At 38.4% G+C, this 60,948-nt stretch overlaps 3 pseudogenes; 2 read left to right on the forward strand and 1 right to left on the reverse strand.

The window, feature by feature from the left end:
* Positions 1-27,720: 27,720 nt before the first annotated feature.
* LOC148917575 (amino acid transporter AVT1I-like) lies at positions 27,721-52,699 on the reverse strand (annotated as a pseudogene).
* LOC148917576 (uncharacterized) lies at positions 50,118-51,219 on the forward strand (annotated as a pseudogene).
* Positions 52,700-52,944: 245 nt separating the features above from the next.
* LOC148917577 (uncharacterized) lies at positions 52,945-58,317 on the forward strand (annotated as a pseudogene).
* The last annotated feature ends 2,631 nt before the right edge of the window (positions 58,318-60,948 follow it).

Here is a 60,948-nt window from a genome sequence, read left to right on the forward strand (position 1 = left end):
CATTTAACACATGGACAGCGGATATGTGTGGTAGTTAGAAGATTTTCTCTGAAAAGTTCAAAAATGCTTCCACCTAACTCATATGCCTTGATCTTCTATCCGAGTGCATCCATGACTTATCCATCTCCGACACTATACCCTATTATATATAATAAAGTGAAAAGACAAGTAATGACCATCACTATAGCATATTATATAAAGTCTAATAGCAAGTAATGTACAGAGACGGCGGTTTTAAACAAAAGCAGATGTATTTGACATATATAGACGACGGATTTTACGTCGTCTAATTATAACGACGGTAGTTAAATAACACCGTCGTGTATAAATAATAAAAACGACGGTTTAAAGTAAAAACCGTAGTATAAAACGCGTCGATATCCAGTTTATTTTCAAGATCCCAAAACCCTATTAAGAACACAACATAGACATGAAACCAAGCAAGAAACCAACATATACATGAAACCAACATATACTAAGCATGAAAACAATAAATCCATTCCCAATTCAACATAACAGAGAGTGATTAAAAGATCCGACAAAATGAAATCCATTCCATATTCAACATAGCAGTGATCAAGAAAACATTAAACAGAAAATCCATGAACCCATACCTCCAACAACATTATTAACAAATCGCAAAACATATACCTAAAACCCTTTAACAAAACAACGTAATATATCATTCAATGAATTTACAAGGGGAAGAGAGGGTTTGTACTTACAGTTGGCGAGCTCACAGATTATGACCAAATTGGATTTGACACAGGCTGGCCCAACTTTGAATTAGAGATGAAGTGAGAGAGCGAGATGTTATGTTGCGCGAAATCTGAAAATTTTAGGGTTCAGGGTTAGAAGTATAAAAATAAGAGCTAAATCTGAAAATTTTAGGTCCCGCGAATATTTTAAGAAAGCGCGCTTTTTAAAACATCGACCGAAAAAACACGCGTCGTTAAAATTTAACATTAAACATGACGCTTATTACATTAAGGACGTCGTGGTAAAACTATGTACCACGCAAAATCAAAAAAGGCGTTAAAACTATGAAAAACCACGTCGGAGTTAAGTAATTAACGACGTTGTAAATAATAATAAACGACTTACGTGTAAACAAAACGTCGTTTAAAAGAGAAACCACGTCGGATTTTTCACCATACGATGTAAACTCAATATTACACGACTCAATCACCGTCGTTAAAAGTAATACCCTAAACTTTAAAACCATAAATTATATATTTGTAAAATTTAATTTTATAAAATTTTTATGGTTTTACATCCTAATAAATAACAAACATAAACCCTAAACCCCAAAAATTATACTTTAACCATAAACCTAATAAATAACAACCCTAAACCCCAAACCCTAAACCCTAAACCATCAAACTATATAAGTGATGCTATGACTCACCAAAACAATTTTATTTTGGTTGGTCATTTTAAACTTTTATTACACAAACTGCATTTTTTTGGGGTTAGGGGCAAGAAAATATATCAATGACTTCATAGGAGTTGAAGTTGAATTTTTTGAATTTATTTTAAATTTATTTTTAAAATTTTGAATTAAAAATAATAAAATATTTTTATATCAACAACAAACCACGGCGGGGTTAAGTAACTAACGACGTTGTAAATAATAATAAACGACTTACGTGTAAACAAAACGTCGTTTAAAAGAGAAACCACGTCGAATTTTTCACCATACGACGTAAACTCAATATTCTACGACTCAATCACCGTCGTTAAAAGTAATACCCTAAACTTTAAAACCATAAATTATATATTTGTAAAATTTAATTTTATAAAATTGTTTATGGTTTTACATCCTAATAAATAACAAACATAAACCCTAAACCCCAAAAATTATACTTTAACCATAAACCCTAATAAATAACAACCCTAAACCCCAAACCCTAAACCCTAAACCATCAAACTATATAAGTGATGCTATGACTCATCAAAACAATTTTATTTTGGTGGTCATTTTAAACTTTTATTACATAAACTGCATTTTTTTGGGTTTTAGGGGAAGAAAATATATCAATGACTTCATAGGAGTTGAAGTTGAATTTTTTGAATTTATTTTAAATTTATTTTTAAAATTTTGAATTAAAAATAATAAAATATTCTTATATCAACAACAAACCACGACGTTGTAAATAATAATAAATGACTCACATGTAAAAAGGACGTCGTTTAAAAGAGAAACCATGGCGGATGTTTCACCATTTGACGTAAAATACATATTCCACGACTGAATCACCGTCGTTAAAAAGTATTAACCTAAACCCTAATAAGCGACTTACTTATTCAAAAGGGCGTCGTTTAAAAGCAAAACCATGGCGAAATTGTCATCAAAGCGAGCGTCTTATATACGTCCCATCACGTCTAAATATCATTTCGTCGGTTTTTACATAATTATATCGTTGGAAAGTTATTACACGTCAGTTCATAATTTGTTTTTCTTTTATATTATGAAAACCTCAACAAATTTTCAGGGAAAAAAAGGATGTATATTATAGACAAAATTTGTACATTATATATTATAGACAAAATTAGTACATATAAAAATATCAAGTGTTCCAAAATCCTCTAATCCATATGAAGGCAAACAAACTCGCCCATTCTTTCCTGACTTCATCAATGGCTGCTTGGGGGTATGGCGCTTGATCTTTTCCCTTGGCAAACTGCCTCCATAAACAATGATTATTAAGCTTTACAAAATAAAAGAAATTCGAACACAGACGGCGTTTTTTCATAACCGACGTAGTTTATCGATTCAACGACGGTAATTTTAAATGACCGTCGTTGATAATACAAAAAACCACATAAAATGTTTCTGAAAATTTTATTCTTACCTTCTTCTCAAACTCCAAGGAAGGATCCATGATGATGTCCCTCATGAAGCGCATCACATAATACCCGCATTCGACAACTTCTTTGGGTTGCTTTGGTGTGCTGGCGAGTTTTCCAAATTGGTGCTTTACGGCCTGGTTTGCCTATGTGGGAATTATAAATTTTTAAAGCACGATCACGATATTTTTGCCCCCTCATCAACCACACGATTTCCAGGCGAGGATCCAGAAAATAGGCGGTTTCCCTCTTTGCCCTCACAATCAGCAAGACCCAATGAGCGGCTGCACAAAAATAAAATAAAAAACGACGGTTAATATAAAAGTCAGCACGAGAAAAAAGCGGCGTTTATTTATAAAAACCGACGTATTATATAGTTTCACACGACGTAATAACTTAATCATCGACGTCATTATAAATTTATCACGACGATAATTAACTACCGACGTGGTTAGTTGTTTCAAACGACTCAATAAATAAATAACCGACGTGGTTAGATGTTTCAAACGACACAGAATTAGTTAAACAGTTTTATAAGTGGTCAATTAGTGAAAATCATACAAACAAAATCCTTTTAAGGAGACTAACCCTGGATTGTAAGGCATCATGAAAATCTGTTCACCATCTTTTTACGAAGTCGTTGGCTACAATTCGTGACCCAGCGTTGGCACTAACTTGAGCAGGGTCGATAAAGCCAACCATGCTGCACATATTTGCTTCTCTCAAAAGATCATATAAGCACCTAAATATATAAAACAAGCGACGGTTATTTATACACAAACGACGTATTATACAATTTCACACGACGAACTGAAATAGAAACAGACGTGATAACTAATTTATCATGACGGTAAAAAATAACGACGTGGTTAGTGGTTTAAAACGACGCAATAATTAAACAAGCGACGTCTTATGATATAATGTTTGATATTTGATTAGGACAAACCTCATATATACTGCAACCACAGTAGCCCCAATTTCTTCCATGCACTGCAACTTTGTGTAATATCTTCATGCAAGACGAAGGTACTTCGATCTGCACCAAACACTTCCTTCTCAATGTTGAAGGTCATGATCTTCCCCTGTGGCTTTAGTGTAGTTTCCACATAACCACAAAGGGATTGTAAGGAAGATGGCACCTCCACATTTGAATAATCAACTACTTCATTACCCTGTTTAAAGAAATAAAGCAAAATAAAATGACGTGGTAATTCATTAAAAACGACGGTTTAAATTAAAAAACGTCGTCTGATTATAATTTAAACGACGGTAATTAAATACCGTCGTTTTAGATAATTTATTACGTCGTAGAAAATAAATTCCGACGTCTAATGTGAAAACAAACGACGGTTTAAAGAAAAATATCGACGTCTGAAATGTGAAAAACAAATTAAAAAGGCAAAGTTATGAGAATATACCTCCTCGTCATGCTTTTCTTCATCTTGTTTTTCTTCTTTCTTCTCTTCATCATTTGTGTCTTCCTTTTGCCTTCATCTTTTTTCTCTTTTTTTTCTTCCTTCTTCCCTTCATCTTTTTTCTCCCATCTTCTGTTCATCTTTATTTTCTTCTTTCTTCTCTTCATCTTGATTATCTAAAGCCCCAGATTTCTGTTTTAAATAATAAAGAAATATATATATAAGACAGATTATGCAGAGTAAAAAAATTAAATCAAAACGTCGTGGTAAGGCATAACATAAGACGGTATGTAAGAATTATGGACGTCTTAAAATTATTAAACGATGGTAAATAATAAACGTCGTGGTAATTGTATATTACGTCATTAAAGACTAAAACCGTCGTCTAAAAACCACAAAGTACGACGTCTAATGGCGTGTAAAACAAGTAAACTAAATACGACGTGGTATTTAAATAAAAACGACGGTTTATTTATAAAATCGTCGTGGTATGGTTTAAAAATGACGGGTTTATTCATAATAACGACGTCTAATGTTTAAAAAAAAACAGAGAATTCAAAGTTCAGATATGTTACCGTTTCTTCCTGCTGTTCCCCATTTCGGCAGATATCATCCTCTAAATGTAGGGATCTCACTTCAGCCCCAGAACACTTGCTTTACCAGACATTGGATTTTTGAGACTTTGCTGTAGACCTTGGTTTTGATAGGGGCTAGTTTTCGGTTTAAGCATGCTTGGATCAAAATTGGGGATGAGGTGGGAAAGCTAACTTAGTAAATGTTCCCTCTCAGCCTCTACTAATTGTTTGGTTCTAGCTTCCATCTTCTTAGTCTCTTCTTGAAGGACAATTCTTACACTTTCCTTCAATTGATCAGCAAACTTTACCCTCTGTGGTCTAGGTAAATTGAAGAATTGCCTAGGGGAAATCCCAGCACCTACCCCTCTTACTCTCCCTGGATGCTCGGGACCCAAAGCCAAGGTCAACACATCATTACTGCCGATTAAACTCAGGCGCCTTGACCACTTGTTTTTGCAATTCATCCTAAAACAAAGACATACAAAAAAGTCAGCACAAGAAAACACACGACGGTTATTTATAAACAAACGACGCATTATATAATTTCACACGACGCACCAATATAGAAATCGACGTTATAATAAATTTATAACGGCGTTAATTAAAAGCGGCGTGGTTAGTTGTTTAAAACAACGCAATAAATAAACCACCGACGTCTTATGCTGTAATTACAGAAAACAGAGTTGTGATTCTAGATTTAGATCTTTCACGACGTTTTTGAAAACATTTCGACGTAGTAATAACATTAACACAGAAAAAATTAACCACCGGCGTCTTATGCTATAATTACAGAAAACAGACTTGTGATCCCAGATTTAGATCTTTCACGACGTTTTTAAAATATTTCGATGTAGTAAAATCATTCACACGACGGAAAAATATAACATAAGACGTAATAAGAATTATACACAGTTTAATAAAAATTTAAAACAGAGTGTGTAGGCTTACAATTAATTTTGCTTTCTCTGCCACCTTTGGATCCGGGATGTTACCATGTTTGTCCTGTCTAGCTTTCTTCCATAAGGTAGATCGATCAATTTCTACCCCAGGCATGGTTTCCTCCAATTGATCCTCCAAACCAACATATCCTTTTCGAGACAATCGATGATTGTACTCAAGTTTCTCCCTAATCTGTGAATGTTGAGAATGCACAGACTCAAATTCTTTGGATAACCTTGAAGCTACAAAGGCAACCCATTCTGCTTTCTCTATGAATTTATATATTTCAGGGGGTTGGCTTAATTTCTCCCTCTCCTTGATGTATGGAAGGATATAATGCCTCGTCAGTGTAGACTTGAAATCCTTCCATTTCTTGGCAGCAGAAGATAACACCGAGGTCTTGCCCCCTTGACCTACCATAAAAGCCATGTCAACGGCTTCCCAAATCTGCTCCTTTATATCCTTGGGGATTTCAGCCCATTTCTTGTCCACAAGTGGGACTCTGGAGCGTGCCAACACACCAATGTAGGACTGCATCTCAGTATGTGCAGGGCCACATCCTTTCCCTCTTTTATTGTACTCAACAACTGGCTTGATTTTCTGCAATTTTCTCTTCACAACACGAGGCATTGTGCTCATACCTCGACTGACTTTGAATCCTCGAGAAATTGTTGTCGTCTTTGTTTGGTTCTGTCTCAGCAGATGAAACAAACTTCATCTTCTTCAAGGGCTTGTCTTGAGGAGTTACCATTCAAGCTCCTTACCTCCATTTTTTGGAGCGAGTCCTTACTTTGGTCTTGAGAAACCATAGTTCTGAATAAACAAACCTGCAAGTGAAAATATTTCGGGAAAAAATTAGAACACAAGCGGCGGTTATTTATAAACTACGACGTCGATAAGATTTTACGGCGTAATAACATAACATCAGACGTAATAAATGTTTAAAGAAGAAACAATATAAATGTTTAAACAACGTGAAACAATATTAAATAAGATGTAATAAGAACTTATTACAGCGATATTTACACGACGTCGTGATATTCATATTAACACGACGTAAATATTAATATAACGTCGTGTTATGGATATTCACACGACGTGAATAATAAGCTACCGTCGTATTTATAAGAAACCAAAAACATTTTTCTTTCTCTGTGAATGTTTGATTGCAGGTTTAATTTCTCTGAAACATGGTTTTTGTTTTTCCTAATTTGATAAAATACAAAGAAAAAAAGCTTTGGCATCTTTTTATAGACGACGGTATCTTAGTATAACGTCATGGTATGAACATTCACACGGCGTCAATAATGAGATACCGTCGTCTATATAATATACCAAACCCTACTTTCTTTGTCTTTGTAATTTATCAAATTAGGAAAAACGAAAACCGTGGTTCAGAGAAATCAAACCTGCAACTAAACAAGCAAATAAAAAATTGACCGTCATTTTAAAAACAACTTAGATCAATTTTAAGACGACGCTAGGACGATCGAACCGCGTGGTCTACATATTTAACCACGTAAATAAGAAGCTACCGTCGTCTTATTTAGTTGAATTAGTTGTGTTCAAAGTTGAAACTTTCCCTCTCTGTCTGTGTATTTTATCAAACTTGGAAAGAATAAAAATGATTTTCGCCAGAAAAAAGGTAAAAAGATTTTCAAAACAAAAACCGTATGAGCATGCAAAATAGCAACAAAAATAGTGAGAAATGAAAGCTTACCTTTTGCGTGCAATGAAAGCTTTCTCTCGGATTTTGGTGTTTAAGTTCATAGGCGACGACGAAGACAAGAGGAAGACGATGAGATACTCGACGATGCTCGACAAGGAAAAAGACGAAAAGTTTTCTCCCGGGAGATTGAAATTTTTTCTCGAGTTTGGAAGTAGTGCATGTGTAAGTCAGGTAGACGAAAAGTTGTATATGTATACAAACCGTTTCATAGTAATAAGACGGCGGTTTACATAGAACGACGACGTATTAATAGACAAACTACGACGATAATTTGAACTTATGACGTGGTACATAAATACGACAGTAGTGTTGTAGGTACCGCCGTAGTAAACTCCTAAATAAAAGTCGATAACTCAATATCTCGCGTCATGGTAGAAATATTTAACACGACGGTTTTTTAAATTTACGACGTTTATTTTTATAATATCGTCGTTTTATTGTAATATACCGGCGTGGATAACACTAAACTAAAGCGACGTATTATTTTCACGCGTGAATTCGTTTTAAGCGTCGTTATGTGTAATATAACCGGCGTGGATTTTATTTTTTTATTATAAATATAATTTTTTCCTTTTTCTTATAGTTTATTTTTCAAAAGCATTGCCTTATAGATATAGTTTTTTCCCGAGGAAATTAATGTTCTAGAATTTGTAAAGTTTCTTTTCTAGGTGACTGATTTAAATCAAATAAAAATATAAAACAACATTTTTTTGTTATACGTCGTCTTTTCTTGTCGTCTTAAGTAAGAATAAAACGCACGTAATGTATTTATTACCGACGAGGATTATTTTTGTTAAACGTCGTTATGTGTAATATAACCGACGTGGATTTGGTTTTTTAATTATAAATAGGGTTTTTTTTCACGGGTTCTTTCAGTTTTAGTATTCGATTAGGGTTTCAACTTCTTCTTGCCCCTTTCTCTGTCTCACCTCATCTCTTGGGAGGCAATTGTTTGAATGTTGGTTATCTGTGGCTGATTGCAAATCACCAATTTTCAATAAATTGTCTCTCTGATTGCAAATCTGTGGCTGCCGTCGTGAAGTTTTAGGAGGCAATTGATTTGGATGTGAATGTGTGTGTGCGTTTGTGTAGATACACAAACACACATACATCATTCACTTCCAAAAAATTGTCTCTCTAATTGCAAATCTGTGGCTGCTGTCGTGAAATTTTAGGAGGCAATTGTTTGGATGTTGATGTGTGCGTGCGTTTGTGTAGATACACAAACGCACACATATCATCAACTTCCAAAAAATTGTCTCTCTGATTGCAAATCTGAGGCTGCCGTCGTCAAATTTGAAGCAATTTTTGGATGTTAATGTGCATGTGCGTTTGTGTATCTCAAAGACACAAATACACATACATCATTAACCTCTAAAATATTGTCTTTCTGGTAAGATTATGATGAGCAACAGAGTTCCATCTTGTAAGATTTCCTAACCCTTGTGATCTCAGAATAATCTGATTATGTCGGCGGTTTTCTATATAAACCGTCGTGGTTATTTCAATTCTTGTCATTAAGTAGATCTACCGACGTAGGATAACAAAATCCAAGAAATAAATTGTTAAAAAAAATTCTTATTCAGACGACGGTTTAAATATAATGTATGACGTATAAAGTGGACAAATACAACGTTAAATTGTATAATACGTCGTTAAATGAAAACCCCAACTTGGTAAGATTTAAAGATATCGTCGTAGAAATACGAGAAAGACGTCGTTATATTTACATTTGCCGTAGTTGTACATTAATTTAATACGGCGGTATTTTGTATTTTACCGCCGTGGATTTATTTGTAATTATACGGCGCTTATCGAAAACTTGGTCATATTAATTTCTGGGTAAAACGACGGCTTTTTTGAAACCGTCGTCTTTACTTTATCGCCGGTCGGTTCATAACTTCCGCCGTTATTTGTTGGCTATGATTTTACCACTTGAAAATCCTATTTCAATAAGACGTCGGTTTTTTAATTAAGTACGTCGTGTTTTAGGAACAGGCATTTGAAACTCCATTTTTTAGTTGTCTAATGTGTTATTACACGGCGGTTTTATAAAACCGTTGTCTTTTAAAAAACAACGACAGTTTTCACTTAGACCGTCGTGTTTTTCTGGTCGTCTTTTTCACTTTTTGTAGTAGTGATCTTTATCGTGCCACATGTCCATATAAGAAGCTCTCAAATTTCTTCTCAAATGAGACAATAATGAATGTAGGTGAGAAAGCAACAAGGATCTACATAATTGATTTTGGTATCCATTATGATTTTCAATGGCCTTGCCTCATACAAAATATCTCTTCTAGGCCTGATTACCATAAAGCTTCGGATTACTGGGATTACTATGATTGATCTTCCACAACTAACTCCAAGAAGACGAAGCAAGAGGGGACAAAGAGGTGGTTGCATAGACCGCATCTCGTTGCTAAATCCCATTCCCACCATCGAACTGAAGGAGACTCGGAAGAAGGACAAAAAGGCTTTATTCTTTCTCTTTCATGCTGTGGATGAAGCTATTTTTGAAAGAATCTCATCATGCACTACAGCAGATCAATGATGATGCTCAAGGAAATTGAACTTTATTCTTTCAAGCCGTGGATGAAGCTATCTTTCAAACTGTGGATGAAGCTATCTTTCAAGCTTTATTCTTTCAAGGAAAACGAACTTTATTCTTTCAAGCTATGGATGAAGCTATCTTTCAAGCTTTATTCTTTCAAGCTGTAGATATCTTTCAAGCTATCTTTGAAGCTTTATTCTTGTATTAAGGATACGTTTCATGCTCAAGGAAATCGAACTTAATCTTATTGATATTCTGTTGAAATGAATTTAAAAGCTTCACACAAGAAATTGAAATATATGAATTCATTAATATTCTCTTCTTCTTTTTTCTTTGATTTATTTGTTTGTAGGGGTCGAAATTAAAAAGAATCTTCCGCAACTGTCAAACCTATGTAAAACTGATAGATTTTGCTTAGGAGAAATGGTTTCTTGGTAAAATAATGAAGATGTGCCTGTGTGAAAGGAACAATTGAAACTACGTACCACTCTCCTAAACCTATCATACGTCTGTAATTAAAGTATGTAAACACCTCAACAACTATGTTGTTCAATCCTAATTAATGACATAATTATAATTGGTAAATGGCTATGGCCCATAAGTACAAGTAGTAGAAATTACATAATCAAGTTCACATTACAACAAAGAAGAAAATACGTACTAAGCTTATCTTTGTTTTATTTGAAGATGTGAAGCACGCCTTTTTTTTTTTTTTTTTTTGTGGGGTGTTGTCAAACGAATCCTAAAATTAACTGAGTACACTATATGATATAAGTACACCGTAATATTTAAATCAAAATGTAAAATTAACTAGGTACACCCTACACCAAAATACTAATTAGTACACCCCATTTTACATGAATTGGTCGTCTTCATCAAATATGTTCCTGTCAACTCCTTTTCCCTTCATCAAATCTAAACCGTCAGGGATACACCCACTCATTGAACCAAATTCATGAGTACTAACCAGAAGGTCTAAAGATGATGATCTGTATTGAGGGTTCTTCTGTATGCTGCAAATGTAATGTGAATTAGATATGTATAAGGTGAAGTATGCATGTAAATATCTTATTAACGGGCAGACGAACAAAACTCGTGGAGAACTCATCTGATGGTGCAGAAGGTGGTGGACTTTCCACAATTCCCTCCAAAAGTTCATAAAAGCTTGGCCAGCTTTGCTGATCAAAATGAAATAATATTTAAGTTGCTTTCACGCTGTTTGATGAATAACCATGGCTTTTTGGCAAGGGATTATGTTCGGCAGCTTAAATCTTTTCTCCTCTCAAAGCTTCTTCTTCATTGATGTCAGGAATTATGGAAGTGATTGAAAAAAAATTTACGCCCGACAAAAACTTTGAATTTTTATCTCAAATATGTTTGGAATCAAAGTCGAAAATTCTAATTTGATTAGGGTTCAATATATTGAGTAGGGTGTACTTATTAAAATTAATTTTGTTTCACAATTCAATATATCTTTTTTGGTCATTTTATATTAGGGTAAATTAGTAATTCAATAAATAGTTTGGTAGTATGGTGTATTAAGTTAATTGTTCGTCTAACAGCACAATTTTTGTGGATTTAATTTTCTCTGTTATGGCGGGCCAGTACAGCAAGAAAAATAAGTGAAAGCTGCATGCATGGTTTGGGTTTGCTTATTATAAATAGCACAGCAGGTTGTAGCTAGGAAAAGCAATAAGCAACGATAGAGAGAGAAACAGAAATCATCAGAAATGGCAGACTTACCAAAGTTTTTTGCCCTTAAGTCAGTCAGGAACCAGAAATACGTGGTTTTCAAAGACCAATCCACCGCAGAGCTGCCAAATAGGCTCGAAGCCTCCGGAGAGGAAAGTCACAGCAAATACGCAAGGTTCAAAGCGGAGAAGGACGTAAACCAACCCAGTCTGGTGCATATAAAATCCACGTACAACGACAAATACTTGAGAACGGCAGGCCAAGACAGTACGTGGCTTGTGGCCGATGCTGATGAGAAGCAGCCAAATAAAAACCAGTGGTCATGTACACTCTTCAAGCCTGTGGTTTTGCAAAAACCGGCACCATACGTCGACCCCGTATACCAGTTCGTCCATGTGCAATTGGAAAAACCCATCAATATCCCTGCCTTCATTGTCGAAAAACTTCCAGGATGATCATCCTGTTAAGTTAATTTGATGTTTGTGGGTAGCGTCACTGGAAACCCTCACGAGACTTCACTCGTCCTATTAGGATCACCTATAGGTTTAAAAGGCTTATTGCATACGCTAAATGCAATCGCGTTCCCTGCAAAAGTGGAATTTTCTTAAGTTTTCCTTATGTTGTGATTTGGGTTTCAATAATATTGCATCCAGCTGCTGCTCATGCATTAATTTATCTAACCTAGCTAAGACTATTTGTGGGAATAAAAGTTGTGCTTCTTTCGTTTTACTATTCCGATCTAGATTACTTGATGCATTCATGCATTACTTACATGATCCAAGATTACTCAGGTCCTTGATTATTACAAGACTAGTGAGAGTAATTGACATTGAGAATTATCAAGCCAGATAAACAATAATAGTTCAATCCATGCATTTCAAGGTACGCACATTAGAAAATCAAAGGGGGAATTAAAGATTCAAAAAAAATTCTCAACAATATATCAACATCTCAGGACTTTTGTTCCATCTCCTATAAACATTTATCATTTCATCGATAAACGTATTATTGATAATACACATTGATCAGAAACATGCATAGGTAGTTTCTTGATGATACTGATCAGAGAACTCTGACAACTACAAAGCTCTAGCAACTTCTAGCAGTTTGATTAGTTTCTTATTTCCACTAATACGGGCTTCATCAAGTGGAGTGCTTCCCCCATCTGCAATCAGGAAGTAGACAAATTAGAAAGGTTAAACAGGCATGTTGGAATTACTTATTTTTTAAATAGGCAGTCCTTTGCTTTAGTCTAACCAGAATTATCAGAATATTGTTCATCTTCTCGTCCATTGCTCCTATAACTTCACTGGATCCTATTGGATTCAGGAGCTTAAAGAAATTTAAAGAATAGATATCTGACAAGCCAGATGAACACTCAGATTGTACCTGTCCTTTTATAGAACACTTGTTCCTACTTCTAGAAGGAATTCTGCCATTGGATATAATTTTTCATATTTGGGTTAATGTCAGTGGCTGAAAGCCTTTTCACGAGGTCCAAATTCCTCCTTGATAACGTAATATAGAGAAAATCACCAACATCATCAATAGTAAGCGACCCCCCTGCCTTCACAAGTAAAGAAGCTACTTGCACTACTACGTTTTATTATTTGCACGACGAACACGAATTCGCGCAAAATGCACTATAGTGAAGGAAAAAAAATTTCGTCACGCAAACCACCGAAAATTGGCCCAACCAAATTGTTCGTCGCGCAAAATGTCTTAGCGCGACAGAAAATTCCTTCGTTGCGCAAAGTGAGGAAGAAAAACCCGGGTTTTTGTTTTGGCACCAAACACTTCCATGACGACAAAAATCGTCGCGTAAGAGAACCTAGCACGACGTTTGGACACTTTGTCGCGTAAAGGTGGACAGAAAACAGTGGGTTCTGTTATTTGGCGGTAAAAACTTGTGCGACAACGGTTTAAATCGTCAAAAGAGAACTTAGCGCGACGACATGATTTATCGTCGCGTGAGAAAATGTAGGATATTTTTTTTTTGGCGCCAAAATACCTATGTGGGATTTTTTTGCATGACGGAAATAGTCTTCGTCACGTAAAGTTTGATGTCGGTACAGTCTTGCGCGATGAAAGATTGATTTCGCTGGAAAATTGTTTTTGCGCGAAATGTTGTGCGATGAACTAAATCATGCGTCTGCAAAAGTGTGATGTCGACACGTGCTTGCACGACGAAAAAGTTATTTTGTGCGACTTAAAAGTGGTTTTTCAGTGGCGGTTTGCGCGACTGAAATCAAGGTTTCATCGCGCAAAGTCCTTTTCTTCATATTAGAATTCTGTCATTACAGAGGCAGAATGCAAAAAAAAACAAAGCATTCTGCCTCTCTTTCAACCTCTCTGCCGCTCCTGCTGGGAATTCAATACGTTCATTGGGTAAGTATTTTTTGTCATTAGTTTTAAAGTATTAATGTAAATTCATACTAATGCTATTAATTTCGTTATCGTTAGGGATATTTGTAATTAGCGATTGGTGGAGAACGATTGAGAAGGTATTTTATTCGTTTTATATATTAAAAATGTTAAATTAATTACATTATGTTAAAGTTAGGTTGTTATGTTTATATTTTTTTTGTGAAGTTATATTTATATTATCTTGTTAAATTGTGCGTGACGTAGCACAATGTGTTGTGATGTACGAAGTTAATTGAAATTACCTTTGTACTTTTATTTTTATGTTTAGTAACACTTAGTTTCCCATTCGAGATTAGTTGGATTTCGTGCATGAATGCGTAAAGTATGACTGCGGTCCAATTAATTCTTGAATTGTCCCATTATTTGGACAGTTTGGGAATGCATAGTTATAACACGTAATGTACGGCTACAGGATTAGGTTTCGATTATAGAGATTTCGGTTTATCTCTGTACGTTCTTCGGGTGGTACGTAGGTATTTATATCTATGGTACACCTCAAGAACTGTCGAGATGCTGCGAAATTCATCCACGTCGAAATCTAATCTCATGTAGTCGTACATTACGTGTTTATATGACTATGCATTCGAAATGAGATAAAGCCCTTACCGGAGGCATAAAGTGACAATATGACTTCGTATGAAGTTGTTGTGATTGTTGTGTTGTGATTGTGGGTCTAGGAATTATAAGCAGGAGGTGGATACAGAATCCGAATAGATGCGCAGACGAATACTTGGATGGAATCGAGGATTTTATTGAGTTTGCACGTACACACAACCTTGGTGCAACTAGAATCCGTTGTCCTTGTGGGATGTGTAACAACACGTTGTGGGAGATAATTGAAAATGTTGGATTTCATTTAGTAATGAATGGAATGATTGAGACATATATCATTTGGAACCTTCACGGGGAACAATTAGACCATGCTTCGTCTTCAAATACCACAAGAGTGGACAATGTTGAACCTATTGTGGATCATAATGATCAAGTCATGGTTATTATACAAGATGCTTTTCCATTTGCATCGACCAACATCAATCAGGAAGGGGAAGATGACGTGCCTACACCAATAGATAGTGCAGAGTTTGAACAATATGAAAAACTGTTAAAAAATGACAACCAAGAGTTATACCCGAGGTGCGAGAGCTTTTCCGTTGTCATGATCATTGTGGAGCTAATGCACGGAAAAATAAAGTATTGTATGTCGAACCTGTGTTTCAATTACTTTTTGGGGGTTTTCAAGAGAATGCTTCTGACGGACAATTGTTTGCCAAAAGACCATAAACACGCACAGAAGGTGTTGAATGGTCTTCGATTGGGTTATGAAAAAATTCAGGCTTGCAAAAATAATTGCATGTTATTCTACAAAGAGCATGAAACGTTGGATACATGCCCTATATGCAATGAGTCAAGGTTCAAAATGACATCTCAGAATAGAACGACTAAGATCCCATAAAAAGTCATGCGTTATCGCCCAAACCTAGGTTGCGGGGATTGTATATGTCGACACATACTGCCACGGACATGAGATGGCATAAGGAAAAGCAGTAGACGATGATGTGATGCGGCATCCTGCAGATGGGGAGGCATGGAAAGAGTTCGATCGAACGCGTTCCCGAGTTTGTCTTGATCCACGAAATGTTAGATTGGGACTTGCCACTGACGGATTCAATCCGTATGGGGTTCTAAACCAACATCACAACACTTGGCCGATTTTTGTATTCCCATATAATTTGCCGCCTTGGAAATGCATGAAAAGCGAATACATGATGATGATAGTTTTGATACGAGGATCTGGCAGGTCAATCGATGTTTACTTAAGGTCATTGGTTGATGGTGAAGGATTTGTGGACAAACGGTGTACGCACCTACGATAAATCAACTAGGAAGATGTTCACTTTGCGGGCAGCAGTTATGTGGACTGTGAATGATTTTCCAGCATATTCAATGGTTTCTGGGTGGAGCACAAAGGGTTATATAGCATGTCCTGTATGCAAGGAAGATGTAACTTCTGATTGGCACGCTAGAAAAGTTTGTTACCTTGGTCATCGAGATGGTTGCCATGGGACCACAGTGGCAGGAAAAAGATAAAGAGTTCGACGGGAACACAGAGTGTCGCCTCAGACCTAGAGAATGGTTCAGATGATGGAACAACTTAACCGTTTGTATTTTGCTCCGTTCGGGAAAACAGTTAGTCGGACAGAACTTCTACACATATGAACTGGTTGAAACTCAAATTGAGGCACAATCTAGATGTGATGCATGTTGAGAAAAATGTATTCGACACATTGGTAGGCACGATTCTAGATATCGAGGGCAAGACAAAGGACACGATCCAAGCTCGTCTTGATTTGGAAAGAATGGGCATACGAAGGGGTTTATGGATGAATATGGACAGTGATAAAGCTAGAAGGGATCTTGCATTTTTTGCTATGAAATCGAATGACAAAAAAGAGTTTCTAAAGTTTGTATCGTCTGTAAAGTTTGCCAATGGGTATGCTTCTAATATCGCATGTTGAGTGAATGTTGACGGGGGTGAATTTACTGGACTTAAGAGCCATGACTGCCATGTGTTTATGCAACGCTTACTTCTTGTGGGTATTCGACACCTATTGCCGGAAGATGTAGTGAAGCCAATCATGTTGTTGTCCAGATTTTTTCCGAACTTACGGCAAAAACATTGCAAAAGACAGACATGTTTGAGTTGCGCCATGACATTTTCCAAGTCCTATGCAAGTTTGGGATGATATTTCCTCCAGCTTTCTTCACAAGTATGGTGCACGTGATGGTTCACTTGTTAGAAGAGGCATTTCTTGCTGGTCCTCAACTATCGCTGGATGTATCCAATAGAAAGGTATATAATCTTATCGTATGTGTATGCATCATTATCACAGGCTTACTAATTTGTATCATATCGTTTTATTTTGATAGGTTCTCGGATAACTGAAAAAAAGTGTACGCAACACGGCGAAGCCCGAAGGATTAATTATAGAGGCTTGGGTTCAATATGAGTCGCTTACTTTCTGTGGAATGTATTTAAAAGATGTGGAGACGGCTTTCAATCGTCCTCAGTATAATAATGACGGAGGTATGAGAAATGAAAAACTTTCTGTTTTTACCCAAAGCGCACGACCCTTTGGAGATCTTGGACGGGAGAGTCGTTTTCTAGAAATGACATGGAGGTAGCGCATTGGTTCGTACTGAACAATTGTGATGAGATAATGGCATATTTAGATGAGCATGAAGAGATGATGAAGCGAGAACATCCATCACATTTGTATGCCAACAAACACCGTGAATTGTTTCCACAATGGTTTTTGGATTCTGTAAGTTATAAGTATTTTGTATTTGACAAATATAAATTGTAGTATTTAATTTTGTCATACTAACATGTGAATGGTTTTGTATAATATTAGGTGAAAAAGTTGAAATCATCGAATTCCCCCACTTACAGTGATGAGTTATATAACTTGGTTGTAATGTTAACGGCGTCAAATTTTTGGGGACTGCACAAGATGACAAGTTGTGTATGCAAAACAGCGGTGTCCATGTCCCAGATGGAGGCGAAAGTATAGACATTGATTTCTATGGCAAACTCACAACTGTCGTGCAATTGCTTTACAAAGATTGATACCAAGTGATCATGTTTAAGTGTCGATGGTTTGATACCAACCCAAATAGGCCGAGAAGTGTTAAAATCGATCATGGCTTACTATCTACTGAACATTAACAGAACTTGGTATGATGACGACCCTTACATTTTGGCAAACATGGCAACACAAATTGTGTATCTAGATGACCCTAAAGCGAGCGGTTGGAAAGTTGTTGGAAGATGGATCCTTGGAACGTGTATGCTATACCAGAACTAGACCCAGCGACAGCGACGTCGACAATGTGGTTGACCAGCGTTTAGAATCTTGATGGAAAATGATGCGAAAGCGATTCGAGATACAAATGTTATACAAGAACTGTTTCAAATACAAGGAGTGTCTTCAATCGAAATACCGATTTAGTCAATTACAATTGACCTTGGTGATCTTCCGCGATACGATGTTGCAGTGGGCCCGAGCAACGACGATGATGTAGTTATAGAGGAGGAGGAGGAGGAGGATTGGGAGACCAAAAGTGATGATAGCGACGATAACGAAAGTTATTATAGTTCAAATGATGGATCATGAATTTTTTTGTAATTTTATTATGTTAGTGTACAGATTTTGTGTAATAAAAATGTTTGAATATATGTAGTTGTTATATCCAAACCTTATATATGTGGAGAAATGAAACATTGTTAAATAAATTTAGTTATAAAACATTGGTAAATAAAATTATTTTGACAAAACATTTTTTAAAAATGAAAATGATAAAGAATCTGACCTAAGGGGGTTGTATCCAATTCTAACTTTTATTGACTTTTCATGAGTTTATGAAAGTTTATCACTTCACTTTATAAAAGAAAATGGACAAGCGAGTTAGCTCAACGCAATAAAAACCGCGTGAGACATTGTTAAATAAATTGAGATATACAAGAAAATGAAAAATGAAATAAAATTTGTTATAAAACATTGGTAAATAAATATATCCAAACCCTTTGGATACAAAGTTTGAGAATTATTGACACAACATTTTTAAAAAATGAAAATGATACACAATTTGACCTAAATATGTAAATGGCGCTAAATACTTGCGTGTGAATCTACGCCTCATCACAAGCATAGTTTGCGCGACGCAAAAGCTACTCATCGCGTAAAGTTACAATTTCACGCCACAACCTACCATCCGTTGCTGAAGAAATTTTGCGCGACGACTAGATAGTTCTCGTCGCACAAATATATTTATTTTACTATATAATATATACACACATGTATATTTGAAATTGACGATCGAATTAGTTCATTGTATTCATATAGGGCCAAGGAGTGTAGCTGTAAAAAATCATTAAAATCAGAGTTCAAATAACCGTTAAATCATGACTTTTCATTTATAACCGTCGAAAGTTTTGTCCCGTTACTTGATCTCTGAATGTTTTTTTGTTGTTATGATTTTTGCGGTCTATGATCTGGAAGTATAAACAAACAAGTTTGACTGTTGGATTACTGAAACTAGTTTCATAGAATGCGTATGCCATCAAAACAATATATTCACCAACAATGAAGAGTTTATTTATACTTACGTTAAATATAACATAAGATTATGTGGTATCCACTGGTGTAAATATCTTAAATTGAAGATCAAATTCAGTCATTGTACTCATATAGGGTCAAGAAATGTAGCTGTAAAAAATCATCAAAATCGGAGTTAAAATAACCGTTAAATAGTGACTTTTCATTTATAACCGTCGAAAAGTTTTATTCTATTACTTGATCTCTGAATGTTTGTTTTTCTGATTTTTGGCGTATCGATCTCGAAGTATAAAAAAACAAGTTTGCCGGTTGGATCATTGAAACTAGTTTAGGGTTTGTGCGACGGAAATAGTACTTATTTGTCGCATATCTGTAGAACATACCTTTGCGCGACGATGCATATCTTCATCATGCAATATCAGTTAGACATTTCACTTTCTCTCTCTCCCCCCTATAAACCCTAAACCCCAAATTTTGACGGAATCACAACCTTGCGCAACGGATCAGAGCGTATGTCGTGGGCAAAGTGTACAGATCATACCTTGCGCGGCCGGCATGTATTCGTTACTGTAACAATATCGGCAGACCTTTCACTTTCTCTCTCTCCTCCCTATAAACCCTAAACCCCAAATTTTGGCGGAATCACAACCTTGCACGACGAATAAGTTATATGTGTCGCGCAAAGTGAACAATAGACAACGCACAGACACTTCACTTTCTTTCTCTCTCTCTCTCGCTAAACCCTAAATCCCAAAATTTTGGCGGAATGACAATCTTGTGCGACGAAAGACTAGACTTTGCATCGCGCAAAGTAAATAATAGAGAACCTTGTGCGACGTTGTTCTCTCTTTGTCGCACAAACCCTAAACCCTAATTCCAAAATTTGGCGAACTTACAACATTGCTTGCGACGGAATTAGTTCATTTTCGTCGCGCAAGATGCATTTAAAATATTTTGTGCGACGCTTTAAATTGTTCTTCTCGCAAGATCGAATAAAGTTTGAAACAACGCGACTACCACCTTCTTCCTCGGTTTCAGATTTTTGCCTAAACCTCCTCTCTCTCTGTCACCTCAGCCCACTACTCTGCTGGAATTTGGGCAGGGCCTCCACAACCTTCAAACCCGGAGCTTCCCGCCGTCACCATCGAGCCTGCTGGAATTTGCTAGGTTTTCACAAATCTTCGCCGGCCTCGTTCTCTCTCCCGGCCACCAAATCCGACACTTGAGGTATGGTTTCTGGACTATTTTTTCCACTTTAGCTGATGGTTGGGTAGGATTTGATTAATTGTCACAACAGGGCAATCGATTTTAAACCCTAAACCTTAAGTTTTCGGCCGATTTTTGAATTTAAATTCCGGCCACTTCCGGCCATTTTTCGAGGTAGGTTCGAGAACAATAGTGGCTCCAATTGGTGTTTTCAACCTAGGGTAGGAACCTTGGCCCTTAGTTTTTAGAATTTTCAAGCGATGGCTATCGCTTTTCACACCCACGCATTGCCGGCGTATGTGGTAGCTCGTGGAATCTTTGTAGATGGTGCATTGGGTCGAATGCAATCCCCTAGTTGTCACGAGCGCGTAGGTGTGCCCGAAGTAGCTTGAGGCGGGAGGATAGTTGGGCATGGCTCTACGCTCATTTTCAGGAGCCCGATTTTGTGGTAATTTGTAATATGAATTTCAAATTTATTATATGTTTCTTACTAATGTTTATTTAATTTTTTATATTTCATTTCAATTTCAACTAATACGTTTTATTTTTTGTATAACAAAATAAAGCCAAAGTCAATAAAATAAAATAGGAAGAACAAGACTCTTCTCCACCATTTAGGTTCCAGGCCCTTCTCATATAGGATGGATCCACGGCAGCGGGTAATAATAAAATAAATTTTATTTAATTTTTAATATGTCATTATTCTTAATTTATTTTTTTCGTACTAATATTTTTCTTCTCTTGTTCAATTTAGGGGGGGTCCAAATTCCCAGAGATCGATGTCTTTGGCAACGTTTATGTTCGACCTGGGAATGAGTTGGCCAAGTCCCTTCATGTAAGTATTATTTAATTTTAATTCTTATGTTACGCATTCAAGTTTAAAGGTTATTATATGAATGTTTTAATTTATATTTCTTGTTATGTTAAACAGACGACGATGGTGGGGAGGAGCCAGTTGGTTCTTCAGGAGTCCGCCTCCCAACTTCCTCCCGATACTCCGATTGAGTCTGTGGATCCTCCATACGATACTGGGTTTCAGATCTTGACGGAGACATTGGATCGACTCTTGGGAGGAGGCGGGGACATATTGTCGAGGGATGGGAATGCCCAGCGGAGGAACCACGACCGTTCATCGGCGTAGTCAAGCGGTCGGTGGCTGCTGGCGGCACATAGATAGCCACTCTTGAGTCGGATGTCGATGATTTTGTAGTCCCTCGTGCGGTTCGGCATTCCAGTCCCGCATTTTGATGCGTCGACCTCCGAGCCCATCCACCCCGAGCATCCCCATCATACCACGGCCTCTGTAGACCCTCAGACCTCCAAGCCGCATACGCCATACGACAATGTAGATTTTGGAATTTTATTTGATTAGTTTTTTATTTTCATAATTATTTTGTAAACATTTTTCTTGTAGTATACATTTATTTTATTTTATATAATTTTTTGTTCTCCTCAATTCATTTTTTTATTGCAATTTCATTTTATTACAAAAAAAAAAAAAAAAAAACCAAATTTGTTATTATTTTTAATAAAAAAAATGTAATATTAAATTCAAATAATATATATATTCATTTTGCGCGACGAAATGGTTTTTGTCGCCCAAATTCACATTTTACAAAATAAAAACCGTAAAATTACATTTTAAATACATATATTTTATTCTTGCGCGACGACGAATATTTCTTCACGCATAATATTGTTCGTCGTGCAAATGTTAGTGACACAAATTCGCGACGAAGCACATGTTGTCGCGCAAATAGTTGCGACTCGAATTGCGCGACGAATATTTTCCGTCACCGGTGTTTTTTCGCGACGAGCATACTTTCGTCGCGCAAAGGTTTGTGGGACGATCAATTGTGTCATCCTTAAACCTTTTGTGCAACGAAGATTAACCGTCGCTCGTTTTGCGCGATGAATGCAAAAAATTGGTTGCGCAAAGTCTTTCTTCACGCTCTTTGCGTGACGAATTTTCTGTCGTGCTGGAATTTGTGCCACTAAATGTAACTTTGAGCGATGAAATCCTGTTCGTCACGCAAATCGTAAAGTGTAGTAGTGTTGATCCTGCTCATTTTGAATGGCTTCAAGCAAAGGAGTGTTCCCAAATTTATCTAGCATTACAGTAACATTCGAAGCTAATCCACAATAGTGGTAGTAGCATTACAGTTGATTTTTTTTTTCTTGGGCACGTTTGAATATATTTAAAAGTATAGTCACGTGGCTATACTCTTTAAATATTAAAATACATTTAAACAGTATAGGCACGCGGCTATGCTCTTTAAATATTTGAATATATTTAAAAAGCACGGCTATACTCTTTAAATATAAAAATATATATTCCTCTATAGAGGCTGAGCTCGGGGCACAGCGGTAGAGCGTTATATGACTCGTATGAGCTCTGAGTTCTGACTCAATAGCTTAACAAAGCCATTCATGAAGAGAATATTTTGGGAAGGGGTGGTGTTGAAATCTCCAATCTAACTATGAGAGAATAAATCATCTAGCATGACATATCTAATATGTAATCAAAATAAAAATGGAATCATAAAATGGCTAGAGATTCACGCAAGTCTCCTTAGGTCCCAATCTTTATAGGTTTATGAAAATATGCACCAAACACTCTCTAAGACACATATTCAAGAGAGATGAGATGTTCATACCCTTGGAGTGAATCTTGAAATCAAGAATGGTGTTTAAGTAGTGGGATTGGTTCTTTTGTTGTTGGCTCTCCCTTGATGTTGGCTCTCACTTTGGATTCTCCAAATAGGTACAATAAGGTTGCAACAACCCAAAGCTCTTCACCAAGGAATGAAAAGGATGAGAAAAAGGATGAGAAAGTGAGAAGACAACAAGTGAGAGAAGTGGGTGCTAGCCCTCTCACTTGAAGTGGCCGACCAAGGGGGTCTTTGTGAGAGAGGTTTGATGTTTTCCCTCTTCCAATTTCACCAACTTAAACCCTAAAATGTTGTGGTGTTTGGCTACACATATATACAGCCAAAATGTCACACATGTAGGCCAAAAATGCCCAATTCCTAGCATGTGCCGCGCCCCCTTCCTCCCTTGCCCTTTTGTGCTATCTTAGTCCACCACATTAATCATATAATGTGTCACATTTGTGTCTAAGTCCATATGGTCCATTTCCTTTCTAATTTCCAAGTCACATGGGACCTTAACTATAGTTCCATAACGTTAAATGAGCGGATGATTACAATTTTAGTCACTGGAGTTTGGCTCGTAATCAAATTTAGTCACCGTGATTTCAATTTTCCAATTTTGTCAGTACACTTCAAGTCGTTAAGAAATCAGGTCCTAGCATTTGATTGTTAGTTTGGCTGGGGCTTTATTGTCTTTTCCTCCCAACAAAGCTACGAGCGCTCCCAAAAGCTTTGTAATCAAAGCATTCTTCAAGGTGGCACAAGCGATCTATCGTAGTGTTTGAGAGCGGAATACTTGGACCCTTATCCCCTCTTGAGATCATCACATCAACCTCATCATTTAGATATGCATAATCAGTCAAAGACTCAACATCAATCTCTACATTCTTAACCAAATTCACCTTATTCATGAATTTATCGCGGCAACTTCCAGCCCTAAGCGGAACATTGAGCTTCTCTGACTTTGACATTGCCTCATGTATTAGATTCAACCTCACGCTCGGGATCAGAAGTCTCATAAGCATGAACCCTTTTGGTAAACCAATGATTTCTCATGAAAACCCCACGAGAAGTTTCCTCCATGGACACAGAACACCCAGAGAGCACTCAACCCATAATCAAAGAACCAAAAACAGAAAAGGCTCGGCTGGTGGCGATTTTGAGTCGGAAAAACGAGATAGCAAAGACAGTTAGGAAAAAAGTTACAAGTGCATGAGGCGCATTCAATTTTCAGCCTAAACTTGTAGCCCAATCCTCTTCTTCCCCAAAATCCCATATGTTTCTTCCTCTTTTAGCCTTTTTACCCTTATTTTCCCTTGCTTTGAAAACCCCAGAGAAAAATAGCGGGAAGAGTGAAAGCCTCCAAAAATGCAATAAGGCTTCACATGTGGAGCTGGAGCTGGAAATGTACTTGATTTCTACGCCTACGGGTTATCCATCTCCATCGCCACAACCATGAACAACCACCACCACCACCCTTCTCAGCCTCCCTACCACCGATCTCCACTCCCCAGCCTCTTCCTCAACAACCTAATCCCCCAGATCGCCCGCCAAACATAATCCCAATCCCAATTCCAAACAAAACCATCAACTCTCATTGGCAGCGCATGCTCACTGAGTTTCAAGCCCATCAGCAACACCGATAGGATTTTTAGTACTGCAAACGGGTTAAAATCACCGAAAATACTTGCAAGAATACAAGGTAATTGTAGTATAAATGCTCATGCAAGGTCGTTTGTCCCCAAAGATTGTTTGACTAATCTGTAATTAAACTAACTCTTAATTAATAACTAAAATAGATTTTATCAAAGATTTGAAGTTTATGAATTTGAAAAGATTAAACTAACAGTAAAAGAAATCTGAAAGTTGGGAAATAATATGACAAAGAAGAAAAGCGATTTCGTTTTTAAAGACTAACAATTTAGAAAACTAGGGTTTAGCTAACACCGTCGCAATCCTATGCAATTCTATCAATTACCTATGAATTTCACATATATGCTTTGAAGGTTAGGTTTTCCTAATGCATACTTTCCTTGTGATGTTCAAGCAAAACGTATATCTAACATATAATCATGCTGTGATGTTCGGATCAAATATAAACATGCAAGACTCATTAAGCTTTGTGAAAACCCTTTGAAAAACCATACAACCCTTAAGAGCGTGATGTTCGCCTTAAGTGAACTTACAATTACTAATCACAAGAAGCCCTCCTCAATTTTGGTGATGTTCCAACATAAATTGCATCAAATTACTTGTCTACATATCCTAATGGTGATCAGTCATTAAAATAGATAGATAGTTTTAAACACAGTGATTAATAATTCAAAGCAAACATGCATTCATTCATCAGCAAATTAATAAAACTACATATTCATGCTAAGGCTTACGGCCTCGCCCTAGCAAAAGGAATTAGTTACACATAATCATGATTGAAATCCAAGAAAATATCATTCGAATGAATAAGAATGAAAACACCTGAAAGTAGCGAAAATCCAAAACCCTAGCAATTGCTCCCAAAGCCAAAAAGAAGTCAAAAGGGAGTCCCTAAATTGCTGTGAAAAGGAGCTTAAATACCTCATAAAACCTAGCTACCCAATCCCCACAAGGAAACTAAGTTAAAATAAAATAAAACTAGGAAATAAAGTCCAAACTGGATTAGGAGAATCTGCCCAAATCTGCCCAGCCACATTTTGGTCTCAAATCTCCTCCAAATCTGGCCCAAGATAGTTCGTTTTAAAGATAAAAAATATTCCGAACACTTCTCCAGAAGGCTACGAACCCATCCGAGGTCATCTTGGGCTCTAAAATCGCAATAAAAGCCCAAAACGTCATTATTCCAGCATAGCGCACTGCTCCTTTATTTATTCGAGAAATCATCGCTTGGTGGAAAAGTCTGAAATTCTGACACGATCAAGTTAGGTGACTCACGAACGTCCTCCAAATTTGTGATTAACCCTTAATTGAATAATTAAATTTAATGACTTAACAAATTAAGTCACTCGCTTGTCTAACAAGTGTTGGTCCCAATCATCCTAAGTTGACCATGTCAAGTGTCGGGTCAATCATTTGACCTTTGACCTTTGAATTTCATATTGACTTTGACCAAGCCACAAAATCATTCATTCTCTTCATAATTCCCTATCGACTCCTTTTCTGTGTGAGATCTTATAGGTTCTAATCAGTGAGGCAATGGGTATGAATGATTCACTCTGAACTAAGTGTGAATTGTATCCCTCCATACAATTCTCCCTTTTGGCGAAGGCTAAATATTTAGTCCATATAGGGTTTCCACAAGCCATGAGTGCCACCTAGCAGAATGTCATGGCTACCCAAGTAAAAGAATTCATTTAGATAGCCTAGTCAGTTTGTGATTACAAACCTATCCTTCATCCCTAGACTATTATAGTATTTCTCCAAACCCAGTGCCCCCTCCCTCCGATTTCTTCTCCCCTATTTCCCCACAGACCCCTCCCTCATTACATTTTCCCTCTCCTCTCTGCTCTCTACCTCTCTCTCCTCTTTGCAAATTCAAAAACCAACAAGTTGGAAAACAAAATAAAAAATTCAAACATTGTTTGCATCTGTAGGTTGGTTTCAATGATGAGTTTAGGGTTCGTGGGTGAAAAAAAGAATGGGGGAAGAGGGCAGAGGGGTTTGTGAGGTGGGGACTTTGTTATGGTGGAATCTGGGAGTGTGGGTTGGGTATTTTTGGGTGTCTTGAGAATATTTTTGAGGATGGGCGGTGGTTGCTGGGTAGGGAGGAGGGTGGTGGGTGGTTGTCTCTCAACAACGAAGGGAAATCAATGGGGACGGGAAGAGGGTCTAGGTGGTTGTTGAGTTGGGGTTCTGGGTTCGTTGGGAGGAGGCTCTATGAATGATTTTTTCTATCTATTTTTCTATAGTTGCTCACTCGGGTGGAGGGTGGGGCGTGGGGTTTTGGGTTCATGGGGCTTGGGGTGTAGGGTGGTTGTGGTATGGGTTTGGGGATTGGGCTTGCAGGTGGTGGTCATGGGAATGGAGAGAGAGCTTTTATTTCATTTTTCAGTATCTATTTATTTTTAACGTACACATGACCAATTTACCCTCATATTTAATGCAAATATTGACAGAATGTAATGGTAGGACCAATGGACCAAATAATATAGAGTTGATGGACCATTTGAACCAATAATTTAGTTGAGAATCAAACTATAAATCGGGCATAAGTTCGAGGACCATTTGAGTAAACTATCATGTGAAGAGTTTATGGAGATCAAAGAATATTTTTGGAAAGCAGTCACTGTGTTTGGAAAGCAATCACCATGGTGACAACATTCCACAAAATAATTGTTATACTTGAACCTAAATTGAAGACTCCTTGGCCATCATCACATCTATATGCCAAAGTCTTTTCTTATGGTGGTGACTTTTTTTGCCACAAATCCGTCGCCATCAGTACTATAAAAGCTCTTCAACCCTAGCAGCGGCAATATATATTAATGTTGAAAAAGAGAAGCTGCTACATCAATTTACAAATGCTCTATTATTTCTGATACGGCAGTGTAAGTACCAAGAATCATAACTGCAGCTCACATTAAAATTATGAACCCTATAATCAACATCTCACATCCGAGATTTCGGTACGTAGCTGAAATTCTAAGGTAGCAAAAGCATGGAAAGAGAAGTGAAGCTGACACACTCAAAAATGCTTCAACCGGTGACATGAGATATGCGAAAAAGGGAACCGCCAAAGCTACTACAACACTGCTGATTACCAAGCTAGTACTGAGGAGAAGGTCGAAGGGTCTTTTATTGCAGTGATTTGGAAATCAATTTTTGGCTGAATTTATTATTGGTGTAACCATTAAAGCACAGTCCATATTGCGATTTTTGAGCTAAGTTTTCGGTTGGGAGGTTTAAAGTTATTTGTGACTGAACTGTTGACCCAAACATTAAGTACCCTAAAACTGCCATTGATTCATATCCAATGGTGAATAAGATAAAGTGTTAATTACAGTTTAGTACCGTGTAGTAACACCTTTAAGACATGTTAGTCCCTATCTTTCCAATTTTTGCAATCATATACTCCGATCTTTTAAATTTGTTACAATGTGGTTCCTCTGTTAGAGTTTCTATCAGATCTCACTGTTAGCTGCCTACGTGGCCTTTATGGGTCCCACATTTTTTATATTTTTTATATTTAGGTGTAATAAAATATTCATATAATTTTTAAACATCAAAATCAATTTTTAAAAAAAGGGCAAAAAACCCACACCACCCATTTTCTTCATCGTCCAATGGAAAAAGAAAGAAATAAGTGTTTGTCTTCATTGCCAACACCACACCACCCATTTTGTCCTCTGATCTGAACCCTCTTCTTCTTCTCTGTCAGTTGCAACCGTTTTATCAAGACCTAATTTTCCATAGACTCTTTTTTATCTATTTTCAAGCAATGGAGAAGCAAAAACTAAACCCATAAATTAGAGAATTTGGGGAAGGGAACCAGAAATTTGTGGCATAGATACTGAATGAAAAGCTCTTCATTTGTGACACAAAATTAAAACTTGAAAATTTTCGAAACTTGGAAGTTGAATGCAAAAATTTCAGAGAGAGGTCAAACTCTTCATCCTCCTTGCGAACTCAAACTCCAGATCCATGGTCCCTAGTGCACCCATACCCGACCCAATAACTCAAAATGACTTCGGCGAGATCCGATGGGTGAGATGGTGCCTAGATCTGGGAGGTGATTGTGAGAGAGAGAGAGAGAGAACAAAGACCTGGAGACAGAGAGATGCGGTTGGTGGTTGGCTTAATTATAGGTATGTTTATATTTAAATAAATAAATATGTATGTTTATATTTAAATAAATATATATATGTTTATATTTAAATAAATAAATATATAATTATAATATTTATGTTTAACCCTAAGTTAACCTCCCTCTCCTAATTCTTCCTAATCTTCTCTGAAATTTCATATTGATGTAATTTTGAATAGTTGAGTAGAACTTCATAGTTAATTTGGATGTGTTGAATGATAATTTAATATGAAACTTAATGTTAAAATGTATGATAAATATTTTTTTATGCAAATAAAATCAGATATTCGGAGCTTGTATGGGGGACGGGGATTCCCCGAAACCTATTAAGCGGAGATGGGTTGAGGGCAGGGGTGGGGATGGAGTGAAGGGGATGGTATTGTACATACGGCCCTACCCCCGTATCTCTAAGAAGAACTACGATAATATTTTAAAATTTTGGTCTTCCGTATAAACCTAGTAGCATAAACTAATATTTTTTTTCTTCAATTTTTCCCCAAAAAAATTATATTTTATTCATATATTAGTCAATTTAAAATTAAAAAAAGAAAAATTTGAGACCCATAAATGCCACGTAGGCAACTAATTAGATATGACGAAAGACCTAACGGCGGAATCATATTTTAACAAATTTAAAAGATCGGGATATGTGATTATAAAAATTGAAAAGATAAGGACTAACATGTCTTAAGGGTGTTACTACAGAGTACTAAACTGTAATTAACCCTAAGATAAAGCACAGGAGGAGGACCTGCAACCAAAAAAAAAAAACATATTGAAAGTTGTTAAACAGATTTCAAGACTGCTGAAAAAAATAGAGTATCTGAATTATCATAATAAAATATCTATTGCGAACATCCACCAAATTTTCTGATACTGATGATATCCATAATGAAATCTCCTAGTGGAAAAAAAGATTAGGTGATGAAACCCTAGCATAATTGATGACGAAAATGACATGTCACATGTATGTGATAGACAAGTCTCAAAAGCTTTTTTTTTTGGACGAATAAAACTAGTCTCAAAAGCTTGAACTGTTAGGGATTAGGCCAACCCTCCACCCTATAGACCAAGAAAAAAAGTAAGGAACAAGAATCGAACTTAGAACCCTTGCAAAGAAAAGTCTGATACTCCTTCAGAAAGTTTAAAAGCTTAAGCTATTAGGAAATGAACCCCGAGTGTATATAAAGCAAACAATTAATTTGTACTTAAATTTGAGAACTGGTGTTTGTTTTTCATTGATGTGTAGAGTGCAGGGAACACTGGATGTGTACAATAGCAGAAGGCATATAAGCTAACAGAAGTAGGGATTCCATTCCAATTAAGTGGAACTAATCCCTCTTGGTGAAATCCAATTCCATCAAAAGCACCATTCCACAAAATTGACCCAAGTAGGGGTGGGCATTGGAACCAGAAAACCGGAACACCGAACCGAATCAAATAAAAAAACCTGAAATGAAATCGATTGACTAAAAAAGTCAACAAATTGACACCGAACCGGATCGGACCGGTTTGAACTGAACTGGTTATATTAATTTTTTATTTATTTATTTTAAAATATCTTATACTTAAGCCCAATTCCATTTAACCCAAATAAAAAGCCGAACTTTAAAACCCATGTACCTTTTATTTTCCAAGCCCATTCCAATCCCACTTCCCAAAGAGCTGCTCTCTTTTTGGTATGCTTTTTACTTTTGTCCTTCTCTCTCTCTCTCTCTCTGTGTCTCCCGTTTCCCCTTTTCTTTTCTTTTCTCTATTCTTTCTTCTCTCTCTTCCCTTTCCCATTTCTTTTCTTTTCCTATTCTTTTTGTCATTCTCTGATCTCTCTCTCCCCCTTCCCCTTTTCTTCATTCCTTCTTCTCTCTCTCTCTTTCCCGTTTCTTTTTCTTTTCTTCCTCTCCCTTTACTTTTTTTATTTCTTCTTCTTCTTCTCTGCGACTTCTCTCTCTCTCTCTCCCTCTTTTCCTTTTCTTTCCTTTCTAACGTTCCCTTTTCTTTTCTTCTTTTTTCTTCTTCTTCTTTGCAACTTCACTCTCTCTCTCTGCCTTTTTTTTTTCTTCTCTACAACTTCACTCTCTCTCTGCCTTTTTTTTTTCTTCTCTACAACTTCACTCTCTCACTCTCTCTCTTTCTGTGATCTGATGAAGAGGATGAAAGGAGTTCTTGCTATGGAGCCCTCTTCATATGCTGGTAACGAAGATCCTAGGACTAGATTCAAGCATCAAAGTCTCATGCAAGGAGAAATTTGGTTTTGTATTCATTTTTTTGTGTGGTTTCATTAGATCTGGTGTGTTTATGATTTCTGGTCTACCTAGCATTAGATTGTTTAGGGTTATTTTTATGTCGAGCCATATGAGAAAGGAAAATTTTCGTATTTTTTAGTAGAAAAGTAAGAATTGTTTAACCAAATTTATGTTTTTTTTTCCTTATTGTCTACTATGTATGTGACTTGCTAGAAAACCGGTTCAAACCGGAAAATTGGAAAACCAGACTAGAAATAACCAATTTCGACTTGATCCGATTTCCCTCTTGTTTTTTTCAAAATCAGACCGGACAGGACTGGATGAATAGTACCAATTTGGTTCTGGTGTGAGCTGCGAACCAGACCGCGCCCATCCGTAGACCCAAGGATGATAGCAGAGGCAAAAATCTCACTTGCAGAGACATAAGAAATAAGGCTCAAGTTATCTAACCACACAGATGGCAGCACAATAAGTGCAGCAACTGTTATAAAACATTTGTTTCCTCCAATTATGAAAGCAGACACTTGCAGTTCAATGTTTGGACATAAGTTGTGTAGGTTATCCCCTTTATGACTACATTTTACTATTTGCACGACGACAATTTGCGCGACGAATCAAATTTCGTCTCACAAGAGTAATTTTGTGCAGCGAAAAATATGTATAGTAGCGCAAACTTTTATCACATTTGCGCGACAAAAATTTTCGTCACGCATAAAACAATTCTTGCGACAAAGAAATAAATCATTGCACAAACCAAGCGAAAAAAACGCGGCCCAACTTTTATTGGCGCTGAAACAATTGTGCAATGAAATATTGTCGCGTAAAACACTTAGCGCGACGAAAAATAGATACATCGCGCAATGTGAGAAAGGAATTTTATGTGGCGTAAAAGCGCGACGAAAATATTCGTCGTAAAAAAATTTCACGTGACAAGAGATTTTCATCGCACAAAAAAGCAGGAATTATTTTTGGTGCCATAATCGCGCGACCAGTGGACCTTTAAATCGCATAAAATTATATATCGGCTTGCTTGTTGCGCAAAGGATGTTGAATTTGCGCGACGCCTTTGGCATTTGGCGGCGCAAAGTTATCGACGAAAAGTTTCGTCGTGGCGCTAAAGTTGGATGTCGGCTCGTGACTTGTGTGAAAGTCAGAGTTTTCTTGCGACGAAATCTTGGGCGACGAATTATATTTTCATCGCACAAAGGTTAGTCTTCTTCAAATCAGTTTTGCCATGGCGAGGCGAAGAATTTCTGCCTTTGTTGCTGCTGCTTCTCCTAGGAATTTACTACATTTAGTAGGTGAGTATATTTTGTCGTTAGTTTGAGTGTATTCATGTAAAATCATACTAATGCTATTAATTTCGTTCTCTATAGAGATATTTGCTGTGATTAGCAGTTGGTGGAGAACAATTGAGAAGGTACTTTATTTGTTTTATATTTGAATAATTTAAATTAATTACATTGTGTTAAATTTAGGTTGTTATGTTTTTTTTTTGGTTAAATTGTGTGTGATGGAGCACAATGTGTTGTAATGTACGAAGTTAATTGAAATTAACTTCGTACATATTTAATTTTAATTAAACTTAGTTTCCCGTTTGAGAGTAGTTGGATTTCGTGCATGGATGCGTAATGCATGACTGCGGTCCAATTATTTCTTGAATTGTCCCATTATTTGGACAGTTTGGGAATGCATAGGCATGTCACGTAATTTACGGCTACAGGATTAGGTTTCGGTTGTGGTGATTTTGGTGTCATCTCTATACATTCTTCGGGTGGTACGTAGGTATTTTGTGCTTACGGTACACCTCAAGAACTATATCGAGATGCTGCCGGAATTTATCCACGTCGAAATTTAATCTCATGTAGCTGTAAATTATGACATGATTATGCATTCCTGAATGGGATAGGACCCTTACCGGAGGCATAAGGAGAGGCATTATGATTGCGTATGAAGTGGTTGTGATTGTTGTATTTTGATTATGGTTCCAGGAATTATGGACAGGAGGTGGATACAGAATCCGAATAGATGCGAAGGAATACTTGGATGGAATCGATGATTTTATTGACTTTGCACATACACATAACCCGGGTGGAACTAGAATTCGATGTCCGTGTAGGAGGTGTAACAACACGTTGTGGGAGACAATTGAAAATGTCCGATTTCATTTAGTAAGAAGTGGAATGATTGAGACATATAGCACTTGGAACCATCACGGGGAACAATTAGACAAAGTTTCCTCTTCAAGGGCCACAAGAGTGGACAATGTTGAACCTGTTTTGGATCCTAATGAACAAGTCATGGATATTATAAACGATGCTTTTTCATTTGCATTGACCAACATCAATCAAGAAGAGGAAGATGACATGCCTACACCAATAGACAATGCGGAGCTTAAATAGTATGAAAAACTGTTAAAAAATGCCAACCAAGAGTTATACCGGGGTGCGATAGTTTTTCCGTTCTTGCGGCCATTGTGGAGCTAATGCAGGGAAAAATAAGGTATCGTATGTCGAATCAGTGTTTCGATTACTTTTTGGGCCTTTTCAAGAGAATGCTTCTGACGGACATTTGTTTGCCGAAAGACCATAGACAAGCGCAGAAGGTCTTGAATGGCCTTGGATTGGGTTATGAAAAAATTCACGCATGCAAAAACAATTGCATGTTATTCTACAAATAGTACGAAACATTGGATACATACCCTATATGCAATGAGTCAAGGTTCAAAATGACTTCTCAGAATAGAATGACTAAGATCCCACAAAAAGTTATGCATTATCTGCCTGAATGTCGGCGCATATCTGGCGATATCGTCAAATTACAATCTCTTGTCAAGGTCCCAATCTAGCATACTGCCACAGACATGAGATGACATAAGGAAAAGCGGGTGAGCGGCGATGTGATCGACATCCTGCAGGATGGGAGGCATGGAAAGAGTTCGATCGAGCGTTCCAGGTTCTCTTTGATTCGAAATGTTGATTGGGACTTGCCATTGTGGATTCAATCCGTGCGAGGATCTAAACTAACACCACAGCACTTGGCCAATTTCGTATTCCCATATAATTTGCCGCCTTGGAAATGCATGAAAAAAAAAATATGATGATGATTGTTTTGATAGCTAAGGATCCTGGCAGGTCAATCGATGTGTACTTAAGGTCGTTGGTTGACGAGCTGAAGGATTTATGGACAAACGGTGTGCGCACGTTTGATAAATCGACTGGAAAATGTTCACTTTACGGGCAGCAGTTATGTGGACGGTGAATGATTTTCCCGCATATGCAATGGTTTCTAGATGGAGCAAATAATGTTATATGGCATGCCCTGTATGCAAGGAAGATGTAACTTTTGGTTGGCATGCTGGAAAAGTTTGTTATCTTGGTCATCGGAGATGGTTGTCATGGGACCATGAATGGCGGACAAAGGATAAAGAGTTCGACGGGAACATAGGCGTCAGGCTCAGGACGAGGGAATGGTCGATGATGAGATCTTGGAGCAGCTTCACCGTTTGGATTTTGCTCCGTTCAGAAAAGCGCTTAGTCACTCGAGCTTCACATTTGAACTGGATGCACAAGTCTATGTTTTTTGAGCTCCCATATTGGTCGAAACTAAAATTGAGGCACAATCTTGACGTTATGCATGTTGAGAAAAATGTGTTTGACATATTGATGGGCAAGACAAAGGACATGATCAAAGCGCGTCTTGATTTGGAAAGAATGGGCATATGAAAGGATTTATGGATGAACAGGGACAGCGATAAAGCTAGAAGGGATCTTGAATTTTTTTCCATCAAACCGAGTGACAAAAAAGATTTTCTAAAGTTTGTATCGTCTGTAAAGTTTCCTGATGGGTATGCTTCTAATATTGCACGCTGCGTAAATGTTGACTGGGGTAAATTTGCTGGACTAAAGAGCCATGACTGTCATGTTTTTATGCAATGCCTACTTCCTGTGGGTATTCGACACCTATTGCCGGAAGATGTAGTGAAACCAATCATGTTGTTGTCCAGAATTTTTTCACAACTCATGGGAAAAACCTTGCGAAAGACAAACATTAATCAGTTGCGGCATGACATTGTCCAAGTCCTATGCAAGTTTCGATGATATTCCCTCCAGCTTTCTTTACAAGTATGATCCACGTGATGGTTCACTTGCTGGTCCTGTCAACTATCGTTGGATGTATCCAATAGAAAATACGCTTGTTCCTCATCCTTTGTTTATGCATCATTATCCCACGCTTGCTAATTTGAATTGAATCATTTTATTTTTGTAGGCTTCTCGGCGAGCTGAAAAAAATTATGCATAGCGGTAGCCGAAGGATCAATTATAGAGACATGAGTTCAATACAGTCGCTTACTTTCATGGAATGTATTGAAAGGCGTCGAGACAACTTTCAATCGTCCTCGAGCAATAATGCGGAGGTGTGAGAAATGAGAAACTTTCTGTTTTTTCCCAAAGCGCATGACCCTTTTGAGATCCTGCATGAGGAGAGTCATTTTCTAGAAATGATATGGAGGTAGAGCATTGGTTCGTACTCAACAATTGTGATGAGATAATGGCATACTTAGATGAGCATAAGGAGATGATGAAGCGAGAACATCCATCACATTTGTATGCCAGGAAACACCATGAATTGTTTCCACAATGATTTTTAGAATATGTAAGTTATAATTGTTTTTCACATATATATTCTAGTATTGAATATTCTCAAACTAACAAACTTCGTTTTGTACAATATTAGGTGAATAAGTTGAAATCATCGAATTCCCCCACGTACAGTGGAGAGTTATATAACTTAGTGTTCGGGCCAATTCGGGCAAAATTATTTTTTGAACTGCTGCGAGATGACAAGTTGTGTCGAAAAAAAGCGGTGTCCATATCGGGGAGGCGAAAGTCGGACATTGATTTCTATGGCAAACTCTCAACTGTCGTGCAATTGCTTTACAAAGACCGATACCAAGTCATCATGTTTAAGTGTTCATGGTTTGATACAAACCCAAGTAGGCAGGGAAGTGTTAAAATTAATCATGGCTTACTATCTGTGAATATTAACAGAACTTGGTATGATGACGACCCTAACATTTTGGCAAACATGGCTACCAGTTGTGCATCTAGATGACCTAAAGCGAGGGCGGTTGGAAGTTGTTCAGGAAGATGGATCGAGGAGCGTGTATGCTATATCGAAATAGACCCAACCGACAACGTCGCTGACCATCGCGGAGAATCTTCAATTGAAAATGATGCAGAAACACCCGAGATACAAGTGTTATACAAGAACCGTTTCAGATACAAGGAGTCTCTTCAATTGAAATACCGATTCAGTCAATTACAATTGACCTCGGTGATCTCAGCGATGCGATGTTGCAGGTGGGGCACCATTGACGATGATGTAGTTATAGAGGAGAAGGATTGGGAGACCGAAAGTGAGGATAGCGACGATAACGAAAGTTATTATACTTCGGATGATGAATAGTATAATTTATTTGTGACTTCCCATGTAAGACATAGTCAGTGTAATTTTTTGTAAGTTAATTATGTTTATGTAAAGCTTTTACCAAATATGCTTATTTGAATATATATGTACCGCAGAATCTTCAAAAGAAAATGATAAATTAAAATAAATTGGCCTACAAAAGAAATTGAGAAATTAAAACAAACTTTAACATTTCCTTTGCAAAATAGAAGGACAAAAATATGAATATGAGAAACAAGCCTTACAAGTCAATGTAATTATTCTCCATTATAATTGAAACAAAAATAAAAAAATTAACATTTTTGGGGCCACACTTAATGGGGTTCAATGATCTAATCCGTCATCTCTATTTAAAAATTATTCATGTAAAACCGAAAATTAATTGGTTGACTATATAACGGCGTTATTATGAACTAGGAAAAAAATGAAAAAAAAACGAAATATCTTTTTGCACGACGAATAAAGCGAAATGTACTAAATGCACAAGACGGCTTTATGCGACCAATAATTCCGTTGTCGCGCAAATATATATAAATATAGACAATGTATATAATACATTATACTAAATTATATTATACACTGTATATCAGTATATACATTTTTTTTTCATGTGTATAGAAATATATAAATATTTAAGGGAATTTATTAATACGATTTTATAAAATTTATATGTTATACAATTATATAAATATATAATGTATATATAAATATGAAGGGTTTTTTTATATAAATATACATATATGTGCATGCCATCTATATAATGTATGTGTGTGCAAGGAGGAAATTTATGTATATAGCAATACGTATATAAACAATATGCCTCCTTGACATTGTGGTGAGTTTGTACAAGTTAATGTACTCTAACTTCATAATGTACCGGCTATGTTGTCGATGAGTAATTAAGTCTTTGTTAAACTGAAAATGGTCAATCCTAATTCAAATCAGACCTTCTGATCCACATTCTAATCATTTTTTCAAAATAATGGCAAGGTGTTTGCCCGTTTTGCGTTCACTCCTGTGATGGAAGGGCAAAGTTCCCCACTTGCCTTGAGAACCATAAACTGGTTGACAAGTCAGCTTTCTTTGGTGTGCGAGCGTGCCACTGCTAGCAAAACAAATTCTAGCAGACTTAGTTTGGAGTAGATAACTTGCGCCCCAAGTTACTGATTTCTGCAAACAAACGATTGTGAATTTGGGTGAGGAATATCTCCCAAGTAAGTTCTTTTTCTTGCCTCAGACGGGTGAGGACTTTAACAATTTATCTCAGTATAAACAGGCTGTTCTGCCAGAATGGTTGATGGAATTTAAACTGTTTAGTGATGATGGGATTTAAATTTTTAAGCGAATGATGGAATTTGAATTTTTTTAAGCGAGCGCCTTTTACAAAACTATAACAATAAATACTCATGCTAGAGATGAAGATACAATTGGAACTCCATTTCTGGATGGGAGGCTACATACAATTTGATTGAAAATGTCAAATTTGGAACTATCATTGGATTAAATGTCCGGGCTGGACTGGAATGTTGACAACTCTGATTGCTAAGTTTCAACTTTAAATCGATACCAAAGGTTGGTTCTGGCAGAGCTTCAATGTACTTTAAGCTTTTGTGAAGCTTCAGTGAAGCTGCTGGCTTCGGCAGTGGTCGTTCTCGAGGACTTCATGGGCTAGGGATCGTGATCAGAAATTTGAATGACTTATTTTCTAAGTCTGAACCTTGGGAATTCTAATCTAAAGCTGGTTTTCACTTGGAATTCAAGTGAGCTTCTGTGAGTTGTTTGTTTGTGTCTTGGCTCAATGAGCTTTGGCTCTTCAGTGTTTTGAAGTCATTTTGAGTTTTTGTTTTTGATTGATTTTTGGTTTTTTGAGTCTCTTCTACCCTGTCCACTCCTCCTTGTATTTATAGAAAACTGCTTTCTCTCTGGAGTAGGGTGATTATGTTTTTTTTTATTGGGCGGCAAAGATATTTTCCCCCCTTTTCCTCCTTTTCTTCAATTCTGCCGATAGGCTTTGATAGGTGATCACTGTTTTTAGTTGCCCCTTCGGACACTCCACTGCTTCTCGCTTATCCTTTCGAGTTGTAACCTCGTATCTATCTTGGGAGATTTACCTTCTCTGTAAAAGACAGAAAAAATCTCTGTATATACATATATAAGGGGACTTAATCTTCAGTTCTTCTTGATGTCACGAACCCTTGATCCACTTCTTCTATGGCGCTTGTTATTATTGACTTTTTCATTTGAGCTGCCTTTGCGACTTTTCATCCTGTTGACTTATTGCTGACTTTTATCCCAGTCGCCATGTGCTGTTGTTCCCTCTTCCTGTCCGACTCTCTTCCTATTATGTTGGGCCTGTGAGGCCCAAACCAGCTTTGTTTGTTCTGATGGGCCTTGGGCTGGATGTGTCAATTTTTGGCCCAAACAATGCCCCCTTAAGTTTGAATCGTTTTTTGGAACGGTTTCAGACTTAAATAACATGGCCATTAAATTGGCGCGTGGTAAATTCCCGTTAACAAAAAAAAGTAGAAATACAACAAAAAGGGACAAACTTAAAAGACAGAAGTAGAAACAAGGGTAAACTTAAAGACAGTGGAAGTACAACAAAAAGGGGACAAACTTAAAAGACAGAAGTAGAAACAAGGGTAATTTTGAAAGGAACCAAAGATTTCTAGTGTAATCTTGTGTCTATCCCGGTCTGTTTGTACAGCCTGCGCATCCCACATGGTTGGATAAAACTTTTTTAACCATTTGCCATTGATTGGGGCCGTATGAACTTCTCCATCCCTATCCTGCAACCTGTATGCCCCCATTCCGAGGATCTGGTTGATTATGAAAGGGCCTTCCCATGTAGGTGACCATTTTCCATAACCAGACCACATGGGTTCCGAGTGAGCGCCTTCGGACTATCTCCCCTTCTTCAAAACTCTTGTCCCGACTCTCTTGTTGTAGGCCCTTGATCATGCTCGTTTTCTCGCCAGGGAGTTTGTTGAGAGTGTCTATTCGCACTGCATCCAATCCTTCAGTTCCAGGCATAGCACAGGGAGTAGTTTTCTCCTACTAAGTTATGTTGGTGAGCAATTCGAGGTGAACAGCTATCTCCATAAGCGAGTGCATCATGACCGTAGGTTAACGCATAGAGTCATGCCAGTCGCTTCTCTTTTTGAAGTTCTATATGCCCACAGAGTTTCGACAGCTTCTCATGCCATTGTTTGGATTCTTCTCAAGCATTTTCTGATAATGTTGATGATCACTTTGTTGCTTGATTCTTTGCATTGTCCATTGGCACAGGCATAATAAGGAGTGGATTGAGCAATCTGAATTTGAATGCCTCGCCATGTCCAGATTTCTCTGGATATGAAGGAAGATCCTCTATCGTTGTGATTGATTCGGGATGCCAAATCTTTGGATAATCTGCTCTTCTATGAAAGTGATGATCTCTTGAGATGTAGTAGATTTAATGACCTTGGCTTCCACCCACTTAGTGAAATAGATCTGTAACAATGATAAGCGATCTTTGGGTTCTTTGTTTGGATAGATCTTACTAATGAGATCCATTGCCCATCCTCTAAAGGGCCATGGTTTTACTAACGGATTCATGGGAACTGATGGAGCTCTTTGGGTGGACCGTGTCTTTGACAAGATTCACACCCTTGGAATAGTTAATGCAATCTTTCATCATGGTTGGCCGAGTAGCCATATCTCCTAATTAACGACACATTTTCTCCCACCTTGATGTGCTCCATGATTCCTTCATGGGTTTCCCCCATAACTTTCATGTATTCTTCCTTTCCGAGGCACCTTAAAAGCACCTCATCCTTGCTCTTTCTGACCAAATCTTCATTCCACATAAGGTAGTTTAAAGCCATGATTCTGACTCTCTTTTGAGGGCAAAGTTGGATATCGTAGATAGGTCATGATAGGATTTCTCCAATCATCTTCAGAATTGTGGCGAATTGACATCTATCTCCATCCTCTGGCAGCGATGGTAGGCTTTTCTTTCCTACCTCGATGATTCTTTGTACACAGTCTTGGGGCATTTGTACACCTGTTGCTACAGGCCAACTCATTGGCGCAAAATTTTCTTCCCTTGGGATATGTTCCCAAGTGGCTTCTCAGATTCATCAAGAGAAGATTCCTAGCTGCCACCAAGTAGACAGCCAAAGAAGGGCTTAGGCACTTGTATTCTCCAGCAATTTGTTTCAAAACTAGCATGGAATCTCCCAGAATTTCCACAGATTGGATTCCTAGTTCTACCAGATTTCCAAGCCAATGATTAAAGCCTCATACTGCCCTGTTGTTGGTGCATTAAATCCAATTGGAAAGAATAGCAGTGTCTGATTCCAAGTGGTTCTTCCAAGATTCCCCCCTCGAAGTTATATCAGCTTTTGATCCATCAAAGTATAACTTCCAAGGTGCAAGATGAACGGAGTAGATAGGATTGTTGAGGCAGTGTGAGCTCTGTCAATAGATCTGCATTTGCTATGTCTAGAGAGTCCATATTTTCAATCTCTCTCCGGGATGATCTGCTAGAAGTCTCACGCTTGTCCTTTGACGGCTTTCGAGGAACATATCTGAAGGCAAATTCGTCAAGGCCAAGGTCCATTTTCCACCCTCTCAAGCATTGGTCTTGTTAGCATGTATTTGATCAGATCTGTTTTGGCAATGATATAGATGGTGTATGGCAGCATGTAATGTCTGAGCTTTACAGCAGTGAAGTACAAGGCTAGGCAAAGTCTTTCAATTGCAGAATATTTTCTTTCCACTACATGAGAGTTCCTTAGGTAATAAACCGCCTGTTCCTTTCCTTCCTTGTTATCCTGAACCAATAAACTTCCAATGGATACTTCTGATGCAGATATATAGAGCTTGAGTGGTCCGCCTCTCCTTGGTGGGGACAGAACTGGTGGATTTGAGAGGTAATGTTTGATTTCCTCAAAAGCTTGTTGGTGCTTTCTTCCCACTTAAAGGTTTGTTCTGTTTTAATCTTAACAAAGAAGAGAAAGGCTGGATTTTCCTGCAGAATTGGATATAAATCTCCTCAAAAAATTAATTTTTCCTAAGAGACTTTGCAATTCCTTCTTGTTCCTAGGTGGCAAGGCTTCCATGATGGATCTTGCTTTGTTTTTGTCGATTTCTATGCCTCTTTGGTGGACCAAGAATCCTAGGAAATTTCCCGCTTGAACTCCAAAAACGCATTTCTTTGGGTTCATTTTCAGTTTATGTGCCTCATTCTTAGGAATGCTCTTCTTAGATCTGTCATGTGGTTTCCCTCCTCTGGTGATTTAATCACAACATCATCAATATAAACTTCAAGGAATGTCCAATCATATCGTGGAAAACAGAATTCATTGCCCTTTGATAGGTAGCCCTGCATTTCTCAAGCCAAAGGCATTCTGAGTGTATTCAAAAGCACCTATATGCCCTGGACACATGAAGGCTGTCTTGTGGATATCTTCTTCTGCCATCATGATCTGATTGTAACCTGCGTTGCCATCCATAAAAGATAGCATCTGGTTGTGGGCAGCTCCATCTACTAGCATGTCTGCCATTGGCATAGGGTACTCATCCTTGGGAGAGGCTTCATTTAGGTTTACAGTAATCCCACGTGATTCCGCTTTTCCTTTTTAGAACCGGTACAATGTTAGCTAGCCAATCAGCATAGATGGCAGGCCTGATGAATCCTGCCTTGAGCAGCCTTTCTATTTCTTCTTTGACTTTCAGTTCTGTGTCCATGGACATCCTCCTTCTGCCTGCTTGACTGGTAGGTATCCCTCTTTGATTGGCAGCTTGTGTTCTACCAAGTCCTGTCTAATCCTGGCATCTCATGATAATGCCAAGCAAAACAATCTTTGAACTCTTGCAGAAGTGCAACGAGTTCCTTCTTAAGTGGCTCTTTCAATAGTGCACTGATAAAGGTAGGCCTTGGATCCTCCCCTGTTCCTAAGTTTATTTCCTGCAAAGGATCTTCTACCTCTGGCAGAGAGTCATCCAGTGCGGCTGGTGCAAAATCTAGCACTTCCTCCTGGCTTTCCGTGCTTTCATGAGTGAACTCTGCCATATTGATGGCTGAATTCTGCTCAAAAAACTTCTTTTCCTCCCAGTATATCAACAATCTTTTGTAATGGACCGGATTGTTGCAGCTCGATCCTTTTCCTGTTGATTGGGACTAGACATTAGTGCCATGGAAATTTAGAACAAAAGGTCTGTTCCAATCCTCCAAGGAATTGGTTAGACCTTCTTCAATGAGCCTCTGGGCCGTGACACCATGGGGCGGCCGTTCTGGTTGACTCCAAAGAAGGTGAAAGGACCAAGGTCATCATGATAATACCTTGCCTCACAACACATGGCAGAAGGTAGAAATGGCCGTGGATCGGCCTCTATTATCTCCATGTAGCCTTCTTCATTCCATAAAGCTAACTGTTGATGAAGAGTGGAAGGAACACATAGACTCTGGTGAATCCAGTCTCTGCCAAGTAATGCATTGTAAGTGGTAGAGGTAGTTTCTACCACAAAGAATGCAACCTTCAGCTTCTTGCTTCCTACTACAACATCCACATCTAGGATCCCAAGGGTTTTGGTGATGCCTCCTGCGAAATTGGTGACGGTCAGGCGGGTTGGAATTAAGTCCCTTTCTTACGCCCATTTTACTCGACATTCAGTGAGGCGAGAAGGTTGATGGCTGCACCTCCATCTACCATAGTTTTGGGAATAGGAACACCTCCAAAGTTTCTTTGTATGAACAAAGGGTGCGAGGGTGGTTTGCCATTTCTTTGGTTGGTGCGGAGAAGCAAAGCTGATCGTAGCCAACTTGTGGGTTGTTCATACATGTCACGGGTGCACTTGCAGCCCCTCTTACATACCTAACCTGCACTCAAAACTTTCTTGGGAAAATCGTCTCCATCCGTGGGTGCTCTCTGTCCTTCTCGCCAGAACTTTTCTGGCGGAATGAACACCATATTGATGCCTAGGTCGGCACTTAACAAGTCCTCGATTCTGCACCGAAGGCCTCAGTTTGACATCAATTCTCCGTCATAATCCATATGTTCTCCCTCATACTCCTCCGTCCATTCTCCTAGTTCTTCTTCAGGAGCGCATTACTGTAATCTGCGGATGGTTCATAATCCAGTGCTCCTCTTCATACTCCTCAATCAGTCTACTTGCCCTTCTTACCGAATAGGATCTGTTTTCCTCTGCAGTCGGGGAGTTTTAAGTAGATTTTACGAGCGGAGGCAGAATGGATAGAAGGTTTCTTGAGGATTCTGCTCTTTCCAACTTACGTAGCTTGAGGCGCTTGCATTACATGCGGAAATATCTCGAGTTCTTTCCCTTTTTGGCGAATTGGCCTTTGGAAGCACACATGCGTTTTCGTTATTGAGGAATGTGCGATCTTCTCTGAACCCTCCTCCTTTGGGTTCTAGTCACTCCATTGTTGGCTTCGCCACTTTTCCCGACAGAATACCACCTGCCTTCAATGATGGCTGCCAAGGTTTATCATACAGGGCAACCTTATTGATTTTTCTTCCTTGGGTGCCTAGTGTTTCTTCTTTGGATTGGACAGGCCTAGGGTAGCTTCCCTGTCTGGCCTTATCACGGGCGTGGTTCCAATCCGGTCAAAAACACTTGGAGTGGGCAGATCCTGTTTTCGGGGTCACCTCGGCACTGACCTCACACTTTTTGCTGAGCACTATTCAGTGAAATAGTTGCTTTTGGTCTTTCCATAGTCTCTTTTGAAACTATTACGCTTCTGGTCGACCTCGTGCTATTACATCCCTCTTCGTTCTGGCCAATTTAGGTTGACCATATTAATTTGTGGCGGGGAAAAGGATCTGTGGTGACGGATGGAGGCTTTTCGCTAACTTGACCTTCCTGTTTATTCCTTCCTGTATAACATCTCGAAAACAACACAACTATTGGTAGAATGATTCCAAGAATTGTGCCATCTGCAATCTGTCTGCCCTTGAGGTTCTTCTGGTTTGGGCATTCTGTGAGGCATCTCTATTGCTTTCTGTAGCAACATTTCATCAAACAAAGCATCTACTTTGGTCAGATCGAAAGAATACACCTTGTTCTGCATGGGTTTGTTTGGAACGAACCCTCCTGTGAATGGTGGCGGCTTTTGATCCCTTGGAGGCTTTGTAAGGGTTTTACAACTGATGGGGTGCTTTAATCTTGCCATTTCCGCAACAGCAACCTCTCTCTCCTCGATTCCTCTGCATCTTCTTCTGACTCCAGTTCAATCATATGTATTGAGGAAGAAGGGGATTTGTAATACGTGCCTTTGGAAGAGTTCCTCTTCTGCTGTTCCTCCCGAGCAATTCCTCGTACTTGGCTGCTTTATGCGCGATTCGCCACGCAGATCTCCAAACAACATCCCATCAAATCTTTTCCTCAAAAGAAATTTTGAGGGCAGCTGAGCCATTTGGATGAAGTGTCTTTCTTGATGGGGATCGGCACTTCATTTTGAGCTTCTGAACTGTTTATAAAATCTTGGGCAGTTCATCTTCACTCTGCTTGAGAGCGGCAAGGTCACTGATGGTGACTTCTGGGCTGGATCCTGTAATAGTAGTCATGGAAGACACTCTCCATTTGCTCCCAAGTCTGAGATAGAATTTTTGTGGCAGGTTAGTGTACCAAGTGAAAGCTTGTCCAGAGAGAGAGTTCCCAAAAAGTCTTAGCTTTAACAGTGGGTTATTCTCTATGGCTATGCATTGGGTGGAAAATCTGCCTACATGCTCAACTGATGAAGCATGAGGATCCTCTCCATTGAATAAAGTGAAGTTTGGTACTTTAAAACCTGGGGACAAGGGTATTTGATCGATGTAAGGTGGATATGGCTTCCTATAGGTGGGCCTTTCCCCCCTCCTGGCTTCAGGCTCCATCATCTCCCTGATCATTCTCTGCAATGCCCCCACGTCATTTAGAGCATTAGGGGAGGAGGTTCTGTCCCTGATACGGGTGAGCAAACCCACGATGCTGAGCAAATCGTGGTTCTGCCTATATGGTCTAGCGAGAACTTCTTCCTGTGCTCTTAGGCTCTTCGGTCCTTGGTGGTTTCTCCGATTTGCCCCCTGCCTGTTTACATCGTTATTGGCATAAGGATAATTTCCCCCTCTGCCTCACCTTCCTCTTGCAGGTGGAGGGAATGGATTGGGGTCCATCCTTCGGGCTGTAAGGTAATATTGCTGCCTGTTCGTGGTTGCCATAGGGAGATCTTGTGGGCGCTTGTTGCGGAACAAGTGTGGTTCAGCTGGTCTGCGGGACTTGTCTGGCGCAGAACTCGGCGTATTGAGGCCATCGTTCTTGGCGAGAACAACCACTTCCATGTGTCCTGGATCTCTCCCGTTACGGCATCCTGGCTACCTGTGCACCGAGAGGATTCTCTTGACATGGCCATGCCAATCCTGGTGGGGGACCATAGGGAAGGTCTAGTTGCTGGACCACCTCATTAGGATTGGGAATTCTGGCCATGGCAGCCTCCCGATCCTTCCTGAATTGCCTGTTGACCTGCCATTGCATCATGGCTGTCATATTATCTAGGGTCTCTTGGCTCCTTTGTGTTGTGACCTCTGTCGTAACACAGTCCTCGAGTTCATCCTTCTGGAGCCGGTCCTGGACCTCCTGCTTCTGTGGCTGCCATGTCTGAATGCCGGGCATCACTCTCCTCTGATTCCAATCCTTCCCTGAGGGCCACTTGGTTTATTTCCATGTCGTGGTGTGGGTTCTGGCTAGAGCTTCCAGTATTCATGGACTGGTAAAGAACAATGTATCTTGAGAAGTCCCAACTTTGGGGTGCCAAATTGTTTGCCCGTTTTGCGTTCACTCCTGTGATGGAAGGGCAAAGTTCCCCACTGCCTTGAGAACCATAAACTGGTTGACAAGTCAGCTTTCTTTGGTGTGCGAGCGTGCCACTGCTAGCAAAACAAATTCTAGCAGACTTAGTTTGGAGTAGATAACTTGCGCCCCAAGTTACTGATTTCTGCAAACAAACGATTGTGAATTTGGGTGAGGAATATCTCCCAAGTAAGTTCTTTTCTTGCCTCAGACGGGTGAGGACTTTAACAATTTATCTCAGTATAAACAGGCTGTTCTGGCCAGAATGGTTGATGGAATTTAAACTGTTTGAGAGCAACTGATGGGATTTAAAGCTTTTAGCGAAGCGATGGAATTTGGCTATTTTTAGTGCGAAGCGCCTTTACAAAACTATAACAATAAATACTCATGCTAGAGATGAAGATACAATTGGAACTCCATTTACTGCCTGGATGGGAGGCTCAAGGTTTCTGGGCTGGAAAATGTCCGGCCGGAAATCGGGCTATCCATTTGGATTGGAAATGTCCGGGCTGGACTGGAATGTTGACAACTCTGATTGCTAAGTTTCAACTTTAAATCGATACCAAAGGTTGGTTCTGGCAGAGCTTCAATGTACTTTAAGCTTTTGTGAAGCTTCTGAGTGGGCAGAACTGCTTCTTAGGGCGTGGCTGTTCTCGAGGACTTCAGTGGGCTAGAGACTGCACTGTGAAATTTGAATGACTTATTTTCTAAGTCTGAACCTTGGGAATTCTAATCTAAAGCTGGTTTTCACTTGGAATTCAAGTGAGCTTCTGGTTGAGTTGTTTGTTTGTGTCTTGGCTCAATGAGCTTTGGTTGCTTCAGTGTTTTGAAGTCATTTTGAGTTTTTGTTTTTGATTGATTTTCTGGTTTTTTGAGTGTCCTCTACCCTGTCCACTCCTCCTTGTATTTATAGAAAAACTGTTTCTTCTCTGGAGTAGGGTGATTATGTTTTTTTTTATTGGGCGGCAAAGATATTTTCCCCCCTTTTCCTCCTTTTCTTCAATTCTGGTGATAGGCTTCGGATAGGTGATCACTTCTGTTTTTAGCTGCCTTACAGACGGCTCCACGCTTTCCTGCTTATCCTTTCGAGTTTGTAACCTGCGATCTATCTTGGGAGATTTACCTTCTCTGTAAAAGACAAAAAAATCTCTGTATATACATATATAAGGGGGACTTAATCTTCGCTTCTTGATGTCACGAACCCTTCACTTCTTCTATGGCGCTTATTATTACGACTTTTTTTCATTTCGAGGTCCTTTGCTGACTTTTCATCCTGGCGACTTCGCCATTGCGACTTTTATCCAGAGGCTGCCATGTGCCGTTGTTCCCTCTTCGTCCGACTCCCTCTTCCTATTATGTTGGGCCTGTGAGGCCCAAACCACTTTGTTTGTTCTGATGGGCCTTGGGGTGGATGTGTCAATTTTGGCCCAAACACAAGGAACATCCACTTTTTTTTTTCATTTAAAGGGGAATTTAGAAATATGATTTTAAACAATTTTTTGCGTGACGAAGGAGCAACATCGCATGTAAAATGTTAGTGGTGCGATAGTCACGCGCATATAACCTTTGTGCGACGAAAAGCCAAAGATGAGTTTATGCGACGATGGAAGCTTCGTCGCATTATGGTATGACTATGGCTTTAGGGTTTAGGGTTCAAGGAGGGTTTCCGTTTTGCGCGACGGATAACTCGTCGTCCACGCAAGAATGTCCGAAATTCAAGCGTTATGGCGTCCTTGCGCGATGGTTCGTGCTAACCGTCGCGCAAGAGGCTGGAATTTTTAGGGTCGTTTAGGGTCCTTGCACGACGATTTGAACTAAAGCGTCGCGTAAGGGGCTGGAATATTTAGCGACACATGTCATCCTTGCTTGACGGTTTGTTTTTGTCGCGCAAGGGTCTGAAATTTTAGGGTTTAGGTTCCTGCTTGCATTGTTTTTGTTTTTGTCACGCAAGGTCTGTAATTTTAGGGTTTAGGTCCCATGCGCGACAATTTGTGTTTTTGTCTCACAAGGGGCTGAAATTTTTGGCGGCTTGGCGTCCTTGCGCGATGATTTCTCTTTTTTTGTAGCGCAAGCGGTTGAAATTTTGGGCGACGTACGGCCTTGCGCGACGATTAAGCACGAAATCGTCGCGCAAGGGTCTGAAATTTTGATCGTTGTGACGTTTGTGCGCGACGGTTTTGACTTTATCGTCGCGCAAGGGTCAAAAATTATATGTTGCGCGACAGTTTTATTTATTCGTCGCCCAAAGGCTTGTAAATTTTCTGAAAAACACGGCAGACACTGGTTTGGTCCATCTCCACCCTCGTCTCCCTCTCTCTCCCAATTGCCCTGCCGCCATGACCCCCACGTCCTGCCTCCTTAACCTACACCTAGCCCTTCCGCTAACCACTCCTTCGAAGCCCAGCCCTTCCGCAGCCGCAACACCGCCTAAATTGGCCCGATTTTCGCCGGTCAATTTCTCTCTCCTCCGGCCATGAAACCAGGCAATTGAGGTATGCATTGTCGACTAAATGTCATGGTCTAGCTGATGGTTGGATAGGATTTTATGAATTATTGGTTTTGGTATGTGAATTTGTAGAAAATAAATTGGCCGGTTATTGATTTCAATTTCCGACCACTTCCGGCCATTTTTCAGGGTAGGTCGAAGAACCAAAGTGGCTCCAATTGTTGTTTTGAACCTAGGGTAGGAAGCTTGGCCAGTAATTTTGTAATTTTGTGAATTTTCAGGCGCATGTGTACTGTAGCAGAGGGACATTGTGTCCCACTGTGATCCCCTAATTATCCGAGCGCGTAGGTGTGTTCGGATTTCAAATTGGTTACCATTTCAGTGTCAAATGGATTTCGACTATTGTACGATTTTCAGGTTTAATGTGTTCGGACCGTTGGATCGAACTAAAAATCACGTATGTTGTTCCGTGTATTTCTAGGATCGTATAGGATTCGATTGATTTTCGATCGGACCCCTGGATACCCCGAAATTGCTATGTTAATAATTCTGATATGTTTTTGTTTTATTAGTTGTTGAAATTATTACTTTTATTTCATTACACGTTAACCCAATTAGATTAACTATGTTACAGGCTTTACCAAAAAATTATTAAATGTTACATTTTTTTCCTTGGCCAAGATGTCAAACCTTATTCGAAGCCGTAAGGCGGTGACCATTGGATAGAGTTCGCCTCCTCCGGCTCGACTGCTGCTATCACTACTCGATGCACGATGGAGCGGTTGCGTCGTGATCCCCGATGTAGGTGACCACGACATCGGCGTCATCTATGGCACAACCTCTTAGTGTCGGGCGTCGTCACCCTCCCCCATGAGTGGCACCGCATCGACCGATGGTGCTGTGCGTCGGGATCACAGCCAGGTAAAGATTGCCTTGAACTCCATCTGTTGTTGTCCAACATTTTTGTATGATTACTATTAACAATATAATTTCTATTTCTTTACAACCAAGAAGAACACCCGGGGACCTTGTCGGCAGTTGAAGACGGCGAAGGTCACCCGAGTGACCAACAGTCATATTAGCATAGAATATGACGTGCGGCATCGGGCTGCACCAATGGCTAAATTGCATAGCTCTTTGGCCCACGACGTTGGTCACGTCATTTGGACCTATTGCCCTATGCAATGAAAGTCTTGGAAGGTCATGCCTGACGAGATGCGGACGAAGGTGCTCGGACAGTTGTCAGTATGTATCCTACTATTTAAATGTTTTTCTTTCAAACTTTCTATTTTTCTATTACTTAATGTATGTAATTAATAAATTGCAGACGAACTACAATTTAGAGGACCTTGATGACGAGTCGGTGGCGTCGTCAACAGACTCTTTCTTGAGAGGTACAAGCAATGGAAGAGCGACTTGCACCACCATTTTCAGTGATTTGATGATCCGCAGAGTCACTCTTTAGGAGGTTGCCCGAAGGAATTTGGAGGGGCGGGAGGATAGTGGGCATGGCTCTGCGGTCATTTCCAGGAGTCTGATTATGTGGTAATTTTTTTTAAAATTCATTTCAATATTATTACACGTTTGTTTTTACTAATATTTATTTATTTATTTATATTTCATTTCAATTTCAACTAATACGTTTATTTTTTGTATACCAGAAGGCGGCGAAAGCAAATAAGGGCAATAGGAACAAGAAGACGCTTCTCCACCATTCAGGTTCTAGGACATTCTCATATAGGATGGAGGTACGGCGGCGGGTAATAAAGTTGTTTATATTAAATTTGTAATGTCATTAAAATATATATTTTTTCATACTAACACTTTTCTTATCTTGTTCAATTCAGGGGGGTCCAAATTCCAGGGAATCGATGTCTTTGGCGACGTTTATGTTCGAGCTAGCAATGAGTTGGCGGAGTCCCTTCATGTAATTATTATTATATTTTAATTTTTATCTTATGCATTCAAGTTTCATAATTACTATATGAATGTTGTAATTAATATTTTATATTATGTCAAACAGGCGATGATGCTGGAGAGGAGCCAGATGGTTCTTCATGAGTCCGCCTCTCAGCTTCCTCCTGACACTCCACTCGGGTCCGTGGATCCTCCACAGGATCACGGGGTTTCAGACCTGACCGAGACCTTGGATCAAACTCTCGGGAGAAGGCCGAGGACATATTGTCGCGGGATGGGGAATGCCAGGTGGCGGGAACACATGAGGCCCTTCATCGTCGCGATCAAACCAAGTGGCTGCTTTGCTGCAGAGGTGGCGAGCTGAAGACCCAACTCGCCTCGTATAGTACCCAGATGGCACAAATGTCACAGCTTCTAGCATCGATCATTCGATCTGGCATTCCAGTTCCAACTGTTGGTTCCTCATCCACCTCCAACTCTATCCAGCCCAAGCATGGCCACCAAACCTCCGAGCATGGCCACAAGACCTCTGCCCTTATCGACCATGTCCAGACTTCGGAGCCGCATTCCCAAAATGAAGACATAGATTTCGGAACATTATTTTGATTATTTTTTTACTTTTTTCATTATATTTGAAACATTTTTATTGTATTCTATATATTTATATATATTTTTCCTTGAAATTTGGTTTTCTACATTGTTTTTTTTATTGCAATTTGATTTTATTAAAAAAAATCCTACTTTTTTTAAGAAACTATAAAAAAACAAAAAAAAAACAAAATAATTATAATTAAATAATATGTATCATTTTGCGCGACGAAAAGTTGTCGTCACGCCAATTGCAATACGAAAATATATTTTTGCGCGACGAATGTAATCTTCGTCGCGCATTAAATCGTCAAATGTTTGCGACACAAAGATGTCTCCGTCCCCACAAAACGCACGACGAAACATTTGTCATCGCGCAAAGTTTCGTGCGATTACAAAATCTTCGTCGCGCAAACATTTGACACACGAAGGATTCCCTCGTCCCAAATTTTCAGCGCGACAATTTCTTCCGTCGTGCAAGGATTGGCGCGACGAAAAATTTATTGTCGCGCATGGGTTGGCGAGACGTATGGTATGTGCGACAAATGTTTCCCCGTCACTATTTTCACGTGACCAATGAACAGTATTTGTCGCGCAAACCCTTTCTTTAGAATCTTTGCGCGATGGACTGTGCGTGACAAGGTTTTTGTCGCGCATTTTTTTGCACGACCAGATTCCTCTTTGGGCAACAAAAAATTATTCGTCGCGCAATCTGTAAAATGTGGTAGTGCTTCTAGAATTAGGAAAGCTGTTGAAACTAACTATTCTTCCCTTCTTCCCAAATGCATGTTCACCAATGTCAGGATAAGTTCTTATAGTAGAATCCTCATCCATGCATCTTTGAATTAACAAGCCTGAGTAAAATGCAGCAGCAGCAATCACAAAAAGAGGTATCAAGCTTAGCCATCCTTCTGATGATAGTGCATAAGGAACTAACAATATCCCAACTCCTGAAATCAAATTAAGAAGAGTAAACGACACAATTGGCTAAGGTTGCATTGAGGAAAGTACAATTGAAATGAAAATCTATCAATTTAATCAATATATGTAAAATATATTGAGTTCTTCACTGAACATGTTATGGATGAGGATTCCCTCCAGCTTTGCCGGAAGATGTAGTGAAACCAATCATGTTGATGGGGGTAATCAGTTGCGCTATGACATTATCCAAGTCCTATGCAAGTTTGAGATGATATTCCCTCCAGCTTTCTTCACAAGTATGATCAACGTGATAGTTCACTTGCCAGAAAAGGCATTGCTTGTTGGTCCTATCAACTATCACTGGATGTATCCAATAGAAATGTATATAATCCTCATCATTTGTTTATGCATCACGATGCTACGCTTGCTAATTTGTATCGTTTCGTATTATTTTGGCAAGCTTCTTGGAGAGTTGAAAAAAATTGTACGCAACAGGGCAAAGCCCGAAGGATGAATTATAGAGGCTTGGGTGCAATATGAGTCGCTTACTTTCTGTGGAATGTATTTAAAAGATGTGGACATGGCTTTCAATCATCCTCAGCGCAATAATGACGAAGGTGTGAGAAATGAGAAACTTTATGTTTTTGCCCAAAGTGCACGACCATTTGGAGATCCTGCACGGGGAGAGTTGTTTTCCAGAAATGACATGGAGGTAGCGCATTGGTTCGTACTGAACAATTGTGATGATATAATGGCCTACTTAGATAAGCATGAAGAGATGATGAAACGAGAACATCCATCACATTTGTATGCCAAGAAACACCGTGAATTGTTTCCACAATGGTTTTTGGAATATGTAAGTTATAAGAGTTTTCTACACATTTGACATATATATGTTGTATTATTTAATTTTCTCAAACTAACATGTGAATGTTTTTGTATAATATTAGGTGAATAATTTAAATACAAATTTATAAATAAACCCAATCCTAGACATGTATTTATAAAAAAACCCAAGCACTATTTAAACATAGAAACACACCCAAAATCAACCCCAAAGTCAACTTTTTGGGTATGTTTATAAATGGGTTTTGAGTGTGTGTAATGATGGGTTTTGGGTGTGTTTATATGTTTAAATAGTGCTTGGGTTTTTTTTTATAATTTCAACCCCCATTTTGGGTGTTTTAGTGAAACTCCCTAATTTAAAATCATCGAATTCCCTCACTTACAGTGAAGAGTTATATAACTTGGCGTTCGACCCGATTCGCGCTGAATTATTCTCAGGTTGCCATGTTAACGGCGTCAAGTTTTTGGGGATTGCATGAGATGACAAGTTGTGTACGCAAAACAGCGGTGTCCATGTCCCAGGTGGAGGCGAAAGTACTGACATTGATTTCTATGGAAAACTCACAACTGTGGTGCAAGTGCTTTACAAAGACCGATACCAAGTGATCATGTTTAAGTGTCGATGGTTTGATACAAACCCAAATAGGCAGGGAAGTGTTAAAATCGACCATGGCTTACTATCTGTGAACATGAACAGAACTTGGTATGATGACGACCCTTACATTTTGGCAAACATGGCAACACAGATTGTGTATCTAGATGACCCTAAAGCCGGGAGCGGTTGGAAAGTTGTTCAGAAGATGGATCAAAGGAACATGTATGCTATACCAAAACTAGACTCAACTGACAACGATGTCAACAACGTTGCTGACCAACATTTCGAATCTTCAATGAAAAATGATGCGGTAACACTTCGAGATACAAATGTTATACAAGAACCGTTTCAGATACAAGGAGTGTCTACAATGACGATGATGTAGTTATAGAGGAGGATTGTGAGACTGAAAGTGATGATAGCGACGATAACGAAAGTTATTATAGTTCAAATGATAAATAATGCAATTTATTTTGACTTGCCATGCAAAACATAGTAAATGAATTTTTTTGTAATTTCATTATGTTAGTGTAAAGATTTTGGCAAATATGCTTGTTTGAATATATGTACTTGTTATATCCAAACCTTATATATGTGGAGAAATGAAACATTGTTAAATAAATTAAGCTATAAAAGTAAATGAGAAATGAAAAAAAATTGAGCTAAAAAAATTGTTAAATAAATATATCCAAATCATTTTGGTAATATTTTTGAAAATCGTTTGTAGAGAACATTTTCTCAACAAAGGAAATTGAGAAACAAAGACATTCCCTTAGCAAAATAAAAGGAAAATAAATGAAAATGAGAAGCGGCTTCTTTTAAGTTGATACTACATAATATATTAATATATTAAAATTACATATAATAGGAGTTGTTGATTGATACTAAATCCGATGGACACATAATATTTTTTTTTGGGGTTCATTATAATTAATAATTTGATAAACCACGGGTTTATTTATTTATTATTTTATGTTCCTTGTTGAATTATTTGTTTGATAATCCTTTAGCTATTGATGTCTAGTTTCAAATTTGCTATCAATATATATGGTCCAATTCTTTAAATTTGCTATCAATATATATGGCCCAATTCTTTTTATATAATTTTGTTCAAGACTTGTGACATCTAAAATCTCATAGCCGCCCTTACAATGAGTAGTTTTAAATTTGCTATCAATATATATGGTCCAATTCATTTTATATAACTTTGTTCAAGACTTGTGTCACCTAAAATCTCAGAGCAGCCCTTACAGTGTAATATAAAGTGGAAAAGAAAGATGGGAAATTATTGTATAATCACCCTTTGGTCTTGAGGTCTTCTTATACATAGTGTTTAAAAATATATATAGAATCATTTCAAATTAAATAACTAATTAAATAGTCTTTGGTAGGGTTGTGTATCATTTTGAAACCAATGTAATTTAGCCAATTCGCATCCAATCCAATATATATTGAATCATGATTTTTTTTCAATCCAATCCGATCGAACTAAAGGTTTAAATTCAATATCCGATTCAATCTATATTGGATTGGATGATCAGTTTTCATAATTAAAAAACATAATAATGAAATATGAAACATTTATCGTTATGTTTAATCTAACCAAAATATTTTAATAGACATAAATCTAAAATATAAATGATATGCTAGAGAAAATTGTTTTGATTCTATAATATATTATACCTTAATATTTATTTTGCCCGACCAATTTATATATCCTAACCAACCATCAGACTAAGCAGATATTAAAATGAAATAAATATGTTCTACATTAATATCTGCTTAGTCTGATGGTTGGTTAGGATTTTTTGTTTTGTTCAATGAGTTCCTATTTATTTGATTACTTTGTCTTGGATGCTTGTTTAGTTCTGCAGATGTCAAACCTTATTAGAAGTCGTAAAGCGGTGACGATTGCACTGAGTTCGCCTCCCCCAACTCGATCGTCGGCTGCCTTGCTCCAGGCCCGATTGGTCCCAAGGTGTCCCATGCACCAGCGTCATCAGCGTTATTAGTGGCGCAACTGTAGCACTAGGCATCGTCACCGGCCCGCCAGCACCACCGACACCATATCGACAGACGTTACTAGTGCATCGGGGTCATAACCAGGTAAAGATTTCCTTCAACTCCAGTTGTTTTGGACCAATATATTTATAGTTGAATTTTTTATTTATTTAACATTAATTTCATATTTGTTTGCAGCCAAGAAGAACACCCAGGGGCCGTCTCGGCAGTTGAAGACAGCGAAGGTCACTGGGTGACCAACAATCGTATCAACACTGGATCGACGAGCGGCATCGGATTGCACCGACATCGGAATTGCATAGCTCATTGGCCCACGACATTGGTCACGTCGTTCGAACCCATTGCCCAATGCAATGGAAGTCTTGGAAGGTCATGCCTGACGAGATCAAGACAGAGGTGCACGGACAGTTGTCGGTATGTATCCTACCTTTTAATTATTTTTCCTTCAAACTTTATATATTTCTATTACTTAATGTATGTAATTCATTTATTGCAGACAATGATTGAAATATCGGCTGATACACCGATATATCTGCGATATATCCGTATTTTCAACTCGGCACCGTCACAGGGGTAAGGTCATATCTTCTCCTGTATCGACGATATATCCCCGATAAGTGCGATATCTCTGATATTTCCCGATACCCATAATAGAACCCAAAAAAAATTTAGAAGTTTGAAGGCAATTGAAGAAAATTGAAAACAAAAAATAACTAATCCTTGCCTAGAACCCTAGAATTTATTAATATGAAGATTCTACGCACAGTCCACTGCCCATATACCTCCAATCCATCCGAAGAGGACATGACGATCAATTTTGGATCTATGAGCATAGGAACTAGACCTTGTACTAACTCAAATGAATCTTTATGATGGCTATGGTTATGTCATGTCTGATTATAGTGGAACTAGTTATGGAGCTCAAGATGATAAAAAAGATTATGAACCTACTAGTTGGTTAATCCTAACTATCCCATATATGGGAGGACAATAGGGAGCTCAAGAGAGACCTATGTGCACCATGTTCAAACATGGCTTATAAACTGCTCGAGTTACATGACTTGGTATGACTATTGTATGAATCTAGATGGTTGTTCCTCATTGTTTGAACCTCATAGGAGCTCTTCATTTATGTAGATGGACGTTTATCTAAATTGTAATACAATGTTTAAACAAACTATGAATTTATGCATGGTTTATTCATTCTAATCAACATTTTATTTTCAAACTTTTCATTAACGCGCATTACATACCACTTATATTTCATCATATGTATATCTTATTATTAGTAAATTTTGAGTTTTATTTGTTCAATACATTTATTGATAATGCACATAACATTTATGAAAGTTTTACACCAAAATTATTTGTTTCAATGCCTATATATGTCATTTTTGTTTATTTTTTCCCGATACCTAAAATGATAACGATATATTCCCCGAAATATCCATAAATTGGAGGCCCAATATTATCTGCACGGCCGATGTTTTAATCCTTGATTGCAGACAAACTACAATTTAGAGGACCTCGACGACGAGTCGTTGGCGTACATCAATAGACTCTGTGCTGAGAAGTACAAGCAGTGGAAGAGCGACTTGCACCACCATTTTCAGGCATTTGATGATCCGCAGGTTGCTCTTCAAGAGGGTTGCCCGAAGGAGCTTGAGGGGTGGGAAGATAGTTGGGCGTGGCTCTGCACTCATTTTCAGGCCCCCGATTATGTGGTATTTTTTTAATATTAAGTTCAAAATTATTACATGTTTCTTACTAATGTTTATTTAATTTTTTATATTTAATTTCAATTTCAACTAATACGTTTATTTTTTGTACAACAGAATACGGCCAAACTAAATAAGGGCAATAGGAACAAGAAGACTCTTCTCCACCATTCAAGTTCTAGGCCTTTCTCATTTAGGATGGACGCACGATGGTGGGTAATAATAAAATAGTTTATATTCAATTTTTAATATGTCATTAATATTAATTTGTTTTTTTAATACTAACATTTTTATTCTCTTGTGCAATTCAAGGGGGGTCCAAATTCCCAGAGATCGACGTCTTTGGCGAAATTTATGTTCGACCTGGGAATGAGTTGGGCAAGTCCCTTCATGTAAGTATTCTTTAATTTTAATTATTATCTTACGCATTCAAGTTTCAGGGTTATTATATGAATGTTTTAATTAATATTTTACATTATGTTAAACAAACGACGATGGTGGAGAGGAGCCAGTTGGTTCTTTAGGAATCCGCCTCCCAACTTCCTCCCGATACTCCGCTCAGTCTGTGGATCCTCCACAGGATGCTGGGTTTCAGATCTTGACGGAGGCGTTGGATCGGACTCTCGGGAGGAGGTCGGGGACATATTGTAAAGGGATGGGGAATGCCCGGCGGAGGGAACCTAGGCCCCATTCATCGTCGCAATCAAATAGTCGGAGACTGCTTTGGCGACAAAGGTGGCCAAGCTTCGAGGTCAAATATACGTGCTTCTAGAGTCCCTCGCTCGGTTCGGCATTCCAGATCCCGCATTTTGATCCCTCGTCAACCTCCGAGCTCGTCCAACCTGAGCATGGCCACCAGACCTTTGCCCTTGTAGACAATGTCCAGACCTCCGTGCCGCATTTGCCAAACGACCAAGTAGATTTTGGAACTTTGTTTGATTAGTTTTTTACTTTCATAATTATATTTTAAACATTTCTCTTGTACTATACATTTATATTGTTTTATAAAAAAAAAAATTTCTCTTCATTACATTTTTTTATTGCAATTTCATTTTATTACCCAAAAAAACCAAATTTTTTTTACAAAATTAAAAAAAAAACGTAAAATTAAAATTAAATAACATATATTTTATTTTGCGACCAAACTCTTTTAAATCAGCATATTCACTTTACAAAATAAAAAGCGTAAATAAAAATTTAAAATAAATATATTTTATTTTTGCACGTGAAGCCTTCGTCTCGCGAAAAAGAAATGTGTGACGAATATAATCCATCGCATTGTGTAATTACAGCGAACATGCTTTCGTCGCGCAAAGATTTGTGAGACGAACAATTGGGTCGTCCCTAAACCTTTTGTAACGAAGGTTAACTGCCGCTCAGATTTGTGCGACCAATGAAAAAACTTGGTCGCGCACAGTCTTTCTTCACGATCTTTGCGCGAAGGATTCTGCGTGACGAATTTTCTGTCGTGCTGAAATTTGTGCGACTAAAATGAACTTTGTGCGACGAAATTCTCTTCGTCCTGCAAATGGTAAAATGTAGTAGTGTTAGTTAGATTTAATTTAGGTATTCGAATATTAAATTAATTTGGAGTCCTCGTGGGAACGATACTCACACTCGTCAAACGCTATACTACATTATTCTTGTGCACTTGCAAGGACAGACCAAGTTACAGGGAAGGGTGTGATGTGTTGCACTATGGCTCACATTTACAATACAATCCAAGGACAAGTCCAAACCGCCATTCATTTTTCTGATTGATCTTTCTTCGAATTCTTCTCGGAGTGGCTATGCCTGCCCTATGGAGAAGAGGTTCCTAGCTGGGATTAGCACCAACATCAAAACCTGCTGAAAACCCAGGCCACAAGGCTGGCCCTGCAAAGAATTAAATCAGGTTCGAGATTTTTGTTAATCAGATCTAGTAATACAATATCATCATATCTATCTACTCTACCAAACAAAAGAAAATTTAAAAAAAAAATAGAAATGAACCAAACCCTAAAAGAACAGATTGAAGAAAGGTATACAAGTGACGAAATGATGAGAGGGCCGTTTAGGTTAAACATACCTGATTCTGGTGAATCGCCAATTCGATTAATGCTTGAGAACGTCAGGTTCTTTATTAGCATCGTCTTCATCTTCATCTAGGGTTTCTGGAGCTACTCTACACATCCCAATTACCATCTCCTTAATCAATAGAAGCTAAAATCCCTAATGAATCCCCAAACAAAGTGTAAAAGTTTTTTTATTGTGCAAAACCACCTCAGGGTTGGATCAATTTATAGAGAGGATAGAGGGTTCCAGAAGGCCAGCCAGAAGAGTTTGTGTTTGCTCCAGGCTATCACCCCTGTACATTAATTTATTTTCTTAGTAGTCCAGTTGGAGATCCTCGCAAAAAATTAATCTGCAGAAATATTGATTACTATTTTTGGTACAAAAGGAGGAATTGTTGAATATATTTGTTTGAGGAGTTTTATTAGGAGTGAAAGTGATTCCAGACCCTCCCAAGAAATCAAAATCAAAATCAAAATTCAGCATTATTGGATAGGAAAGGAATCAAAATTATAATAATGAATTTTAAAACTAGTGTTTATCTATGTTTACACCATATTTGATCAACCAATCAGAAGACAACAGGTGAAAAAAAGGACCCATGAGGATGACCCGATAAAATTAACCAGCAATTAATTGCACCCACAAAGCACCATCAGTAGGGGAGAGCCCTTGGCACCCAAGATTGCCGATCGTGGCAAAAGACTCGTTTCGTCAGGTATTTCTCACAGGTACACGTGGCACCTTCTCAGACAATATGCAAAGTCTTACATCGAAATTTCACACAAGATGCACACCTCCCAAAGTCTATAAAAAGGGGCATAAGTCCCAAAAAGGAGGTAACTGCTACATTCAACAATTCTATCATTACTCTATTCATATCACTAGTCACTCTGTACTTATTCTAATCTAAGCATCGGTGAGCCTTCGGCTAGTACCACACCGGTGCCAAAAGGCTTACTGAGCATTCTTTGTCTTGCAGATCAACCGCTCTGCCGAAGATCACGCGGGGCCGAAGGTGATATCATCACTAAGTTGGACCCAAAAGTGTTCGATCATTTTTGAGCATCAACAATATGCAATTGGTGACTGATGTTAGAAGATGCCATTTCAAATATCAGACCCTCCCAAGACACCACGGCTTGGAAGAATTCAATATAGCGGGTGTCTTGGAAGAATTCAATACGGCTTGGCTGATAATGTATTTGTTTATTTGAAAATATTGAAGGACTGACTGCCAAAATTGTACCCAATAAGCAATAGCAACCCAAATAGAATATTTATTTCAAAATTGTAGCTGCAGTCTCTATTGTTTAGTGGTGATAATTAATTGTCTCAAAAATCAACTTAG

Source organism: Prunus mume, linkage group LG4 (assembly GCF_029339155.1).
Source record: "Prunus mume cultivar Tortuosa linkage group LG4, ASM2933915v1, whole genome shotgun sequence".
Lineage (NCBI taxonomy): Eukaryota > Viridiplantae > Streptophyta > Magnoliopsida > Rosales > Rosaceae > Prunus > Prunus mume.